Source organism: Sciurus vulgaris (assembly GCF_902686455.1).
Source record: "Sciurus vulgaris genome assembly, chromosome: 6".
In the NCBI taxonomy this organism is placed as follows: Eukaryota; Metazoa; Chordata; class Mammalia; order Rodentia; family Sciuridae; genus Sciurus; species Sciurus vulgaris.
The window spans coordinates 40224453-40296541 of NC_136466.1; the positions used below are offsets into that span (position 1 = coordinate 40224453).

At 43.8% G+C, this 72089-nt stretch overlaps 1 protein-coding gene and 1 long non-coding RNA gene across 2 annotated transcripts; both read left to right on the forward strand.

The window, feature by feature from the left end:
• The first annotated feature begins 5683 nt into the window (after window positions 1–5683).
• On the forward strand, window positions 5684–43032 carry LOC306664011. Its single transcript, XR_013764612.1, has 4 exons — window positions 5684–5760; window positions 39331–39386; window positions 39607–39969; window positions 42889–43032. It is a non-coding gene; the product is annotated as an uncharacterized lncRNA (long non-coding RNA).
• On the forward strand, window positions 33810–36135 carry LOC306664070 (WD repeat-containing protein 20-like). The gene is made up of 2 exons (XM_079144745.1): window positions 33810–33936; window positions 34467–36135. The coding sequence occupies exon 2, from the start codon at window positions 34488–34490 to the stop codon at window positions 35925–35927; it is 1440 nt and encodes a 479-aa protein (XP_079000871.1). The 5' UTR covers window positions 33810–33936; window positions 34467–34487; the 3' UTR covers window positions 35928–36135.
• Window positions 43033–72089: the final 29057 nt, after the last annotated feature.

The following is a 72089-nucleotide window of genomic DNA, read 5'->3' on the forward strand; positions in this document are numbered from 1 at the left end:
CCATCTCTTTCCTTGCATCCTCCAGCTCAGCGGGGTAAGTTCTGGCTGGTACTGAGCCCTAGGTTCCCTGTTTGGCCTTTCTGTTCTTTGAGTTCCTCATTACACAGTTCCTTGTATTAAACACTTCTTCCAGTGTTCTTCAGACTTTTTTGGCAGGATCTTGGCTGATACAGGGACTCCCCCTTCCTCCTGCTCCTCCTCCTCATTCTTCCTTTGTCCTTCCAACTTCACTTGAATGAAAAGTTGCCATTTGTAAAAGAGAGTTGGCCGTGGTATGGGCGGAGCCGTGGCTCACCCAGTCCTATAGGCAGTGAATCATGCACACGTGGTATATTTTGCTGTTCACATTGGGGAAGATGAGATTGAAACAGACTGAATTTGGGAGCCATCACCTCTCTGAATTGAGGACAAATGTCTACTGCTGAGAGAAGAAAGCTAAAGGGCTGTGAGCCCAGCCCTACCCCGCCTGCCCGTAGGCTCCAAAGAAGACGGTAGTGGAGACTGGAGATTGCGCACTCAGGTCTAATGCAAAATAACCAAATCTACATATGTGTATTTCCTGCCTTTTGCCACTTCCCTGAGTCTTCTTCTGCAAAAGTTCTGCTAATTTTCAGGGATTTTGGAAATCTTCTATCTTCTTTCAAAAGCTGGTTTGGAATAAAATCTGTTTTCCTACCAATTTGATTCTGAATATTTCTGGAGCAAAGAGCATTATAGCCTAGCCTCTTTCCTCTGGAGAGGTATTAGAGATGCCTGGTAACAAGATTATTGTTATGATTGTCACTGTGGGAACTGAAGAATTCCTGGTTTACCCACCTCCCTCCTTTAACATTGAGCATATCTTCTCAGAAAAAAGGCTCTATGCTGAGGTGGAGAGTGGAAACCAGACCAGAGATGAGGGAGACAGACCCTGCCTGTCAGGAACTGCTGCACACTGGAGGCTGCACCCAGGGGTGGTGATATGAGGCACCTTGCAAACAGGCTCAGATGACTTTGGGGATGGGAAAGAAGCCTTTGGCACAGGCGATCAGGGAGGGCTCTCTAGGAAAGGAGCATTTGGCTGGGTTTTGAAGAATGTGTAGGATTTGAGGAGGTGGTTATAGAGTTGTTACTCCTGAAAGGCATGGTATTGTAATAAATGTCAAACCTCCCCCCCAATTGCCCAAGGCTTAGTAAAGTATTCCCAAAGCCTTTCTCTAGAGGTACTATGGCTTCAGAAGGGGATCAGTCTATACCCCAAGGAGCCTGGGGCTAATCCCTAAGGGGTATGAGGCAAATGCAGGATATCCAGAAGGTTCCTCTTTGGGGCTAGGCTGTCCTTTGATGAACCCCACTTGGAATTTTGGTGGCTTTCCACACATATGCTTGGGGAGAGGGACAAAGGTAAGATGGGAAAGAGAGCAGAAGAGGAATCAGAGCAGATGTGGGCCCCTGGGGCCTCCTGGGAAGATCATCCCAGTGGGTCTGGACTAGCTCAAACAACCTGAGGAGAGGAACCATGGGAGGTAAAGTCGGGTAGATTTCCATCTGCCAGTGGGTGACAGTCCCTTTGGCAGTCTTTCATGGGGCTGGAAGGACTGAAAGAGGTGACCCATCCCCAAGGATGGACTTCCCTTCACCATTCCAGAAGTATGACAGAAAAGAGGCTGGTGAGTATGGGACAAACAACAGGGGACCTGCTCTCCATCTTTTTGTTCCCACGTCCCCTCTCCCTCCTGCTTTGGAGGATGTCTGAGGTGTCATTACCAAGGTGGAGGGCGGGATTTGAAATATATCATGGATTTAATAATGGAGATTTGTGGGATTTCATCTTGCGTGCCTCAGCCCCCGGAGGCCACCCCATGTCCAGATGAGCACATGTGTGAAGACAAGGATATATGTTCACAAAACTGGGGCCAGGAAGCTGCAGCTGGTGCTAGGTTAATTTCCAAAATTAGGCTGCAGTCTCTTTTCATAAAGCCCCCAACAATTAGAACAAATATTAAACTGTGACTTTTTAAGAGGGATAGATTTCATTATATTTCCTACTCTGCCTTGGGCTATGTGAATCATTTCACAGAAATTTAAGATTGGAATGGACCTGAAGGGGCATCCTGTGCCAGAACCTCTATCATTATAGCCTTTTAAAAGCAGCCCGGCTTAAAGAAAGAAAAGAAAAACTCCTGCATTTGGACATACAGCCAAACACCTGGGTTGGAATCTGAATACAGAGAGCAGGCATGGAATGCCAAGAATGTAGCACCTGTGGACTAGCAATTGCCTCAGAGGCCAGCTTGGGCTCTGAAGACAGGAGTCTACAGTGCCCCCCTTCACTGTCTGCCTCTGAGGGGTGGTCAGGTTCAGAAGGGTCAGGGGTATTGTCAGCCTGGTGTTATGGGAAGATTTTGAGCTATGGAGTCACATAGACCTGACTTCTAGTCCCAAGAGATACTGGGGTTGTGTGGTGGGGAGAGGGGAAAAAGTAAGAGAGGGAAGAGAAGAAACCCAGTAACTCTGGGCAATTGAGACCTGAGAACTCTGAGAAACAGGAAAGAATGTGCTCAGAATTTTCAAGAGCAAGGGAGCTGGGGTATTGATCCTTCAACTCCCCAACCATCATAGTGGGCATGACTCCCAATGGTGGTGGTTTGAGTTCCCCAACCCATCTGGCTTGCTCTGTGCATGGACAGGGCAGGTTCCACTGGTCAGAGAACACTCTAGGGCAAAAATTTTCAGGCGATTGCAATTGGAAGCCATAGGGTTGACATGAGAATTGTGAGTCAAGGGGGAACAGAAATTGCTACAGGTACCAAGACCCCAGAGATTCATGGTCTGATCAATTTACCCACATGAACCTTCTGGGAACCCAGTGGATGATCATCTCCACCTCCATCACCCTGGACTTGGGAAAGGATTATGTTTATGCTGAGGAATGAATGACTCCAGTGGATGTGGCAGATTGTTGAGATAAGCCACAGTCACCCTTCTGCAGAATCATGTCTGGACTGCAGGATGCTCTTGTGCCCAGCTAATTCCCTCAGACTTGGCTGGCTTCCTGCCATCTCTACTATAGTCCCAGAAGGCCTCCTTGAATGGTTTCTTCCAGTGCTCTTTCTTAGAAACCTCTTCCTCACCTTTGATAGTTGAGCACCTTGTCCCCTGAGGAAAGCTCCGAGAAAACTGCCATGGCTCTGTTCCTGTTCTAATGGGGATGACAAAACCAAGACACCCCTGGGCCAAGCCTTGACTTGAGCATCCATGGTCAAGGGCCTCAGCTGATGGAGCGTTACAAGTTAGACATTTCTCTCCTTTCCAGGGTGGAAGGTGGAAGGTGAAAGGTAAGAGGTAAAGAAGGGACGGCTATCAGTCTGAGTACGTCTCTAATTGTGCATCCCACATCTGGCCACCATGTGCCACAATGTTCCCCACTGGGCCTGGCCTGAAGGTGGCAGCACCACCTCTGTGCTGTTGCACAGTCTACCCACAAAGGACAGGCCAGGATGGAAGACGAGGAATGTGTGAGGCGGTGTGCCCTTCTCTTCTGGTCTTGACCCTGACCTTCCAGCATGAAGCCTCCAGTCAGAGGTATCTACCTTTTCCTTTTGGAAAAAATGGACAGTTTTGTGATTGCGATACACAGTGCGGGGTTCTTTAGGTAGCTTTCAGGGCATGGTGTGTTTAGGAGGGCATAAAAACTGAGTGGGGAAGTGGGTGACAAATGGAGCTTCCTCAATTTAAACACCAGTTGGGTCTGCGTTCCTCATGGTGGGGTCTCCTTCAATGGAAGGATGGCTTTCCTAGGAAGGGATCTGGGAGTGCTCAAGCTACACTCTGACTTTTGTGTCCAAGATGTGGTGGTGCAGCTATGACTTGTGCTTTTGCGTTGTTTGCAACCTTCGATCTCCGCACAGCTCCCATCTGTTTGGCAGCCCAAGAATTGCTTTGTGCAACTGGCACTAGGATGATTCTCATTTTAGAACCATTTTAGCAATTCAGGCCTACTTAATGCTCTGGGAGGCCAAATTCAAAGCTGAAAGCTCCAGGGTGACCCAGCAAATGCCTAATTTTCCAGAACTAATCTGTCCTGCTCGACTTGTCCCCTTTCTCTCCCTGGATCAGCATAACTGTCAAAGTCATTCTCATGTTGTGCAAAATGACAACTGTAATCGCATATGAATGGAATGGGGTTATTCTGGAGAGAAGAGTCTGTTTTGGGGATGATTTATTTAAGACATTGTTCTGTGAAGGTGCTTTCAGTTTATCTCTATAGGAAGGGCAGCCCTGTGATTTTAGAAGTTTCTCAATCCGATCATTAGTGGGGATTTAAATGGGCATAACTTCCTGTGGGGTATTTTTGCTCTTTAAGACATTGTTTGGCAAAGGAACTCCTTTGAAGTCAAACCCAGGGGAGGAGGAAGAGGTCTTCAAGACAAGTCATCCCTGTTGTGATTTAGATACCTTCTGCCTAGGGACAGGGCCTACTTGTTGTGTGTCTGCAGCTCCCCCTCCACCCGTGTAACTCCTGGACCCTTGAGGGTTGGGATTAAAGAGGTGTGTAAGACTAAACTCAGGGTAACATATCACATGGCTAGTTCATTCTCTTTAGCATCCTCTGGAGGCCTGGTGCATGGTGACATCATTAGTTGGCTGGGTGGCCAGGTCACATGGGCTTTGTCTACCATACTGCAATGGGTAGACTTTATCCTGAGGGCCACCAGGAACCACTAAAAGGCTTCACAAAGAAAAGTGGCAAGAAGGATGTCTCAGGCTTCTGTTTGGAGGATGAATTACAGAAGAGAACCTGCAGGCACTGAGACTATTAAGAGGCAGGAATGTCCCCCCAAGGTGAGAAGTCTAGAGAAGCTTACACTAGAGAAAAGGTAGGTAGGATATAGAAGAGATGCACATTCATAAGACATTTAGGAGGAACTTCAGAGAGCTGGGGGATCAGCAGTAAGGTTGATCCTTAGAAGGAAGAAGAAGGAACAGTTGAATTTCTGACTTGGAAACAGAAAAGATATACAAGGTCAAAGTTGACTTTGGCCTCTCTCATTCTTGGGAATATGCCACAGAACACAGGGGTCTCCAAACCACCAGGAAAGGAACATTGTGAAAGACAGAGAAAAGATCCTGAGCAGAAAAGTGAGACAAAAATTCAAGCCCATATTTTGAACTCCTTTTTATCATTTCCCAGATAATGTCATTATACTAATTTGAAAGAGAGCGATCCAATTCATTTTCTATTTGTGGTTGCCAGCCCCATGAATACTTAATGGTTTCAGATTACAAAGCTTCTAGCCATGGTTCTCACACAGTCAATAGGATTGGAAGGTGAGGCGAGGCCAGCATGGAGGTATTGATAGGCTGTGTACCTCCTTGTGTGTCTCCTGCTTCAATAGCATCTATTTTGAGCTCAGTTCTTTCTGAAGCTCTGGCAGGGTGAGGAAAATGAGCATTCTTCCTGCTCCCAGGGCTGGCTGTCGGAGTTCAAGAAATGATCTGTTGTGACAAATGGCAATGGCTTCAGGTTATGTGGGAGAACTGCGGGCCTCAGATGAGTAATTATCTCTGCGGTTTAATAGTGATTGCAGAGAGGTGGGGCTGACCTGAGCAATGGGAAGATGATAGGTTCTGGATGGAGTTTTTTTTTTTTTTTTTTTTTTTTTACAGGTTTCTTGTAAGAAAGTGGGTTGCACAGTCTAAGCACAGACATCCACCTAGGAGAAAGATGCCCAGGCTGGAAGACCTTTGAACTTGAGGCATTAGTGAAGCTCATCACAGGTATTGCCATGGGCTGAATTGTGACCCCCTCCAAATGCATATGTTGAAGCCCCAACCTCTCCCCTGCCTCCCAGTGTGATCGCATTTGGAGATGGGTCTCTTAGGAGGTAACTAAGGTTACCATGAGGTCTTATGGGTGGGGGACCAATTCGATAGGATTGGTGGCCTTTCAAAAATAGGAAAATTAGTTCTCTCTTCCTCTTTCTCCTCCTCCCTCCATGAGCACACGCTGAGGAAAGGCCATGTGAGCACACAGCAAGAAGCAGCTGTCTCAAAGTCAGGTAGAGCCCTCTCCAGAACCACGCTGGCTTTCTGATCTTGAACTTCCAGTATCCATAACTGTGTAAAAATAAGTGTCTTGTTTAGCCACCTAGTCTGAGGCCTTTGTTATGGCAGCCCAAGCTAAGTAAGACAGACATGGAGATGTGAGGATGATCTAATATCGGTATTTTATTTGAACAAACAAGTTAGCTCTCATGGATTGCCAAGTTTGGAATCCACACTGAACACTAATTCTTTTGGATTTAGATTTTTAATCTAATGAAGTGAGAGAGTGATAGCTTCCTCTTTTTTCTACAATGAAGTAACAAATATCTTGTTTGTTCAGATTTAGAATCTGTATAAACATGAAGAGCTCCAAAAGGAATTTGATCTTTATTCTTTCTGCGGTGCTGGGGATTGAACCCAGAGCCTCAAGCATGCTAGGCAAGCACTCTATTACTGAGCTCCATCCCAGAATTTAAAATGTAACTTAAATCCTAAATTGGCAAATGCCTGGCATATTTCCCATGTGATTTCTGAATTCTCTCAGTGACAGAGAGAAAGCACACCTTCCCCTGAGTTTGAGCTATTGTCGGAGACCAAGTTAGAACTGGGGAAGGTCAAGCGCTTTCTGCTTGTTCCATTCTATTCCATCTTTCCCCAGACCAGTTTGCTCTCCAAGAGCAAGACAAGAGGCAGAGCCAATTCCATCCTCACCTGGATGATGGGGGCACTGTTGGTGCTTGGCTTCATTATTAGGATTGTGACTGCCACCTCTGTTAACCTTTGGGGAAGTCGCACTGGCATGAAATCCATTCTGCAATCCAGTGCACCCTACCAAAGATGAAAAACAGGAAGCTCTTCTAAAATCTTGCAGGAGATGCAGGACACCATCTCTTCTAGAGCGTAGCTGTGATACAGCAGATGGAGGTCCTGGCCAGTTACCAACCATAATGGGATCATGGAACCCCCGACAACACATCTAGCTCAGGGACCTTCAACCAGACACCAGGGAAGAACTTTAGAGAAAGTGTGGGCCATGGTCTCCAGAAGCTCATGATTTCCTGAAGAAACATGGTAAACCCAAGTAGAGAGTTGTCTTTGGCTGATTAGCATGGGGAGGCTTCTGAGAAAGGAAAGGAGTAAAGCAGGGGGTCAGTGGTGCCCTGGGTTGATGACATATTTGACACCTGGATTTGGGAAGGCCTTCTGGAAGAGACAGGTTTGTTTGGACACTCAAAGGGAGATGAAACAGAGAGGCAAAGGCAGAACTCCAATGGTTATCTCATTTGTTTGCTTACTCAGCAAATTCTTTTTGAGCATCTCATGCATGCCAGGCCTGGACTATGCAACATGGAAAGGAGAAAGCAAGTAGCTAGAGCTCCACGGGGAGAGCCCTTCCTCTAGTCCTGTTCTCTGAAGACCAAGAAAACTGAAGCCAGATGAAGTCCTTGTTCATGGGAGGAAACTGAGTATCCCCCAGGCAGTGTCCCTATTGTTGCAGCTTTATTTTGTGACAACTGCTAATTGCCTCCATCTGGATCCCTTCTGACTCCATTACCCATCCTTCCCTCCTGGTAGCCTCATGCATCTGCTCCACATGGAAACAGGATTCCTGGGGCTGACCTTGGAAGACACCTTCTACCTGCAGAAAAACTCTGGTGACTGGACCTCACCCTCCAGCTTCTGCTGGTGCACAAGCATGTAGAATCCAAGGCTGCTCCACATCCACAGGGGAGCTGTGGGAAGTTTCATGCCACAGATTAGAAAATAATTCCAAGATGACTGCCAAGTTGGGACTCTGAGTGGGATTGCCTACTGGACTTATTGAGCTGGGGGATGGTGGTAATGATAGTGTTGGTGCTGGGGAGCCAGACCTCTAGCTAAGTCCATAAAACAGTTCCAGTGGGTGAGGTGACCAAGTTCAAGAACTTGGTGGTGATGCCAATAATAGCAATCCCAGGCTTGGAGCCTCTCTCTCCAGGTGGAATAAGAGCTGTCTTAAAACCTTGGTGCTGGAGTGGCCTTAAAGGTTATCTTGTCAAGCAGTAGATCTCATACAGATTTCCTTAATACTGTCTATTAAACCTTTAATCAGTGGTGTGCTGGCAAATGTTTAACAATTGGCTCTCTTGAGAAGATGTACAAATCCTGTTTGTACTTTGGCTGTTTCTGTGACTGATTTCAAGCTACCAATATGACACCCCCGAATGCAGTTGGGAAGAGACATTCACAACCAGCTCTCCTGAGAAAGTATGAGCCAGATCCTGAATACTCTAGAAAAGTATTCCTCTAGAGATAGGAGATTCATTACCTCTTTTTGTGGCCCATTCTACCTATCCCTACTTCTGTTTTGGGCCTGTCAGATTTCATTGTCCTTTGAGGATCCAAACAAATCCATCCCTAAGGAAATATTAGAAAATTATATCAAACCAGAATCTGTCATTTTTTTCATATTAACCAGTACTCTCTTCTACCTTGCTCTCTCTTACTTCTAGTTCCTATTTCTGTAGATAATTAAGGAATAGGAGGGACTTTAGGATTAGAAGTCAATGGTTCTGGTAAAAAAAGAGTAATTTCGTTGAGTGGTTTTAGAAAGTGATCCTCTACTGACCCCCAGATTGTCCATTTCTAGGTCATTTAATACCAGTTCATTAAGTTTCTAATTACCTTCAACAAACATAGTGGTTTTAGTCAGTTTTTTTGCTGTTGCAACTCAAAGACCTAACCAGAACAACTGTAGAGGCGGAAAAATTTGAGGGTGGTTTCAGAGGTCTTAGTTCATAGAAGGTCAGCTCCATTCCTTGGGGTTTGAAGTGACGCAAAACATCATGGTGGAAAAGTGTGGCAGAGGGAAGCAGCTCATATGGTGATCAGAAAGCAGAAAGAGAGTCTCGACTCTCCAGATACAAATATATATCCCAAAGCCACACCCCCAATGAACCACTTCCTCCAGACACAGTTCACCTGTCTCACTCAGTTAATCCCATCAGGAATTAATTCACTGATTAGGTTAATTAGGTCATTTCTCCTCCAAACCTTGCATTGTCTCACATGTGAGGTTTTGGGGGACATCACATCTAAACCATAACAATAGTAAAGCATCTACTTTGTGCAGGTCCATGCCGGGCATGGGGGTAGATAATGAACCAGATGCAGTCTTAGTTCTTAAGAGGCCTACTGCTTAGTGAGGACAGAGACTAATCAGTCCATGGACTGTTCTGTGATAGTGGGACAGGGAATTTGCTCCGGGGTTTCCAGTTGTGAAGGGTCACTTCTGCCTGGGAGGTCAAAGATGACATGAAATTTTAAGCCTCAATAGTAGTCATCTCTAAATTGCTGCAATGTTTGTTGTTGGTGGTCCTGGGGTCTGTGGAAATGGACCAGTTGGCATGGTTGATTTCTTAGAGCAGAGAACTTGTTCCCTATGAAGCTCTGGGCACCTTCTGTCACACATATGCTAGCAGGAATCTGCCCATGACAGACAGGCTGTTGCTAATCTGATCAATAGCTTAGCATGTGGAATGGACCAAACCCATAGTTCTTGCACTAGAAACATCCTCTGTATCAATTGCCCACACAGTGGTCAGAGTTTCAGATGTTAGACTCTTGTGTCAATTTTCAATGTCCATTACCCCTGAGGCTGAGAGATACCATATCCCCACACCAAGAAACATGTGAGTTGTTACTAGCCAAGCCAGCCACATTGTACAGCTTTGTGAAGTGTGATACACTTTCCATGGGCATCTGGAAGAATATTCCAAGTTCTACACTGTCTTGGGACAGAGGGATAGAGAGGAATAGAGAGAGAGGAGAGAGAGAGAGAGAGAGAGAGAGAGAGAGAGAGAGAGAGAGAGAGAGAGAGAGAGAGAGAGAGAGAGAGAGAGAGGGAGGGTGTCTATTAGGAGCAGAGTGAAAAAAATGAAAGTCTTCCTTAAAAAGTCAGTTTCTATGAACAGTTATTCATGGCGTCCGTGTTGATTGGCATTTGTTTAATGATCATTTGGAGTTGAGCTGTGAGATGGAATCACAATTGATTCCATCTGTGACCTTCGGAGGTTATACCTTCTCATCAGTGTGGTCAACACACACACACACACACAAACAAAAAAACAAAAAAACAAAAAGTAAACTTTCTATTACATGCCAGTCCTGAAAATGATAAAACCACCACCAAAACAACACAGTGAAAACACAGTCTCCTGCGGGAGTTAAACTAGGGGAGGAAAACTGTGGAATGAGACAGATGCTCCAGAATCCCAGGTGTTCCAGATTAACTAATCATTTCCCCCCTTGCCCATACTTTCTGGAATGATCAGCCAAGGCTTACCAAGCACACAGGGACACGCAGAAGAACACAGTGTTCCTGACTTAAGGACCTTGAGTCTCTGAAACCAGTCAGGGAAAACTGGATGAAAAATTATTGAGGGGGTCATTTATTCGTGGTCCCTAGCTTGTAAGCTTTTTCATACTTAAAATCAAGGTGAGGAGTACATCAATTCTATTTAATCCAGTCAAAATCTTTTTTGGCAAATGCTTCTTTCCATTGGGAAAGAAATGTGAGTGTGTTGACAACTCTGGTGTGCAGCAAAGCAAAGACGATGGCTTTCAAAAGCAACAGAAACCTTGCCTGGTTACAGGTGGATTGGGAGTCAAGAAATCCCCGGACATAGTTAAGGTGGCATCTGCAGACTTCTGTTGAGGAATGTTCAACCAGCGCTTGGCTCAACCTGGTTAGGCTCATGAAGCCTCAGAAAAGAGCATGGAGTTACCATCTTAAAGGAACTCCTTCTTAAGGAAACAAGTCAGGGAAAATTGGAGTTGAAGACACTCTACACAACAGGTAGACCACACAGACAAGGGCTGTATTGGTTGTCTGGATTGTATTTGTTGTTGTAACTAAGCACCTTGATTCCTGATGCCAGAAGTGCTTAAATCTAGACCATGATTTAGCTCACTCCATTTCCTCAATTTTAGGATGCATATTTTCCTTATTTTCTCTATTTTAAAATCTATGATATTTAATGATGTTGCACTGTTGCCATTGGCCATGGAGCAGTCCTGACATGGTTATCATCACCTACACATGTGAAAACCTGGTCTTAGCCGTTCCTATTGTCACATAAGTTATAAAGTTAGAGGCAGTTTGATGCTATACACTATAAGTTTAGTTAACATTATAATGTTTTAAAAAGATTGCCCTATGCTTTGGCATTGAAAAAACAAAAATGAGCAGAGGCATATAAAACTAATATTAGTGAAACAGATATATGCCATGGGCTAAATGATCAAAATCCCATAGTTTCTTGCAAAACAACCACATACTTTATAAAAACACTGCTCAAACATTAATGTGCAAACAAATCACATGGGAATATTGTTAAAATTAATTAGTGGTGCTAAGGGGCAGCCAAAGAGTCATTCTTAACCAATGCTGCAGGTCCCAGCAGCACTTGGAATAACCAGGTTTTATAAGACCTAATAAAATAAGTCAGTTGAAAGAAGATGAAGCTGTGCTCATTTAGTTGCTGAGTTGTGTGCAACTGATTGTGTATCATTTGCTACTAATGGCAACAGAAATATCATATTTTCAGAAATAAGGTAAAAGGGATTTCAGAGCAGTAATTGTGTGACAGATTTTGTGTGTTCCCATGTGGCTATTGATATCATGTCATAGTTCAACTGAGGTACCCAAATGATGATGTCTTACAATCAAATGACCTGAAACTTAATGAAATTCCAATCTGTACACATCATTATCATTGTATAAAGCATGGAGCACCTTGTGTCCTATCTGTGTAGGAACTATATAGACTTTTCCTCTGCATTTATTGAGAAAGCCAAGGATAAGGTATCATGCTTTGGAAAAAAAGAAAAGAAGAAGAAAAGAAAAAAAGAAAACGCACAGTCTTAATTACTTCAGTTGCTTTCAAGTTTCTGCTCTTACCCTCTTTCAATCTATATTTTTCTTTTGACAAAAAAGATGAGATGCCCCAAATTTTAAACTGTATTGGCAGAGAATCAAAGATATTAAGTCACATCAGTCTCAGCCAAGATGTCTGATCAAACAACCAGCTAGAAGAGAGAAAATGTGGGGCTCAAAAAATGAGGTTCATATACCAACAGGTGTGAAAAACCCATTCAATATGCTCCTCCAGGCAGAGCTAGAACTTTTAGCTATAAACTATCCATATAATCATCCTAACATCATCAGAAGTTACTTTTCTGTATCAAGGGCTACAACACAGCCAGGGAGATGCCAGGCAATGAAAGCTTCCAGTCTCTCAGTTATTCTGTGTTGTTCAGAGACATTGATAATCCATGAACATGTATCACTAGCTGCTTGTTACTGCTTTTTAAATAAAATATATCAAGTCAAAATATCCAGATGAGGCAGAAATCAGTTTGAGGACACTGTGGGACAGAGTATCAGAGAGAAGTAAATTGTTCAGAAATTTAAATGGGAGTCCGTATGGATCCTTGGCTGGGGGATAGGGTGTTTCATACAGGGGCAGACTCCACACAGCCTGCCAGAGTGGCTGCTGTGCATCTGAGAGCTGAATGGAAATATCAGAGATCTCAAAGAGCTTGGAGATGGTCAAGCCAGGATGGAAACAACTCAGTAAGCATCTCAAACATGCAGTTAATATTCTGGAAGATCTTGTCTTAGAAATAAGGACTAAATCCAGAGGAAGGTTATACCTTGAAACCAAGGAAAATACAAAACTAGCTCAACCCTAACAAAGAATAAAACTAAACTGGACAGGACTAAGAAGACCCACCCATGAGTTAAATATCTCCTGAAACACAACCATACCCTTTTAAGGATAATAGCATCTTTTTTAGATTCCCATAAGACAGCGATAGTATCGGAAATATAATAAAAAATTTCTGGATATACCAAAAAGCAGTAAAATGTGATAACTAGTCAGGAAAAAATAAAGATCATGAGATGACCCAGGATTTGTAATTAGTGAACAAAGATATAAAAACTGCTGCTATAAATATGTTCAAGAACTTAAAGGAAAGGTAGACATAGAGAGGAAACAGATGAAAACTATAAAAATGAACCAAATGGAAATTTTAAAATCAAAAGCATGAATATCTAAAAATTAAAAACTTCCTTGGATTATTAACATCAAATTGGAGACTCTAGCAAGAATCAGTGAACTAGAAGAGAAAGCAATGGATTTTTTTTTTTTTTTTCTTTTTTGGTACTAGGGATTAGAACTAGAGTTCCTTTACCATTGAACTACATGCCCAGATCCTTAAACAATTATTTAAAAAGTTTGAAACAGGGATTCACTTACTTGTCCAGGCTGGCCTTGAACTTGTGATCCACTTGCCTCAGCCACCAGAGTAGCTGGAATTATAGGCATGTGCCACTATGAACAGTGGAAGTGTTTTAATACAAATAAGGGAGAAGAAAGGTATAAAAATATAAGGACTCATCTATATGTGGGATAATAGCAAGTAGTCTAACATATGGATAATTGGAGGCCTAGAAGGGGAAGAGAGTAAATGAAACAGAAAGTTAAGAAGTAATAAACCAAATGTTCCCAAATTACATCAACTTTAGATCCAAGAAAATCAGGAACACCAAGAAAAATTCATTTTAAAAATCCCATGCCAATGTACATCATAGTTAAGTTTCTGAAAACAAAAGAAAAAGAGCTTAAAAACAAAAACAAAAACCTAGAAAGTCGGGCATGGTGATACATGCCTGTAATTCCAGTGGCTTAGGAGACTGAGGTAGGAGGATTGCAAGTTCAAGGCCAGCCTCAGTAACTAATCAAGGCCCTAACCAACTTAATGAGACCCTGTCTCAAAACAAAATATAAAAAAGGGATGAGGATGTGACTCAGTGGTTAAGCATGCCTAGGTTCAATTTGCAGTACCAAAATCAAACCAAAACAAAACCTAACAAACTTGACTCTGATACTAAAATCTGGCCCAAAAAGGTGACAAAAAGGGAAACTTGAAGAGTAATATCCCTCTGAAGACAGAAGAAATCCATAACAAAACTTAAGAAATTTGAATTGAGAAATATATGAAAATATTATACATTATGACCAATTGGAATTTATCTCAGGAATATAAGCTTGGTTTATCACTAAAACAATAATCATCATAACACACTACATTGCAAAAACAAAGAAGGAAACAATAAACACAGGGAAAGCATTTGATAAAAATTCAAAAACTATTCATAGTGAAAATTCCCCAAAACTAGGATTAGAAGAGAACAATTTCAACTTGATAAAGGGCATTTATTAAAAAAGCTAATCTAATTATACTTAATAATAAAGACTGAATAATTTTTCTCTAAGATCAGGAACAAAGCAAGGACATTCATTCTCATGACTTCTAGTCACTACTGTATTAAGGTATCCTAGCCATTGAAATAAAGCAAGAAAAAGAAATGAAAGGCATATAAATTGGAGTGAAATAGAACTATCTTTATTCAGAGCAACATGATCTTGTCTATATAAAATCATAAAGAACACACAGTAACAAATCCTAGAATTAACATATGAATCTAGAAACATGGCAGGTCACTATCTAAAAGTGATTGACTAGAAGCTGGGTTTGGGGTATGTCAAGTTTGAGATGTCAAATTGGCAGCTATATTTAAAATTTAAGGTTCACGGTAGAGAAATGTCATGGAGATACAAATGTAAAAAAAAATAGACTTTAGGAGATATTTAAAACCTTCAGATGGATGAAATCGCCCAAGGAATAAGGAAGGGGGAATGAGGAGAAGAGATCCAAACTCTTAGGGTAATTTCATACGGAAACTCTTCTTAGTTTTATGTAGTTGATTCTTCCTGAGTCCTGATAGTCTTATGTATGGTGTACATTCAGTACATTCTCCAAGGGACTTTCGTTTGACAACAATGATAGGCTCTTTTGTCTCCACAATAAGTTCTCATTCATTCTGATTCTCTACTTGCTGTTAGTGATGACCTCTTCGGGTAGCAATAGGGCACTAAGAGACTTGTGCCCAGAGAGAACTGGTTCTTTCTGGCCTATAAAGGGGGTCAACTGAGTCATTAAGTACAAATCTTCTTTCTATTGATTTCCCAACAGGAGGCATTTCTGTGATAACTCCAAGCCTCTTTCTCTCTCTCTCTTTCCTTCCTTCCTTCCTTCCTTCCTTCCTTCCTTCCTTCCTTCCTTCCTTCCTTCCTTCCTTCCTTCCTTCCTTCCTTCCTTCCTTCCTTCCTTCCTTCCTTCCCTCCCTCCCTCCCTCCCTCCCTCCCTCCCTCCCTCCCTCCCTCCTTTCTTTCTTTCTTTCTTTCTTTCTTTCTTTCTTTCTTTCTTTCTTTCTTTCTTTCTTTCTTTCTTTCTTTCTTTCTTTCTTTCTTTCTTTCTTTCCTTCTTTCTTGTAATGCTTTGTTATCTCATCTAGTCCTCGTGCGATGCCGGTTGGCTCTGGGGCTATGTGGAGACAGGAATGCTCTAAATTCATCATCATCCTCGCTGTGCTGCCAGTCTCAGGGTTCTCATGTTGATGTCTCCCTAGGAAGATGAAAACAGCATTTCACATGACCTTAGGCTATTAACGACTACTGTAAAATATGGAGCCAGATGGATTTACATTTTTTTCCTGAAGACAAAACATAACTTGTCTCTGCTAAGATCTTATCTATTTAATGAGCAAAGGCAGTATAATTAAAGCCTTCCTCCAATGCTGTGGACGTGCCAAACCTACTGGAAAGTTTGCTTGGTTTTCATAAATCAAATTGGTCTGGACCTTCACGCACTCAGGGGCCGATTCCGACATCTATTAATAGAGGCTGTCACAGTGTGGTGGGTTTTTTTTTCCCCCTCATGGGGAAATTGCCTTTGTTTACAGGGAAGGATCTTGGTGCTGTTGATTATGGCCAGATGGCCGCTCTCAAGGCAAAGGCAGAGCATGGGATGAAGGGTGTTGCTCTCCAGTGGGAGGTGTGAGAGGTAGCAGGACTCTGGGAGTGAATCCTTTGGCATGAGAAATCCTGATTTGGTAGAAGCCAGCATTGCCCTGTGTGAGGCAGCCCCTGGCCAGTGAGTAGGCCCCAACCACTTGGTGACTTTCTTGGCTCTTCTTGCTATAAGAAATCTTCACCACATTTCCCCCAAAGAGCCTGTTGGAATTAGATATATTTGCAATTTGCATTCTAAACAAGCTGTTTGGAATAAATATGCTGGCTGCATTGTTTTCTTGGCTCTTATTCATTGGTTAATAATGTGTTATTTTTTTTTTTTTTTTTTTGGAAATTGTTTTTTTCTCTGTTGGCTTGGAAGAGGAATCCAAGGGAAATGTTGTGTTGGATTCTGTGCTAATCTTTCAAAATAACATGTGCGCAAGAGTGATTTGGTCAAACAAGGCTACAAACTCATAGAAATCCATAGTGTGTAGATGGAAAGAAAAAGAATTGGAATCAGTTAGCAGATCCTGATTCAAATATGGCTTCTGATGGACACTTGCTCAGGAGTATAAAGAAAAGGGCGAGGGACTCAGTGGGTATCCACAGCTCTGAGTTCATCACTTAAGGCCCCTGCAAAGGAATCAGCAGACTATCTCATACACAGGCTCTGAGGAGGGGGCTGGGCCACTGGGAGCCAGAGTGGACAGCACAGCAAGTCCTGAGCCCATGGCACACAGGTGGAGAGGCAGACAGAGAACCGTCAGAACAGTTTGGAGTGCACCGAGCAGACTCAGCCCATCCAGTGTGTTGGCTCCCCGTCACTGTCACTGGGACTGCGGCACATACTTGCTGGACACCATGTATCATGAAGTGGGTTCTTTTTACAGCCACAGCTGCTCAATTATGTTTCTGAGTTGTTTCCTGATGGGAGGTGGGGAAAAGCTGAGAACAGCTGCAGTCTCAGTGAGAATGAGCCCAGGTCTTTGTGCATTTGTGGCCCTGTTCACTGTGGGGCTAAATATGGAGGCCCTGTGAAGAGGACAGAACTGAGTTTCTAGATTTTTCCATGGTGCACCCAGCATGTCACTCAGGTGCTCTTCAAGGAAGAGCCTTTGGGCTGAGGGTGGGACAAGAGCTGATATTTTCTGGCTGTGAGACTGGGAGAACCCTTTAAGGTTGGGGTAGGGCTGAGGCAGCCCCATCACCACACAGAAGGCCACTGCCCAGTATAACCTGCCTCCTGAACCTTGCTCTCCTGCAGTGCTGGTGAGGGGTGACTTAACCTCTGCTTCAGCTCAGCTCTGTCCAGAGATGTCAGAACAGACAGTCTCATCTCCAAAGGGTTATCCTCCTGAGGGAAGGTCCAGTCCTATTCAGCCAACACTTATGGAACATTTGGGCATGCCAGGAACTGTGTTCTCTCTCTGGGGATGGTGTAATTCTTGGCCTTGGGAGCTTCTAGGCTTGAGGGCCAACAACCCCATTAACTCATGCAACTTCATACAGCAGTGACCAATGTTTACTGAACAATCTGTGGCAGACACTTTCACCTGCATGGTCACATTTAATCCCATGTATCTGACACTATGATTATCATCCCATTTTATAGATAAGGAGACTAAGATCACTTGCTAGGAAATCAAAGAGTCAGATGGGATTGAACAGCAGAGCCCTCGCTGTTTGCTAAAGCCAGCAGACTGATTTAGAGAAAAGGATATTCAATGACTTTTATGAGAAGCAATTGGTGTTATACCCAACTGTGCTCTGGTGGGCTGAGGTGTTATTCTGAAAGGGAGATTAAGGAAGACCCCTCTGAGATGATTCATGAGAGATATTTTGGAAGACAGATGGAATTTCAACAAGCTGCAGATGGGATGAGAAAAGCCCCAGTGGGAGGGCCAGCCTGAGCATGGTATTGTGGCACCAGAACTGAATGGGGCATGTGCAGGCTGAGAAGTCTGCTGTGGGAACCTGCGCCCTGTGACAGAAGGTGGTGCAAGATGACATGGGACAAATAAGGGTCTGGAGTCTGATTTTGCAAAGCAGATCATGGGAGCAGTGAGGATTTGGGATACTGATGTACCTGATCCAGGTGCGATGTGATTGATGGAGACATCTGACAGACCACAGGTGCTCAGGTCACTAGCCTTTCTCAGTGACTCCTGCTGATATTTGTTCTCACCTGCTTTTGTTCTCACTGTCTGCATCATTGCTATCATCCTGGAGGCTTTACACTCATTATCTCTAGTGCTTTCCACAGCCCTGCACAGCAGATTGGGAAACTAAAGCTCAGAGATGTTAGGTCACCTCTCCAAGGCTACCCAGCCAATGAATGATGGAACTAGGAGTCTGATCTTAGGTCTCTGTGATTCCCAAGTCATGCTCTTTGTGCAACACTTGAGGAATTTCACAGGGAATTAGAGATGAAGTGAAGACCAATTTTTTTTCTGCTTATTCTCATTCCTGTGAGGCCACTTTCCCAGATGAGGGTAGATGATGGGGCTTCCAGTAGGGCCTTCGTGCCATCCCATGACATTGGGGCTGCGATCCCAGGCAGGGGAAGCACAGCCCAGACTGTGGTCTCTGAAGGGAGAACCCTGGGTTGGGAGAACTGCTTTCCTGTCCCCTCTTCTATCTGGCCCCACTTTAAAGCAGACCAAGGCTCTGTGAGGCAGCCTCAGCACTCTTCAGGTGCCTGCTGATTTGGAATGGATCCAACTCTCAGCCAATTAAAGGGTGTGTTGGAGCATGGCTACAATTTTGTGCTCTAGGACTTGAGGACAGTTTCTTTTTGGTTGTTTGCATCTTTTGCGCTGTGTTTGGAGTTTACAGATGTGAAGCCACAGCTGGTTTCCTCCTTTCCGTGACAGCCCTTTGATAGCCAGTCAATGGAGTTTTCCATTGTTATTTTTCACAAGTCTAATAGCTGTTGGCAACCACTTTGTGTTATTTTGTTCACATAATTATTCACTGAGCATGAAATACCCCCCAGTGGCCATCAGCATCTCAGCTGCAGCCTTGCTCGCTGGAGTCACCACTAGCAAGTGGTTAAAACCTCAAGGACAAGTCAGGGTTTTTGTTTGTCCTAATGAGGTTGATTCAGGTACCAAAAGCAAGGCTGTACACATGTGCTGAGTTCCAATTCAGCCTGAGCTGTGTGACGTGAGCCCTGAGTTCTGCCTGATCTGATCATAACTCCCCTTAGTGAAAAGTTTTGGGGAAAGACAGGCTGGCCTGGCCTCTCTTGGTCATGACTAAGACAGGCCAGAGCCCATTGAACCACACAGTGGAAAACTCCTTCCTGATATGGGCAAGTATGTTCTTCACCAGCTCATGTTTGGCCAAGTAGCTGCCAGTCATTTCTAGTTCTAGCATCTAGTAGAGCAGAGAAACTGAAAAGAAAAACCTCAAAAACTCTAACCTGCTCTTCTGCCTGTGTGAACAAGCAGGCTGTGGGGAGAGAGAACAGAAGTGTGAAGCACGGTGGCGCACGCCTGTAATCCTAGCGTCTTGGGAAGCTGAGGCAGGAGGATCGGGAGTTCAAAGTCAGTCTCAGCAAAAGTGAAGAGCTAAGCAACTCACTGAGACCCTGTCTCTAGGTAAAACACAAGAAAGGGCTGGGGATGCGGCTCAGTGGTTAAATGCCCCTCAGTTCAATCCCTGGCACAAAAAAAAAAAAAAAAAAAAAAAAAAAAAGAATTGCTTCTTCCTTCCTCCCAGAACTGGAACTGGATTCCTGGCAGGGAAGCTCAGGGCCCAGGAAGGGCTGAGGGCTTGCACAATGGGTGCCACCAGGCACCATGAAGGACACAGGGCCTGAGCTCAACAAGTGACCTGGGAATAACTGCAGGTTTTCTTTGTGTGTGAAAAAGAGCTGTAGGAAATATTTTGAGTCTTGAAAAACAAACTTACAAATGAAAAGAAAAAAGAATTCTCCCTTGGTAGCTTCTGAAGACTACATTTCAACATTTCAAGGCCTCTGAGGAGGGAATAGGGAGAAATTTAATTTCCCCTGGAAGGACTTGCATGCTACAGGAATGGGTGGTGGCAGCATTCTCACTGAGGCTCCTGCACGTGGAAGACGAGCCGTCTCAGGTGGCCTTGGCCCTGGAGGGAGTTCAGAAGGCCTGATGTGTTTTGAAGGCCTTATGGAAAATCACTTGTTTCTGCTTTGGCCTGGGATTTCCATTTGGCAAGTTGATCCAGTTGTCCCTGGAGCTTGTTTGGGTGACTAACTGGTCTCTGCTTCTCCAAGTACTGGTGGCCTCTGGGCTGCCACCTGTTATCTGAGTAGACTTAGGATGCTTGTAACTGTGGCCTCAGTTCCTTTGACTATAAAATAGAGGTTATAATCGCAGTCCCCACACAGTTTGGGGGAGGATTAATGATATATCCCCTGGAAGTCCTTAATCCAGCAACTGACACACAGTGACTACACAATCAGTGGTTAGTTTTTGAAATAAATGTTCTACTGTGGACTACTTTTAGATCCACAGAGCAGTTGCAAAGAGAGGATGCAGGGTCCCCATAGACCTCTTACCCAGTTTCCCCTGATGTTAATTTTTTATGTAACCACCATGCCTTTGTCAAGACTAAGAAACCTCAGTATCTTGGAGGGACACACACACTGTGTTCATCGCAGCACTCTTCACAATAGCCAAGATTGAGAAACAACTCAAGTGTCCACAGGTGGTGAATGGATGAGGAAAATGTGGTCTATCTACAATAGGAAATTACTCAGCCTTAACAGAGAAAGGAATCCTGACATATGCTATAACATGGATGAACCTGGAGGATATTATGCTAAGTGAAATAAGCCAGGCCCAGGAAGACAAATACTGCATGACCTCACTTATATTGGGAATCTATAAAAAGTTAAATTCATAGAAGCAGAGAATAGAGTGGTTGTTGCCAGGAGCTAAGGGATGGGAGGAATGGGGAGTTGCTGGTCAAAGGATATAGAGTTTCAGTTACTCAGGGTGAATAAGTTTTAGAGAGCATGGTGATAGTGTATGTTAGCAGGTGTTTGTCATCCTCTTTTAGGACCTGCTCTCAGGGCTGCCTCTTGGACTGGGCACTTTTATACGGAGCCAATGATAGTGTATACGTGGGATTTGCTAGGAGATTAAATCTTAAATATTCTCATCACACACAAGCAGAAGGTGAGGTGATGGATATGTTAATTCCCTCCATCATGATAATCATTTCACAAAGTAGCCATATCAAATCACATTGTACACCTTAAACGCACACAATTTTATTTGTCAATTGTACCTTAATCAAGTTGGAAATAAATAATACATTTGGAAAGGGTGTTTCACAACTTAAAAAAAGACTAAGAAATCAATTATTAGTACATCATATTAAGTAAATTCAAGATTTTAGTTGTATTTTACTAGTTTTCTACTAGTGGCTTTTTTCTGTTCCGTGTTCTAATATGGGGCCCCACATTACATGTAGGTTTATTTTTATTATGCTTAGGTTGGCCTGTAACCCTGAGGTCTTGACAGAAGGCAGAATCTTCTCTTCTCTTAAGCACAGCACAGGTAGGCATGGGGCCAGGGCACAACCAGAGCTTAGGGATGCTATCTGTGATTTTGCTCTAAAACAACTTGCCCCAAATTTTTGTGGTTTGGGGGGACCATTAGAACCCAGGATGGTAGGACTCAAGCTTTGTCAACCATCAGCCTCCCAGTCTTATAGAGGACAGAATCTAGGACTTCTGCAAAGGGGTCTCCTGGTTTGGGGAATGGGGAGAGGCTGTGAAGTCTTTGCATTATGCCCAGGGCTAGGAAGGGGTCACCTGGTCTCTGAAACTTCTGAGCCAGCCTTTGATCCACTCTGCCATCCAGGGGAACATTTCATTCCCTATTCCATTCCCTATTCCACTGAGACTCTTATGTAGGGGAGGTAGTCTCCAGGCCCCTCCATTAAGCAAACCCTGGTGGAGAGTTTGACATGAAAACCCTAAGGCCTTGCCCTGACTGGAGAGGGCAGGTGTTTGTCATCCTCTTTTAGGACCTGCTCTCAGGGCTGCCTCTTGGACTGGGCACTTTTATACGGAGCCAAGCTGCAGTCCAGTGGTTTGGGGGTCTGTGCCTTGGAGTTTCTGCAGCAAATGGTCCCCACACACCAGGTTCCAAGACATTCCCATCAGGCAGCCAGCCTGCCTGGCGCTGTGGCATGGCCGACGCCCAAGAATGTGCACTTAACGCACATTCCTTCGCCAAATCCTAAGCACATTAATATTTTGAAACCTCAAATTAGTTTTGTTCTTTTAAAAAACTAGAACCACATGCCCACAGAGGCAGTGTGCCGATGGACTCTGACGCTTTGCCTCTGAAATGGGAATCAGACTGTGGAAGCAGGAGACCAATGCTCCAGCCAGTGGTGCCACTAAACCCTACCCAAGCCTGGGCAGAGTCCTGCCTTCTTGGGCCTCTCTTTCTGTGGTCATAAAACAAGGATGCTGGACCAGAGCATCTTCAAGGCCTACCAGCTCTGAGGGTTTATGATCCTTGTGGGACGGAGACTCTGAAGTTGACTGGTTTATAGAAAAGTTTATTTGAAATCCACAAGGGCCTATGATTGCTTGTAAATGTTTAAGATGTGTTTTTTAGTAACTCTAAACACAGGCAAAAATGGTAAGAATGTAAACAGTGCTCAGAAAAGCCCTGTCTACTGGTGTCTGGATGAGCAACATGGTAAAAACACTGAGGAGACTGAAAAGGCAAAGTCATAGCTGGTCTCCCAGGCTAAAGGACGCGTCTGTGGTTGCTGGGGGCAGAGGGGTGCAACTGAATGGGCTTGTGGGGCAGTTCTTCCGTTGTCTGCCCCAGAGAATAAGGGCTTCCAGCTTCCCTCAGGAGACCTCTGCAGACTCCCTGTTACCAGTTTTCCATCCTTGTGGGAGCCAAACCACCAAGGGGTGAATTCTCTAGCTAACCAGTCTCTGGGAAAATGGAGCAGAGGCCACAGGGGCAAAATCTGGCCTGTGACTGGTCCTTACCCCAGGGTGTCTGGCAGCCTACCACTCATAGGAGCCACCAGGTGTGGGGCCTTCAGATTTCTGGAATAAGATTGTTTTAGGGTGGCAAGGAGTTCTGTTACTCATAACGCAAACTGGAAAAGATTGGTATAAATGATCAACCTGGTGTCAGATGGTTGAGGACTCTCATGAGGGGAACATGAGCCTATAGGGCTTCATTCTTTCCTTCATCAGATGTTGACTGGGGTCTGCTACACACCAGGTACTGTGCGGCTACCTGACCAAATGGTGGCTGGAGCCTGGTGAGATGGACATGAACAGGTGGACCTCAGATGAGGAAGTGGTGGTTAGACAGGGTGCCTCAGTGAAAATGGATGATGACCCAGGGAAGGCCTCTCTGAGGAGGTGGTTTTACTCTGAGGTTGGGGGAGACGTTAAGAGGGGCCAGTGTGCTGAGTGTGGGGGAAGGAATCCTAAGCCGACCCAGCAGCTGTGTGGGCTGAGGCTCTCAAGCTGAACAGACAGGGCCTGAGATGGCGATTTGAACAAGCAGGGGAGTGCAGGCACTGGAGATGCAGGTGCAGGGTCGCTCCACTCTGTGTTCTGGGAAGAGAGGCAGCTTTGGGGTTAGGATGCTTGCGTGGATGTAGGATGCAGAGGACCATGCATGGAACCATAACTGAGCTGGGGATGGACAAACCTTGCCCACTGGACTAAGCATGACATCCATGCAACTAAATGCCAGAGCCGTGGGTAAGAAGCTGAAAACCCTGACTCATTCAAGTCCACAGTGAATTCATGGAGCCCTTCCCACCTCCACCCACTTCCCTGCCAGTCATCGTCAGAGGCCATTCTCAACCTTTGTTCTTTTCTTGTGATTACTCATGTCTTCCCCCAATGTGCGTACTTATACTTCCTCTAGACCCATTGTTTCTGTTGTCTCATAATTGCATGATGAGAGAGTGGGCAGAAGTTTCTCAAGTGTCCTTTTCCAGTGACAAAATTAATCTCTGCTTTCAGGGGTCAGAGAAGGAACCCGAAGGAAGAAGAGCTTGACCTGGTCACACAGCCTGTACTTGATCCAGCTTTTAAAAGTGAGGTAGAGGAGGAGGATGAAGAGGAGTCAGAGGCAGGGGCTGTGGTCATGGAAGGAAGAAGGCCGGGTGCTGCCCCTGTCGTGTGCACTGTTGGGGGCACTACACAAACACCTCTCACCCTCCAAACCTCCTGGTCTTTGAGCCCCAGATCCAGGGTCGGCAACTCTGTGAAGCTTCGTCCAGCATCACAGATCTAGCTGAGGCCTGCGTCCCCAGGGCTTGGGAGTTTCTGTGTCAACTTCCATCGTCTAAGCCACACACTGCAGATCCTGGTCACGCAAAGTGTGGTTCACGGTTGGCAGCTTTCGCATTGCTTGGAGTTGTTAGAAATTCAGATTCTCTGGGTCCTGCCTACACACTCTGAATTAGAATCTGCATTTAAAGACAGTCCCAAAGCAATCCTTGTGCTCATTAAGTTGGAGAGGCTGCGCCCTCAACCTTGATTCCCTGCCACGCTGGTTACTCTGACTCTTCCATGGGAGCAGACTCTGCCCTGCTAGATGGGTTGGTGAGCTCCTTGGGCTAGAGTCCCAGTAGTCCCCTGCAAGCCAGGCTGGGAAGGATCAGGGCTGTCAATCAGAACATGTTTGATTGCACATATTTTGGAGGAGGTGAGGGGCAAAGAGGCCAGAAGAGAAGAGCACTTATGAGCAGTTTATCCAGGATCTCAATAATCTTGGAGAAGGCTGTGGATCTCCTGGAATATTATTTGCCCAAGACAGTTTTCTCTTCATGAATCCTGAACTGAAATGTTTATGAAATCAAGTCCACAACTTGGAGATATTACAAAATTGAGAGTGCAGTGACTGGATGTGACCAATCCTTTCCTTAACCCCAAATGCCATCCATCCCAGAGTGGCTGTTGGTGTCTCCATTTCTCTTTCTAAAAGCCTGGTTCACCAAGGGCAAAGGTCAGAGAGACCCTAACGATGAACCAGCATCAAGATGTACCAAGGAATGCCCCCTCCTCTAGTTTCCATCACCAGTACGCTCCAAGTCTGCTTAAAATCATGAGGCTGGAAGGACATCGCCAGCATCCAAAACACCAGAGCTGCGGTGAGAGTGGTGGAGGCGAGGCTTCCTCCACGTGGGTTGGAGGGAAGCTTCCAGACACAGTGAGTTCTCAGAAGCCACCCGGGGTCATCAGATGGAGCAGCCTTGGGGAAGGATGTTGTCAGGATAAGGGATGAACTTGGGGGTAAAGCCCAGCCACATGCTAATGAAGTGGGGCTGAAAGTGGATTTCTTCCAAAGCCACTTAGTTAGTGAGCACTTAGTGTGAGCCTAGCCCTGGAGGAATACTGGGGAAATGGGAGAAGGTACTCAGGTCAGTATCAGAGCCACATGGCTTGCTTGGAAGGGGCGACTTGTTGGTTGGATGGAACTGGAAACACCCAGTCCCTACTCTTGGGTTGAGCTTGTCATCTTATTGGGGAAAGGGGAAAGTCCATTTTCTGTCTCCCACAGGCTGCTTTCCAGCTCCTGCTGGGTCCATCTCCTGATCAAGAACTTTATTTGCTCAGTTTATTTGTAGAATAGTGTACTGTCATGTGTTGATACGTTTCTTGTCTTCCTCTGATCCCATCTCCTGGCACCCCTGCCTCCTATAACAGTTATCTATTTATTGTCATCCAGCACCAGATCCATCCTTATGTGCCTGCTCCCTGATAAAGGAGGTGGACTTTGTAAATGCTTCTCTTTTGCCATCTGGCACATGTAAGCCTCCTCCATAGATTGTTTTGAGGGATCCTGGGGATAGAAGGGGTTTTCTTCCTGTGGTTCCTGTGAGCCGGGTGGACTCCTGGGGAGCATGCCTTCTCCAGGGTTCAGGTCCTGAGACATGTGGTTTCTGCTATGCTGGGGTCCTGCAGGGCTGCCTTACTCCAGCAGAAGGGACTTCTTGGACTCCTGTGATGCCCTGTGGCTAGAAGCTCCACCCCACCCCCCATCTTCTCTGACAGTTTTCCGGAGGAGCATTGCCAGCAAAACACCTCCTTGTGAATGCCCTGCCCCAGCGCTCCCTTTGGTGACTCTAAGCAAGTCCTAAGATACAGAACCTTTCTGTGAACATCTTCCCCTGGCACCCCAGAGGGCACCTTTCCAGCAAACCCCACCAGCAAGGCATCTCTGAGACCTTTCTGTGAGGCCAGGACTGTGCCCTCTCTGAGGTCTTAATCCCAGGCCTGAGGGGAAGAAAGGGCTTGTCCTCCGGTAGGGATCTCAGCCCCAGGGAGAGTGGCTGCCACTATATCTGAGTCTTAGATTCTTCAGAGTTTCTCTTTAACTCTCACTAGCCCTTACACCAATCCCATATTATAATTCTTTATATTAGACATTTTTATTTAAATTACTATGTAGTATGTATACCTCGAGTAGTAGACCCCACAAGCAGAACTTTGAGCAGAATGTTTGATTTTCCACTAGTGTGAAATGAGAGGTAGTCAGACGTGTGGATATACACAGCTTTGTGGGCGTTGCTAATGGTTTGGCTGGACGCTCAGAGACTTGGAAGGCCCAGAATTGGAAGATCAGTGACAAGAAATTCCAGGCAAGAGGTATATGGATGAATCTCTCTCAGAATGAGTATTAACTGTGAAGATGTGCTGTGCGAACACCCACAGGGCATCATCCACTGTAGAGGAGGTCAATAATCAGGTGGACAAAATCCCAGCTCAGTAGCTATGTGTCAGCAGCCACCCAGGGCTTGCTCCACGGACCCATGAACAAAGGAGCCAAGATGGCAGGGATGAAGAGGCTTAACAGGACAGACTTTCTCCTTACAAGGGTTACCTTAGCTAATAGTATCTAACCTGTCTGTAGGAGAAACCAACACTGAACACCCGATAGGATTCTATTCCCTGCAGTGACTAGTCAGCCACCTGGTCACAGGGTGATTACATTGGGCCTTGTCCATCACAAAGGTGGTGGATATCTGTCACCATTGGAATAGAAGCATATTCTAGATACAGGCTTGCCTTCTCTGCAGCCGGTGCTCTGCCAGCACCACCATCCATGGATTCACAGGATGCCTTATCCAGCATCATGGTGCCCTCCAGAGCATTGCCTCCGATCCAGGAGCCCACATCTCAGCAGAGCAAGTGCCATGTGGAGTGAACAGGCCTCACCATGTGCCCTGTTAACTGGAAATCCACTGTGTTAAACGAGAGGGACAGTGATGTACTGAAGACTTGGTTGTAGCTGAATTTGGGACACAAAAGAAAGGGTGGTGTTGTCTTATAGGACATAGTATGTTTTGAATCAGAGACCATAATACCAAGTTGTTTTGCCATAGTCAGAATACATGAGTCTGGGAATGAAGGAATACAAACGGGGGCTGCCACCTTTCCCTGGTATGTCTAACCACCCACTCACAGAATTATTGTTTTAAACAGGGGCTACAACTGTGTTTCCACTAACTTGAAAGAGAAGACCTGGCCATTTGGGGCTTCTTATGCCACTGAATCAATAGGCAGAACAAGGAGCTGCTCGGCTGGAGGGAGCAACTGATCCTGACCACCCAGGGGTATGGCAGCAGCTACGCAGTGGGGGCAAGGAAGACTATTTCTGGAACTCAGGGAATTCTCTGGGGTACTTCTTAGTGTGTCCGTGCCCAGTACTAAAAGTCATCATTGATTGAGGACTCAGGCCCTTCGGAAATGAAGGTTTTGGCCATTCCACTGGGTGGGCAGGGGGACCCAACCTGAGTGTGGCGAAGCACTGAATGGTAGTAAAAGAAGGAAACCATAGATATGGGTAATGACCTCAAGACCAGAAAAGAGGACTGTACTGTTTTGCCTTTCTCTAGAGGAGAAAGGTTGAGTGATGTTTGAAGACTCAGAGGGAGTGAAGAAAGCTGTCGGTAAAACTGACCAATCTGAACTCTCCTTGAGCTTCCCTTGGAGATGAAGGAGATGAAAGCAAGTGAGAAAGTCAATAGGTGAGGTGATGGGTGGCTGCAGAAGGAGTGTCTCATGATCATGGGCTATTTCCTCAGAAGGTCCTGGGCTCTAGGACTGAGGTTGTCCCAGAAATTCTGCGACTATAGATGGCCTTGGGGCAAGTATAGTATGTTCTCAGCGTACTCAAAGGGAACTTTGTTCTCTCTGAGGCTAGGAGGCTTGGTGATACCTGGGCATTTTGGTTGATGCTGACATGAGTCTTAGGGGCAATGGCAGCCAGGGAGCCATAGCCTCCTTAGGGTGAAGTCATTCATGGGACCCAATGGTGGCATTTTCACAAGGAAGGACAAGCATGGACAACCTTCCAGGGACATGGAGGGTTCAGAGTTTTGGGGGATGGCTATTAGATATAATTAATAGCATAGGGAGCCACTTGAGCCCTTGGTTTCTGGCCCTGCATTCTGACTGTGGGAGAAACAGCACCACATATTGTTTGCTGGCTTAAAACTTAAACTGCATCCCATAGGAGAGTTCTGAACCTTGCAAGGTGTGGGCTCGTAGCCGAATATAGCCAATGGTCCTTCAGGCTAGTCCAGTGTTCCACAAAGCCAGATAATTCTGGGACATAAACTATACATCAGCTGAGGTTCAGTTAGAGAAGTGGGACCCTAATGAATGCAATAGGATGAAAGATATATTATGGAGATTGGATCTAAAGCAATTGTGGGAACTGGCGAAGAAGTCAACGGAAAGCTGTCTTCTCTGCATCTTATGGTGGGTCTGAAGTTGCTGTGGGTCAACAGAACCGGCAGGAATAAAAACTAGACACAAGATGGGTGGAGCAAAGACCAATGAAGCTGTATGTCATGGTTGATTTTATATATCAACATGGCTATGCTACTGGACCCAGCTATGTAATCAAACAGGAATCTGGATGTGGCTAGCTTAAAGCTGGTCAACTTTAAGTTAGGGAGATTACCCTTGATTATGTGGGTGGGCCCCATCTAATCAGTTGAAGGCCTGAAGGAATTCCAAGGGAAGAAGAAGAAATCCTGCCTGTGGTCTGCAGCATCGGCTCCTGCCTGAGTTTCCAGTTCTCCCACACAGACTGTAGGAACTCAGCCTGCTCCACTCCTGTGTGTATTCCTAACAGCACTGAGCACAGGGCTTGGCCCAGCCTGGATGCTCAATAAATATTTCCTGTATCGAAACGACATCCATCTGTCGGAGTCGGTGTGAACAGAGCTCTGCCTTGGGGCAGAGGCGGAAGCCAAGGGACCGAGGAGGGCCTTTCCTGTCCTTAGATCCTATGACAGTGAGTGGGAAGTGTTCCAGATTCTGAATAGGTTGTTGGGAGACAAATGGGAAAGGAATCTGAGATCTATAAAGGAAAATTGGACATTTAGGGGGAATGTGGGAATCAATGTGACTTAGGAGAAGACCCTGAGACCGTGGCTCTGCTGAGGAGCGCTTGCAGGGAGAACGTAGGTTGGCCACTGAGAGCCAGTCACTTTCTTCTGCTTCCCGTAGGTTAACTCATTCCACCACCAGGACACCCCATGAGATGCGCTAAGATGATCCCCACCTTACAGACAGGAAAAGGGAGGAACAAAGAGGCAAAGTAGCTAGGAAAGGATCGATTTCTTCCCTTGGGGGCTTCGTCTCCAGGCAGGTCCCCCTCAGGCCAAGGCAAGTGGCCCTTTTGTCCATGACATCTAATCCCAGCCTGGAGCTCCTCTGGATTCTATTTTCCTGAGTTTGCCAAGAAAGTCCCTGGGGGCTGAGTTAGTTTTCAGGACCCATGGTATACTCTGCATCCGCCCTGGTGGTCTTCTGTGTGGGGACAGATTTCTGTGCAAATCTTTTCACTCAGAGACTCAGAGCTACAGAGCTGGCTTTGTGGCCACATGTGCAATTCATAAAGTTTGCGTTTTCCACAGGAATCGGTTTTCAGAGCACTTGGCCTGAGTACTACAAGCTTTCAAGAATTTCAGCCGAGAAATGCTGTCCACAGATTGCTCAGCTACACACATCCTCCGCGCGGCTGTGAAGTTTGGCACGGGTGTTCTGTTATTGCTCTGGGATCAGATCATGGAGTTTTATTTTATTAATATTCTTTTCTGCAGGGATTTGGGAGGGAGGGTGTCTGAACCAACACTGGCTTCTCCAGGTTCATCATTATTCCCCACTGACTTCCTTATTTGGCCTCTTTCTGCCCTTTTTGACCCTATTTGCTACATTGACTCATGTCTTCCATATCCTGAGCCGTGCATAGAAATAAGAGTGTGACCCGAGGAGATGGTCACTATGAATTTGTAATCACTTTAGTTTAAGAACTCTGTTTACATTATTATTATTTTTTTTTCTAAACCAAAATAAGCTTGATTTCAAGGCCAGGGCCTAGAGTGAGATTTGATCTATGCTCCTGTTGGGAACTTCTTCTCTGACGTCCTCCCCATGCCAGTTTTGAAAGCTCCTGGGACAGCACTGGTCAGAATACTAGGAAAGGTGTTCTGACCCCCTGCCTATATTGGCCACCGGGTCCTCCTGGTCCAAACCTTCAAGGATTTGCTACTTTTGTTCTCCGCATGGTCATCAGACTTGGTGGGCTCTGCTCTCACCCAGCTGTTTAACTTGGAGGTCTCTGTACTCCTGCCTGGCTCCCAGGACATTGGACATGGCCATTCATGAAATCTCTGGGTTACTATCAACTCTTAGGTCTAGAAACTGTCCCCCTTCATGACAGTCTGTATTGTGTCCCCTCCCAAATAGATATGTTAAAATCCTAACCCCTTAGTATTTCAGAATGTCACCTTATTTAGAAATAGGGTTGTTATGGTTTAGATGTAAGGCGTCCCCCCAAAACTCGTGTGTGTAATAATGCAAGAAAGCTCAGGGGTGAAATGATTGGGTTATGAGACCCTTATCCTAATCAGCCCATTAATCCACTTGAATGGATTAGCTGGGTGTTGGCTGTAGGTCAGTAGGGTGGGGCTGGAGGAGGTGGGTCATAGGGGTTGTAACTTTGGGGTACATATTTTGTCCCTGTTGAGTGGAACTCTCTCTGTGCTTCCCGATTGCCACATCTTGACTGCTTTCTCTGCCACACCCCTTCCTCCCTGATGTCCTGCCTCACCTTGAGCCCTGAGGAACAGAGCCAGCTGTCTATGGACTGAGACCTCTGAAACCACGAGCCCCCAAAAGATTTTCCTCCTCTAAAATTGTTCTTTTCAGGTCTTTTGGTCACAGAGGCCAGAAAGTTGATTAAAACAAGGCTCATTGTAGATGCAATTTGTTAAATAAAAAGATCATCCTGGGGTAGGGTGGACTCCTAATCCTGGTGTCACCGTAAGAAGAGAAGAAGAGACACAGGCACACAGGAGGGCCATGCGATGGTGAAGGCAGAGCTGGGCGCAATCCATCAGCAAGCCAGGGAAGCCTGAAGGTGGCCACGTCCAGCAAACCCCCCGAAGCCAGGAAGAGGCCGGGAAGGAGTCTCCTACAGGCTTTGGAGGGACAAAGGCCCCTCAGACAAATTGATTTTGGACGTTCAGCGCTAAAATAGTGAGGAATAAATTTCTCTTGTCTAAAACCACCCAATTTTCGGTACTTGATCCCAGGAGCCCTTGGAGCTGAACACACACTCCATGTTGGGTGAGCAGCCTCCCTGTCCCTTGGTCACAGTGGCACCGCCCCCTCCAGGAGGGCCTGGCATCACCCTTCCTCAGGGGCACTCGTGACACTGGGTACCCTGCTCAGAGGATGAGTGTTGCAGAGGCCATCCTGACACTTGCTGCTTCTCCTCCGTTGACCACTCTGCCATTTCTTTCTTTTGCTCTGAAGTTCTAAGCAAGCTGCCTCATATAGCAGGAGACCAGAGCCAGGGTTTGGAGCTGATGTCCAGTACGATTTTTCCTTTCCATATATTCTTTTACTGCAGAGACCAAGCTGAGACCTTGGTTTGATGAAAGATGTTTCTAGAATGCTGATAGAGCGGGGCTCTCTGCAGGGAATGCAAGGCCTGTGAAAGCCAAATATTTGTAAAATGCAAACTGCTGCATATTTTCATATTTCAGCAGTCGTAATCAGAATGAAACCAACAGCCAGCTCTTGTTCTTCGTGTACACAGAGTCATGTTAGGGACTTTTTTTCACCTGGCCTTGGGCCTTATGGGTCCTGGGAGTGTAGTTCCACATTTTGGTCTTTCTTGGTTTGATATTCTTTCCAAAATGTCCAGTTTTGACTCTTCCCCACTGTGATCTCTCAACTGCCCTTGGCATTAGGGTTCCATGTCTGGATGCCCCTTCTGTCTTTAGGAACTTCATTAGAGGCTTTGGTTCTCACACAAGCTCTGGAGAGGGACGACTTTCAGATCAGCTTTCATACGTGTGAACTTAGCCCTGGATGTATGTCTGACCTTGCTCTGTGAATGTGGGTGTACACTGGGGCATAGACAGGGAAGACTTGACTGAGAAGAGATGAGGTCCTAGGGCTCTGACAGGAGCAAGACAAATTTCTGCAGACTGGCCAATGGACCAAAAGAAGTCATGGTCAATAAGCAAGGTTTCAAGTGAGAGAAGTAGATCTGTGCCTCGGTATGGAAATAGGAAGGAAATTATACTCTGTGTATGATCTATCAAATGTATAAATGCATTCTACTGTCATGTATGAGGAATTAGAACAAATAAAAAATTTATTAAAAAAAGCATGGAGAGTAGCTTCTTCATCTGTTTAAATGGCTTAGGATACTAGTGAGAAATAAAGTCAATTTTACCACAGCTGGCCTGGTAGAACCTATTTCCTTCAGTATGGAGATATTCAATCTTAAACCACTGGTCTTCCCACAAATATTTATTGAGCATATACTATGTCCCAGCAACCATGTGCTGAGGAAATATTGATGCACAAACCAGATTGAAATTCCTGCTTTCCCAGTTGTGTTCAAAAGGATTGCAAAAGCATAAGCAGGAAGACCAGGCAGGAAGTCTTAAGCTGGAAGGACCACAAATAAATTGGGAAGGGGAATGTGCTGGGTCAGGGCAGGTGACTCAGGTCAGAAGCTGTGCAGAGGGTCTGGTGCTGGTGGCATGCATTGTTCAGGGTTGGTGTTAGGTTTCTGGGGAGAAGTTGAAGACCCTTGTTAAGATTAGATGATAGACCTCATTGGAAACATATTGACCAGTCTTCTGGGTGTTTCCAGGGAAGGACAAGGAATTAAAGAAATGTTCAGCTCAGTGCTATCTTCCTGTGTGATCCAAAGGATAAAGGAGACATGGAAGTGCAAAGGAAAGCGGTAGGAAGAAGAAAGGCTAACGCTGGCCTCCCAACTTCCATCCCACAAAGACCATGGTCCCCTGGGAGGTCGGACCAGGGCCTCTTGCTGAGTGCCCACACTAAGGCCTGACTTTTCAACTGCCACCCAGAGTGAGAATCACACCATGGTTTCCTGGGGCCTCAAGTGCCGGGATGTCTGCCACAGTCCAGGTGCTGGCTTTGGCAGTGGTCAGGGCAGAAAGCCCAGTTATGCAAAGTGACTGGGTGGTGGCTTCCCACGAGGGCTTTCCTCATGGTGCAGGGTTCCCTCTGGCTCAGCCAGCCCTACTATGCTCTGAATAAAGAGCTGCTCACTGTGTGTTTTTAGTGTAGATTCTTAGGAGCATCTGCCTCACCTGCCAGTCAGACTCTGTCACATGCAGGTTTCTGTGGTTGACAATCAACAGGAAAATGCATTAACTGGTGAAGCAATCCCAGGGACCTCCACTCTTCACTGTAGAATGTTCTGGTCTTTTACAAAATTGCCTAATTCCAGTGACCTGAGCCAACCACTGGCTTGTCAGAAATGTGCGATGCAGACACTCGGAGTACAGCCGGCCCAACCGTGTGCCCTTCAACTCGGAGGGATCCAACCCTGTCCGTGTCTCCTTCGTCAACCTCAATGACCAGTCTGGCAACGGCGACCGCCTCTGCTTCAATGTGGGCCGGGAGCTCTACTTCTACATCTACAAGGGGGTCCGCAAGGCTGTGCCAGTCCTCCTGGACTGCATTTTGAAACTGGCTGCTGATGGGCTACTAGGGATATACCAGGACCTGATAAAATTTGGTTTTTCTTCAGTGAAGAAACCTGTATTTCACAGGACGGCCTTGTAGTGACTCACCTTGTTATAAGAGACTTAACCTGAACAGGAGTGCCACATAAGAAAAGAGGAGATGATCTTGCCTGACAGTGCTGGGCCAGGGGAGAAGATGCTTTCGTCTTGGCCCTCAGCTTCTTCCCACTGCAACCCACCCACCCAAAGCGCATCTCCAGAAGAGAAGCCTCTGATGACCCCTGGGAGAAGCCTGCCTTCAGTGAAGGGCAGGCAGTTCTGGAGGTATTACTGAAAGATGAAATTTTCAAGGCCTATAAGAAGATAAACAGTTAAGCCCTTATGTATTCAGAAGAGGAACTAAACTTTCCTCAAGTGCCTGTAAGTGCCAGGCTTTATGCTAGAAACTTTACATCTGTCACTCAGTTTCAATCAGCCCTGTGAGGTACATGTATGGAGAAGGCTGCTGACTTGAGTAAACCAATGGATAAAAGGATATACAAAGGAACACAGCCTACTTGTCATGACTTCAACTACCTAACAGCCACAGTGGAAAGTGTCTCTCTCCTAGTGGGCTTTTCCGCAGGCCAAGTCCAGCTTATAGACCCAATCAAAAAAGAAACTAGCAAACTATTTAATGAGGAAAGACTAATAGACAAGGCACGCGTAACCTGTGTCAAATGGGTGCCCGGCTCGGAAAGCCTTTTCCTAGTAGCCCATTCGAGTGGGAACATGTACTTGTATAATGTGGAGCACACTTGTGGCACCACAGCCCCCAACTACCAGCTTCTGAAGCAGGGAGAGAGCTTTGCTGTGCACACTTGCAAGAGCAAATCCACGAGGAACCCTCTCCTTAAGTGGACGGTGGGCGAGGGGGCCCTCAGCGAGTTTGCTTTCTCCCCAGATGGCAAGTTCTTAGCATGTGTGAGCCAGGACGGGTTTCTGCGGGTGTTCAATTTCGACTCAGTGGAGCTGCATGGTATGATGAAAAGCTACTTTGGGGGCTTGCTGTGTATGTGCTGGAGCCCAGACGGCAGGTACATTGTGATAGGTGGAGAGGACGACTTGGTGACAGTCTGGTCCTTTGTAGACTACCGAGTAATAGCTAGAGGCCATGGGCACAAATCCTGGGTCAGTGTTGTGGCATTCGATCCCTATACTACTAGCGTAGAAGAAAGCGACCCTATGGAGTTCAGTGGCAGTGATGAGGACTTCCAGGACCTTCTTCATTTTGGCAGAGATCGAGCAAACAGTACACAGTCCCGGCTGTCCAAGAGGAACTCTACTGACAGCCGCCCGGTAAGTGTTACGTACCGCTTTGGTTCAGTGGGCCAGGACACGCAGCTATGTTTGTGGGACCTTACGGAAGACATCCTTTTACCTCACCAACCCCTCTCAAGAGCAAGGACACACACAAATGTCATGAATGCCACACGTCCTCCCACTGGAAGTAATGGGAACAGTGTCACAACACCTGGGAACTCTGTGCCCCCTCCGCTGCCTCGGTCCAACAGCCTTTCTCACTCGGCGGTCTCCAATGCAGGCAGCAAAAGCAGCGTCATGGACGGGGCCATTGCCTCTGGGGTCAGCAAATTTGCAACTCTCTCACTGCACGACGGGAAGGAGAGACACCATGAGAAAGACCACAAGCGAAACCATAGCATGGGACACATTTCTAGCAAGAGCAGTGACAAACTGAATCTAGTTACTAAAACCAAAACGGACCCAGCTAAAACTTTGGGAACGCCCCTGTGTCCTCGGATGGAAGACGTTCCCTTGTTAGAGCCGCTGATCTGTAAAAAGATAGCACATGAAAGACTGACTGTATTAATTTTTCTTGAAGACTGTATAGTCATTGCTTGTCAGGAGGGATTTATTTGCACATGGGGAAGGCCTGGTAAAGTGGTAAGTTTTAATCCTTAATGCTGCACCAGATCTAGAACTTGAATAGGTAGTGATTTTTTTTTTCTTGTGGGAGGGGCGGGGTGTACAATGAATGTGAATGACACTTCTTATTCTTAATGTAAATCTAAATGCATCAGAGCCATAATTTTGGATACTGCATGCCATGTAATTCTGAATCATTTGATAATTCACCTTAGCACATTTAAAAAATATATAATCAAACTAATTGCCAAAAAAAAAAAAAAAAAAAAGAAATGTGCGATGCACAACACACACACACACACACAGTGGTGTAAGAGTTTTGGGGTTCACTTCAGTCAGTTGGCCATGTGTTTTTGCAAACCGTTAACAGACATTGCCCTACCTGCATTTATCTTCCAGCCAGATAATTGCCTTCCTAGAATATTCCATGAAAAGAGGGAGTCTGGTTTGGCTCTTTGCTCTTAAAATTCAACTCCAGCCAAAAGGATGCTCTTCTCTTCCTCTGCAAGCTGGGAATGTTTCCCCACTTTGGAATCTTCATATTTTGTTCTTTTCCCTCAATAATATGAGATTATTTCCATCGAAATGACTCACAGACAGGCTGTGTTCGTGGGAGGTGTGTTTGTGTGTGTTGAAGCTAGGATGCTGGAGTGAAGGAGAATTATGTATGAAAGCACAAATGGTTTTGGTTTTGGTATAGCTGCACTTGGCATTGGAAATCCCCAACCCCTCATTCCCTGGGCCTTAATTCTACATATTTTAATCATAATACACTTCTGGCCCATATGCATGAAATTTAACTTCAGCTCATTTAGCAGGATTCTAAAGTAGGAGATTTTAGTTGCAGAGTATACCTATTTAAAAAAAAAACTAAATCTTTTTGAGAATCATGTGCAGTTGTAAGAAGTAACGCAGATATATCATCTGCAAACATTACCCACTTCCCTGATAATATCTTGCAAAACCATAGTCAAATATCCCAACCAGGATATTGATGATACACTCAAGATACAGAGTCGTCCTTTATCACCACAGCGTTTTTCCATCAGCTCCATCTCCAGCCCCAGCATCCACTACTCTGTTCTTTATTTCTATAATTTTGAAGGAAATAGGTTCTACCAGGCCAACAGTGGTAAAATTGACTTTATTTCTCACTAGTGTCCTAAGCCATTTAGACAAATGAAGAAGCTACTCCTCATGCTCTTTTTTAATTAATTTTTTTATTTGTTCTAATTCATCATACATGACAGTAGAATGAATTTATACATTTTGATAGATCATACATAGAGTATAATTACTCATTTTTCTGATTGTAAGGTTGTAGGAGCATATCAGTCATGCAGTCATACACGTACATGAGGTAGTAATGTCTGTTTCACTCTACCATCCTTCCTACCCCCATACCCCTTCACCTCCCTTCACTCCCTTCTACCTAGTGTAAAGCAACTCTAGCGCCCCCGCCACCCCTTATTGTGAATTAACCTTCTGTATATCAGAGAAAACATTTGGCCTTTGATTTTTTGTGTTTGGCTTATTTCACTTAGCATGATATTCTCTAATTCCATCCATTTACTAGCAAAAGCCAGAATTTCATTCTTCTTTAAAACTGAGTAATATTCATATATATATGAATGTAATATATATATATATATATATATATATACACACACACATACATACACATACTACATTTTCTTTATCCACTCATCTGTTGAAGGGCATCTACGTTGGTTCCATATGTTGATTTTAAGTCCTTTGGGTATAAACTGAGGAGTGGGATAACTGGGTCAAATGGTGGTTCCATTGCAAGTTTTCTGAGGAATCTTCATACTACTTTCCATAGTGATCGCACCAATTTGCAGTCCCACCAGCAATCTATTTGTGTACCTTTTCCCCCACATCCTTGCCAGCATTTATTGTTGTTTGTATTCTTAATAATTGCCATTCTGATTAGAGTGAGAGGAAATCTTAGAGTAGTTTTGATTTGCATTTCTCTAATTACTAGAGATGTTGGACATTTTTTCGTGTATTTGTTGATGGATTGTGTATCATCTTCTGTGAAGTGTCTGTTCAGATCCATGTTCTTTAATCAGTCAGTATTGTGCTTTGCGGACAACTATCCAGGTGCTAGAGGCAGATTGCCTGGATATGGATCCTACTTATCAAAATTACAGACCATGTGACCTAAAACTAGTTGCTCAGCCTCTTTGTGCTTCAGTTTTTCATATATGAAATTGTGATGATATTAAGAGGAGCTGAGGAGGTTAAGAACTCACCAAGTAAATAGAACTAGAGTATCAAGAACAGTGCTTTTCAAGCTTCAATGTCTTGACAGTCTTGTTAAAATGCAACTTCCATGGGGCAGATGGGGCCTGAGATGTTGCATTTCCAACAAGCTCCCAGGCTGTTTCTGCTGCTGGTCTACAGCTCATGTTTCAGGTAGCAAGGACTCAGCACAGTGCCTGACACAGAGCAAACACTGGGTAATCCTTGCCCACGTCTTTCCAGCATGAGCCTGCAGTTATGTCGGACAGAACCCAAGGCAGTGAGCCAGGGTTCAGACCCTGGAACATCCCTGACCTTGCCAGTCCCAGAGCCAGATTGGTCCCCCAAGAATCAGGCTGGTGGTACGCCTTTAAGGAAAAGGTGCAGATGGTGCCCTGGTCCCAAATCTCTGCCCTGGGCCTGCTTCCTGTGGGAAGAGGCAGGGCCCAGGAGGACAAACCTCTGCACTCACTGCTCCTCTTCCACCTCCAGAGCAGCACCTGCTGCCCTTCCTCCATGTAGGCAGGTGGGTGCAGGGGTGAGAGTGCAGCAGCCCCAGGGGTGAGGAAAGCAAGACCACCTGTGCCCAGGGGCTGAGAGAGGCTGTGAGATGTCAAAGGTTGGCTTGCCCTTAGCACATCAGTGACAATGCTGGCAAGGATAGCCATACCTGGGGGCGGCCCCACAGGGTGCCCTCTGGGAGTCTCTGCGCCCCAGGATGTCATGGGTACCAGATCTGAGCCAGCAGCTCAGGGAAGGTGAGCAAGCTGGGATTTTGCTGTCCAAGATGGTTGGAAGCCATCTTGCAGACATGAAACCCTACAGGTAACACAGCCTTGTTAAAGTGCAGACAGCATGTGGGTGCGTGAAGCTGACTGCTGCCCTCCTTCCCTCCCCTGGCCTCTTGAGGAGTGACCACTATCCATTCATCCGTGTGAGTCTTTTGAGTCAATGAGCACCCCAACATTCACATGTATCCATAGTGAGGTCATATCGAGCACATGGTTTCAGCTTCTTTTCCTTCATAATAAACCCTGGGCCTTTTCCTCACATTAACATGGGGACATGCCTACTTCTTCTTAAGACCTACACACAATTCTGTGGATATTCCACCATAGACTTAAATCATGCTCCACTGATAAATCAGTTTCTCTCTAAATTTTTACCTTTGCAGGCTGCAGTGAACATCCTCTAAGGCAGATGTCTAGAAGTGGAATTGCAAGAGCAAAGGTAAGTGCATGGTACATTGTGGACAGGTTGTGTCCTCTAAAAAGAGCACGCCCTCCGTTTAGCTTCCGCTAACCATGCCTATGAGTCCCGTCCACATATGTACCCCTGCGGTTGCTTTCCCTTCTTGTCAGTCTCCTGACGGAAACATACATCTGCATTTCTGTGATCACTAGAAGGACTGAGCATCTCTTCTGATGTTTCTTTGCTGTTTGCATATCAGGAAATCAGGTTTGGAGGAGGCCCCTGATCAGAGTGCACCATTGCCCAGCTCAGCTCACCTCTGAGGAGGCACCAGGAAGGAGAGCATCACCAGAGGAGCTAAGTGGTGTTTATTTGCTGAATGTAAAGCTGCTGCAGAAGCAGTCTCGGCAGCCCCCAGGGAGCCTGCAGCTCATGTTGGAAGAAAGAAGAAAGCTTCCGTGGGACACCAGACTCTCCACTGTTCTGTAACTGTTCCTCATCATCCTGTGTCTGTAGCGGAGTAACTCCAGCCAGCCCACTGTGTCCAAGCAAGGGGTCCCTGCACGGATCTGCATGACCGGGATGGTGCAATGCAGCCTGTGTGAAGAGTCCTGGGCCCAAGGTCAGCAGACCCATGTTTAAACCAGGTTCCCCTGGGCAGGGCCTGGGTGAGCTGTCCCAGCCCTTGTCCTTCTTAGGCTCCTCACTGTCTGGTACAGTTGGACCTGCCTCACCCTCTCCTTCACTCTCACTGCCAATTTGACTTTGGTGGCACTGTTTGGCCACTCCTCTCCCAGCTCTGACCCCTCCTCTTCTCCTGCCTTCACAGGGTCCTGATCTGGGTGTCTTCCAAGTCCCTTTACATTTCAGAGGCCTCTGGAGAGCACCCTCTGAAGCAGCTGTGTTGTCCCCATTCAGCTGGCTTCCAGGCAGGTGCTCTGCGGGTTCCAGCCGGCATTCTCCCCTGCATTTGGAGCAGGCCCACTTGGCATCCTGTGCCAGGGACAAGCACAGTCCCACATTTGTATGTTTGTCTCTTAAGGCTTCTGCTCCTTTATGCCAGGTGCTAGTATAAATGGTGTCACGAGTTACTCAGACTGAAGACCTTCAGTGTCCTACCTCTGTCACTAGGAACTTTTCCTCGACCATCCATTGGCCACTGAATAAAATCCGGGTTCTCTGGGTTTTGCCCTAACTTAACTTCCTTCCCAGTTTTCCATCTTGAATTCCTTCCATGTATTCTACCTACAATCACTAGAATGATCATTTTACTTTCTGTTCTTTGCATCAAAGGCAGAGTTTCTCAGCCTTGGTATTGTTTTTTTTTTTAATTAAAAATCATAAATTTACATAGGACAATGTTGTTTGATTCATTCTGCTATTTTTTTCCCTCCCCCCCACCCCTCTTTTCCCTCTATACAGTCCTTCCTTCCTCCATTCTTACCACCCTCCTTATCCCTAATCCTAAACCTAACCCTAACCCTAACACTAACCCCTCCTACCCCCCCTTATATGTCCTCATCCGCTTATCTTCGAGATCATTCGTCCTTTAGTTTTTTGACATTGGCTTATCTCACTTAGCATGATATCCTCCAATTTCATCCATTTGCCTGCAAATACCATAATTTTATCATTCTTCATGGCGGAATAATATTCCATTGTATATATATGCCACAGTTTCTTTATCCATTCATCAACTGAAGGGCATCTAGTTTGGTTCCACAATCTGGCTATAGTGAATTGAGCAGCTATGAACATTGATGTGGCGGTATCTCTGTAGTATGCTGATTTTAAGTCCTTTGGGTATAGGCCAAGGAGGGGGATAGCTGGGTCAAATGGTGGTTCCATTCCAAGCTTTCTGAGGAATCTCCATACTGCTTTCCAGAGTGGCTGCACTAATTTGCAACCCCACCAGCAATGTATGAGTGTACCTTGTTCCCCACATCCTCTCCAACACCTATTGTTGCTTGTGTTCTTGATAATCGCCATTCTAATTGGGGTGAGATGAAATCTTAGGGTAGTTTTGATTTGCATTTCTCTTATTACTAGAGATGTTGAACATTTTTTCATATATCTGTTGATTACTTGTACATCTTCTTCTGTGAAGTATCTGTTCATTTCCTTAGCCCATTTGTTGATTGGATTATTTGTATTCTTGGTGTAGAGTATTTTGAGTTCTTTATAGATTCTGGAAATTAGCGCTCTATCTGAAATATGAGTGGCAAAGATATTCTCCCCCTCTGTAGGCTCTCTCTTCACATTACTGATAGTTTTCTTTGCTGAGAGAAAGCTTTTTAGTTTGAATCTATCCCAGTGGTTGATTCTAGCTTTTATTTCTTGTGCTATGGGAGTCCTGTTAAGGAAGTCTGATCCTAAGCCAACAAGTTGAAGGTTTGGATCTAGTTTTTCTTCTATAAGATGCAGGGTCTCTGATCTGATTCCAAGGTCCTTGATCCATTTTGAGTTGAGTTTTGTGCAGGGTGAGAGATAGGGATTTAGTTTCATTGTTGCATATTGTTTTCCAGTTTTCCCAGCACCATTTGTTGAAGAGGCTATCTTTTCTCCATTGCATATTTTTGGCCTCTTTGTCTAGTATGAGAAAATTGTATTTATTTGGGTTTGTGTCCGTGTCCTCTATTCTGTACCATTGATCTACCTGTCTATTTTGGTACCAATACCATGCCGTTTTTGTTACTATTGCTTTGTAATAGAGTTGAAGATCTGGTATTGCGATACCCCTGCTTTGCTCTTTCTACTGAGGATTGCGTTAGCTATTCTGGGTTTCTTATTCTTCCAGATGAATTTCATAATTGCTTGCTCTATTTCTGTAAGGTACATCATTGGGATTTTAATTGGAATTGCATTGAATCTGTATAGCACTTTTGGTAGTATGGCCATTTTGACAATATTAATTCTGCCTATCCAAGAACATGGGAGATCTTTCCATCTTCTAAGGTTTTCTTTAATTTCTTTCTTTAGTGTTCTGTAGTTCTAATTGTAGAGGTCTTTCACCTCTTTTGTGAGATTGATTCCCAAGTATTTTATTTTTTTCGATGCTGTTGTGAATGGTGTAAGCCTTGGTATTGTTGACATGTTGAGTCAGATAATTCTGTTGTGGGGGCCATCCTGTGTATGGTAAGATGTTTAGTGGAACCCTTGGCCTATACACAGTAGCATCTCCCTCTTATCCATTCACAGCAATTAAAACTGTCTCCAGATGTTGCCAAATGTGCCCAAAGGGGCAAAATCACCTCCTGATGGAAACCACTGCTCTCCAGTCATATTGCTTCATCTGTGCAGAAAGCTCTTTTCGTAGTTCTCCTCCTCTATTCATAACACAGTGATAAATTTGAAAAAGCGAAATACAGTAAAGTACATACCATGATGCTTATGTGTGCAAGTGAACAAGGACAGGAACAATGTGAAGAAATAAACAGTAACAGGCTGAGTGTCCTTATCCACTGTTACTCGGGGTTAAATATGTGATCACTTTTTAAGAATCCCACTGCATACCTGTCTCTTATCTCCACTGTTATTGCAGGATTCTGGCCCCAGAAATTCTGGGGAGGTCTTCATCTCCTGTGGCTTCATCAAAGAATCCTATGGCAAACAAATTACCTGTCCTATGGGATTCGCTCCTGATCTTGGACACCTATCAGGCTGGGTAACGCCCATGCATGCGCACCGATGTGATTCTGGAGGCCTCCATGGGACCCTACATCTCTGAAAGCATCAACTCTTTGGGTTCTCTGCAGAACTGTGGATATCTGGGTTTGGAAACTGCCCTTTGCTAGTATCCATGGAAGGCTGGGCTGGGCCTCAAAGCCAAGAGATGGGTACCATGGAGGCTCATTATTCTCACCACCTCAGCCTTGTCACTGCTGCTCTCCTAGAAAGCTCCTGTGTCTCTGGGGCAGGTGGGGCCTGCCCCATGGGAATTCAGACATATTTGGCCATGTTTGGTGGGTTCCACTTCCAGACTGACCCCTGCTTACCAATGGTGAATGGATTATGAATGACTTTTTGAACTGAATTTTCTTAAATAAGTCTGTTATTCTTTTTCAAAAAGTATCTGATCTATACCCAAGTTCTATGTCCCAGACTGCTGAGAGTCCATCGTCCTGCCCACTCTCAGTATGATGGGATGTGGGTTCTTAACTCTCTTACAAGGTCCTATACTCTGCCCTCTCATGGAACTTTTAAGAGGCCTGCTCTGGAGTATGGTTATTTGTGTGTTTTTCTCTCTCCCTCAGAGAACAGAGTGTTCTAAGCCCCCTGTGGGTACAACTCCAGTTATGTGAGTTGACTCCTTGAGTGCATGACATTCATCATGTGCCATGAACTGGTGATGGAGATTAACAGATGCAACTTGAAGTCCTTCAGTGAACACCTAGGACAACAGGATCCTTGAGTCACTCTGCCAGAGTTTTACTGGGACCCTGGCCAACTCACCTAACTTATCTATCTCACAATGTCCCATCCACATGATGGGGAAATAGTCTCTACTCTGGGACTTTGTATTTCAGTGCACTGATCCATGGAGAAGAAAATTTCTCCATTTATTAGAGGGCTAGTTCAGTAATGTGTACATTTTAGACCTGGAAATAGTGATGTGGTTTTTCAGTAAAATACTCCAGAGGTCTCCTGTCTTCGGATATCTTTTACATAAAGAGTTCACATTCAGGAGGAAATCAGCAGGCAGGAGTGAGGATTGAAACCCAATTCCATTCACTCCTGGCCTACAATCCTCAGCTCTTCCAAAGTTTTTCTGTAGTTTTGAGAAACTTTTAGAAGCAGGGACCAACTTACAGCCACAGGTGAAAATGGGGTCCTTACTCTTGAGAAGGTTTGGGGAAAGATTTGGTTTCTAACAGAAGTCCATTGCTCAGAGAATCAAAGAGAGTTTAAGGGTGGGAGACTTTGCCCTTCAGGTGCCCAGCTGAGAGGTTGCGACAGTCCTGGGGTTTGTAGCTGCTAGCTACTCGTTTGGAAAAGGAAAGCCTTCCCTACCCCGAGCTCATTTTGATGGACTGAGGGTATGAGGTGGTGACTATGGGAAAGGGAGGAAGGAGATTGGAAAGTGTAGCTGAAGAAAGCATCACTTATCCAGAATCTCAGAAGTAAGCGTCACCATGAATGGATTCCCTGGAATACAGTATATCGAACTGTGAGCGGATTTTGGAAAAGTATAATTATTTGGGAAGAAAATCTTTCTAATGGGGGTTATACCTTCTCTGGCACCTTAAAAGTAGTACACGGAACAGCATTTTGCCTTTTCCACATTTCTGCTTTGTCTACTATCACTTGTACCCTGAGCTCTAGCCAATTACCTATTCCATGTGCCCCGTGCTCTTCCACCTCTGAACTTGGTGCCCCGGTCTTCACAGTCTGGCAGGCACATGTGTGTATGTACACACACACACACACACACACACACACACACACACACACAGTACCAAATAAATATCTCTGAACGAACAACAGGGCTAAAAATGCCCCTGGTATTTAAAGTTCTGTCCAGTTGCTAAAGTACTTTCTTTTGTTTTCCAAGGAGTAATGCTCTGAGGACATCCCTGAAGGAGAAATATGGTCCATTGTTTTACCCATTCTGCAAACATTTTCCAGGTATGACATGGTATCAGGCCATAAGGTACCAGAGCCATGAGGATGAATCAACCCTAGTTCCTTCCCTCAACGAGCTAATGAGCTAAACACAGTGGACATAGTTCAATGTGACAAATGCTTTGCTGGGGTGTATCTCACATGCCACAAAACTTAGAACAGGAGGTGCGGCTCCCTTATACTTAGTGGCCCAAGACAAAGAAATTTTTAAAGTTCTCTGTGATTTCCATTTTTTTCTATCTTTTTTCACTCTCACTTTTGATAGACCCAATATGTCTACATCTTGCTATTTCTCTTCTAACCTGCTGCTTCTCATCTACTGATTTCTAGGAAAGTGGATGGTTGAACTTGTGGAATCAATATCCTTACTTTATAGCAGTGGGTTTCAACCCTGTCTAGTTGCACATTACAGGCACCTGGGAAATTCATTTAATTTCCATCCTTGTGTTCCATGCTCAGAAATTCTGATTTAATTAGTCAAGGTGGGTCTTGAACTCCCTAGCTGAAGCTAACATGCAGTAAAGGATTTGTAGGCAATTCTAAATCCATAAATTCAGATGAGGCTTGGGGATGACCCTAGTCTCACCTGAGGAATTAAATGTATGGGTTTGGTGACAGCTCTTTCCTAAGCACAAAATCTATTTTTAAATCTCTGGAGTAGTAAGATGTAGCACTGGCCTCTCTACAAGTTGGAGCAGCCAGTGAAAGAGTCCAATGATGGAGCTTCCCAGGGCCAAGAAATGGCCCTGTCCACACTCCAAGAGGTCTTAATGCTTCACCAGCAGTCATGAAATGGTGGCTGAGTTCATTCCCAATCAGGTGTTTAAAATCTCAGTTAATAAATATTGATGTTAACAAGGAGCCAGAGATTTCATCATAATGGCCAAATGATCAGAACTCAGGATCCTATAAACTGAGAAGGTTTAACACATATGATTTGAAAATTGAATATTAGCTATGCACAAAGCAAAGTTAAATGTAATCTTTCATCCCTATAATAGAGCGAGCTAGGAGGAGTTATAAAAGTAGTAACAATCTGCCACCTTCTAATTTCTGAAATATCTCTCAAAAATCAGCTTACTCTGACTCTGGTGACCTCTAAATGTCCGTGACTTGAGTTCATATAACAGCTGTCTGGTGCTATTTGACATTCTCATCTCAGATGATTTCAGTCAATTGGCATATATTTGTTGAGCACCTACTATGGGCCTGGCATCGAGGAACATGGGCGTGGATAAATTCAGATGTTGTCTTTGAGGCACTCTCTGTCTACAGTGAGGCAGACATAAATGTATGGAGAGTGAATTCAACCCAGGAACCCCTCCAGCCCACAGACTTGCACAGGTAGCAAACAAGGACTGAAGTAGAAGAATCTGGAAGTATTTTAGGGGTTCTGTTCCCTGAATCTACAACACAGGATTCATAATTAACACCTCCCCCTTGCTTTCATCCAGGAAGAGGTAATGCAAAGATCAAACAAAGACATTTGATGCAACAGGTATACAATGAGCATCAACTCTGGGAAGAGCTTTCTGGAGAAGACTGAGATGAAATATCCATGGAATGTGATTTTGAAAATGTCACGGCTTAGCTAGGAAAGGAAGACAGGTGCTTGAATAAGTCTAATAGAAAAAAATGTCAGTGATAACAATTATGACAGCCACCCTTGAGTGAGCACTCAGTGTGTGCCTGGTACAAAGATAAGTCCCTGTCATACACATCCCATACCTGTCTGATGGCAGTGCAGTGTTTTACCTTTGCAAAAGCAGAGGTATATGAGGTCAGCTGATGTGCCCAGGATAACACAACCTATAAGGAACCTGAGGTCCAAATCCAGGCTGATCTTCTTCACAGCACTCAACCTCTGTCCTGCATCATTGGAAGAGATGTAAAGGAGATTTTCTGGGGTTTGGAGATGTGAGAGACACTTCTCTGCTGGATTAGGACTTTGGCCCAAGGTGGAGTGTGAATAGTCTATTAGGAGGTGATCCCAGGCAGAGCTGGTCAGAATTAGGGGTATGAAACAGAAGGGAAGGAAGGGAAACCAAGTGAGGGCACGCGACCAAGCAAACCGCCTCTGTGGGCAACCAGATGCAAATCCCACAGGGGACTTCCATGTGACAATGCAGACCATGGCTCGGAGTTGTTCTAACTAAGTGTGAAGGAGCTGGAAATAGGCATTACCCATCAAGAGCTGAGGCAATTTCCAGGGGCATTAACTCTCAGGGATGCTGCTGGCTAGACTGTGTGATGGCCAAGCAGGTCCCTCACAGCTAGCAAAATGCCACCCAGCTGGGAGCCACTGAACTCCCAATAAACAGCTTCACATGCCAAGGAGGAGGTGAACACTCTGCTCCAGGTGTGCCCCAGAGACTGTGGCCCCTCAAGGTCAAGGGATGAAGAGATGGCAGTGCATGTTTTGGTCCCCCAACAGTGCTGCGAGGTACATGCTGCTCTCGAGTTTGAAGGCCCGTGATGTTGACTCCTTTTCAGGATTAGAGGTCTCTGGGCAAGTCTGAGTCTAACAGAGGAGAACTTCTTTCCAATAAAAGACCATGGGCACCTTTTCTGGATCCCTAGAATGATTGCTGTCCTAGTAATTTGAGATCACTGAACTGCAAGTTTGTTAGTAAACTGGTGTCCGAGGTTTTGTCCATGAGTGTTTTAGACCAGACTGGGTGGTAGGGCGCAGACCTGGATTGGAGTCTCATCTTTGTCGTGTTGTGGCTCTGCAACTTTGGAGAATTGTTTAATTTCCCTGAATCTTAGGTTTCTTGTCTGTGAAAAGGGACTATCAACCAGGCCAGCCCCTATGGGTCCCTACTGACTGGCCAGCCTACTGTACCAGCTTACCGAGTTGCAGATCTGAGGTGCTTTCTGGGGAACACAGGGCAAAGGACACATATGTGAGCTCTCTCTGGTTCATAACAGGCTTCCTGGCTGGAGGCTGCCAAGATCTGGGCCCAGGCTCCCGTTGCCCTTTTCCAGGGCTAGACCCAGGGAGGTGGGTGTGTAGGAGCTCAGGCTTTGGGACCAGTGGACCGGGAAAGAGCCCTGGCTCTGCAACTCCCTGGCTGTACCATTCCAGGCAAACCACAGACCACTTTGAACCTCAGTTTTCCTTGTATAATGCAATGAAACACACACGATTCTTGGTGTTTTTGAGACTTAAATCAGACTGTGCATGCGCAGGGCTTTGCAGAGTGAGAGGTGCACGCCAAAGACCCTGTTCACCTCCGCCTCCTGTTACCATCACTTTGTCCTGCAGGGATCCCACTCAGTAGCGCCAGGAGGGAGCGCTAGTGACTGTGAGCTGCTCCAAAGTCTTGACGTCATGGAAGCAGATGCTCTTTGCCTGTCTCTGTCTGTAATTGTCAGGCTTTGTTCTCTTCCACAATTAGACATATCAGGTTCAAAAGAGACATTGTCTCATACTCATGAATAGATTAATAGCCTCCCTCCCCAGATGCTAGTCTTTATCCACCTCTTGAAACGCTGATGACATCTCAGAGGGGGAGCTGCAGGGAGCCACATTGAAGTCAATAATTCATCCCTGGTGCACCTGAGCCCCACCCCTGGCTGGAAGGTGGTAGCCTGTCTGTGGTCATGGACTGGCTTGAGGACAGTCAGGGGACAGATGCAGTGGGTGCCCATTGGCTGGCCCGGAGCTAGCTGTGCAGGGAAAGCTGAAACCCTGACTCAACATCAGAGGGTGGAGTGAGGAGGCCAAAAGGAGTTAGAGAAAGGAAAAGGAAAGCCGGCCTTTCAAGCTTGGACTTCAGATTGTAATTTTCAGGTGTGTCCAGGCAAGTCTGGGGCTGGCAGAGGAAGCCAGGCAGCCCAGGCCTGGAGTTGGGAGGCTATTGTCACAGGTGAGCTGACAGACACTGTACATTAGCCTCTTCTCTCTTTTTTTCCATATTTTTTTATTGGTGCATTATAATTATACATAATGGTGGGACTCATTGTCATGTATTTGTACATGCTAACATCAATAAATTCTTAATGTGTGAATTACATTCCTCCAAATGGAAAGGGGACTCGTTCTTTACCCATGTTGAGGTGCAGTTCAGGATGGACATAGCCCACCAACTTTTGTGTTGGCCCTGCTTCATATCACAGCAGAACAGAGCCTTTGATGGCCTACTCACTCCATTTGTTTTTTGTTGTTGTTCTTTTTAGATATACATGACAGTAGAGTGTATTTTGACATTATAAATACATGCAGCATAACTTATTCCCTGGGTACCGGAGAATTGAACTCAAAGGCACTTGACCACTGAGCTACACCCCAGTTCTATTTTGTATTTTGTTTAGAAACAGGAATTGTTTAGCACCTGGCTTTTACTGAGGCTGATTTTGAACTTTTGATCCTCCTGCTTCAGCCTCCAGAGCCACTGGGATTACAAGCATGTGCCACCATGCCAGGCAACTTATTCTAATTAGGATCCCATTCTTATGGTTGTACATGATGTAGCGATTCACTGTAATCGGACAGTAATGTCTGATTTAGATATTCTACTGCATTTCCAATTCCTAACCTCACTCCCTTCCCTTTGTTCCCCTTTGTCTAATCCACTAAAATTCTATTCACCCCTACCCCTGCCTTCTTGTGCATTAGCATCCCCATATCAGAGAGAACATTCAGCCTTTGGTTTTTGAAATTGGTTTATTTCACTTAGCATGTTAGTCTCCAGATTCAACCATTTACCGGCAAAAGTCATAAAGTCATTCTTTTTTATGCAGGAGGCTCTCCAGAAGGTCAAACCACTGTACCCTCAGCTGAATACTTCCCAGCATGGCTCAGTTCTCTTTCTTTCTCTGGTTTGGATCGCAGACCTCTGAAGTCAATGTTGTGAGGGCCTCCTTTTTTGTCTCCCCAAAGAACCTAATTCAAGACCCTGTTTCCTTTATCCTTATGCATACTCTGCTGACTGATGCTGGGGGCAGCCAGTTAGACCCATCAGTCAGCAGAGTGTCCCTGTTGCCACTGGTGGGAGCTGCTGGGAGCTGCACCCTGTTAGTGTTAGATGAGACCTGACACTTTCCACAGGAGGTCAATCAGCAGCCTATGGATGGAACAGAACTTACAATAAAGAGGTTTCCAAAAAATTGAGAAGATATTAGTCTTAACAAATACAACCAAATTTTAAATTTATTTTTCTGCTTTCCTAACAGAATTTGACTTATCCTAAAACAAACATTTTTTTAGGAAATCTATCATCTCACACCGCAGAAGTAAGTTTTCTTCCCCCAAGAATTAATGTTTTAATTTTAGAGGCAGAGTAAAAGAAAAACGCAGGGATCGAAATATCTAGCATTATAAGAGAAGCCCCTCATCCCTGATTTGGCCAATTTGTAGGAACTGGCCTTCCCAGAGGGCCTAGAAGTCTGAACAAAGCCAACCACTAGCTTCCAAATTGATTTTCAAACCAAAATTGGAACAGTTCTCCAATGCTCCCAGGATTTGGGACTATTAATACCAAAGAACAATGAGAAGGAAAAAGTGAGTGTGCAAGAGGTGATTTATGACCGCAAGGAGGTTGCAGGCTAGGAAACTTGTATGTAACCCAATCACAGACCCCTCTGGAGATGTGCCAGGGAAGAGATGGAGAATGTAAAGGGAAAGGCTTTCCAAGGGACGTGAAAGCCTATGTAAGGAGGTCAATGTGGACTTCGAGCCTGAAATGAGCAAGTGCAGAATTGACCACGTTGAACTTCTCATAACCACAGCAGGTTTCTGTGCAGCTGTCAGCAGCGGTCCGGGACGCCCGGCAAGCCTTTCCTTTTATTTATTTCTTGCCATTATTCCATTGCTGAGCAGGTTAAATGGCAGGAAAAGAGTCTCCCCGCCACAGTGTGAGACTGTGGCCACTGCTGTTCAAACTCACGGTCTCATCTCAGGTGTTGAGACTAAAGTGTGAAGGTCACAGCTCCAGCTGTTAACCAGTGAGACCAGCCACAGCCAAGCTGGAGTGGAGGCATACAGAAAAGTGAGGCCGGGCTGGCAGAGCCTGGCCAGATGTTCCAGGAATGAACACCTGACCTCACCCTTTTGTTTTCATAGACTTGCAAAAGTTATTTATTATTAATTGCAGTTTTATTGGAATAGAATTGGCATATAATAAATCACACATGTTTAAAGTATGCAATTTGATGAGCTTTGACATGAGTATATGCCAATGAAACTGCAAGGACAATCAAGGTTAGGAATGTAACTCTTACCCCCAAAGTCTCTTTAGGTCTTTGTAAATCCATTCCTCCTTTCCTTACTACCCCTGGCTAACAATGATCTGGTTTCTGTCACTATAGATTAATTTGCATTTTCTACAATTTTTAACAAGTGGAATCATTCTACGCGTATCTTTGTCAGTCTGGCTTCTTTCAGCATAATTATCTTGACAGTCATCCATGCATTGCATATACCCATAGCTATTCCTTTTTGAGTAGTATTCCATTGCATGAATATACCACAATGTGTTTATTCATTCACCTGTTGATGGGGATTTGGGTTACTTCCAATTTGGGGTTATTACAAATAAACTGCAATAAACATTCACATATAAGTCTTTCTGCGGAAATGTATTTTCATTTCTCTTTGGGTAAATACCTAAGAATCAAATGACTAAATTGTTTGGTAGATATGTGTTTAACTTTCTAGGAAACTACTAAACCATTGTTCAAAGTGACTGTTCCAAACAGTCTTCCCACCTGAGAAGTTTTAGTTCATGAGGGTTTTAGTTGCTTCACATACTCATTAACACACAATATGAACTCTTCAATTTTAGACATTCTGGGAAAAGTACAGTGACATCTCTTTCAGCATAATTATTTCGACATTCGTTCATGCTTTCCATTCATCTGTGATTTTCATTTATATAACTGTAATGACTAATATTACTGAATATTTTATCATGTACTTGGCCTTGGTGTATTTTCTTTGTTGAAATGTCTGCTCAAATCTTTTCATATTTTTGTTTATTTTTGTAAAAATTCCCCAGGGATTAAACCCAGGGACACTTAACCACTGACCCACATTCTCAGCCCTTTTTATTTTTCATTTTGAGACAGGGTCTCACTAAATTGCATTGGGCCTCACTAAATTGCTGAAGCTGACTTTGAACTTGTGATCCTCCTGCCTTAGCCTCCAGAGTCACTGGGGTTACAGGCATGTGCCAGTAAGCCAGGCTCAAATCTTTTCTTAATTTTAAAACAGCTTTGTTTTCCTACTACTGAATTGTTAAGAGTTCTTTATAGGTTTTATATTCAGGTCTTTTGTCAGATGTTGTTCAATTTTTTTCTGAACTTGTGGCCTGCCTTTTTTATTTCCATAAGAATGTCTGTTATTGGACAAGTATCTTAAATTTTGATCAAGTCCAATTTACTGGTTTTTAAAAATTGTTTTTCGGTTTCATGTCACATTTAAGAAATCCTTCCCAAGTGCTGAGTCTGGAGGCATTTAGATTTTTCTCTGAAGTTTCCTTCCTTCATAGTTTTAGCTCTTATATTTGGGTCTATTACATATTTCAAGTTAATTTTTATATGTGGTAGAAGTTAGTGGTAAAAGTTCTTATTCTTTTAATGTATGGATACCTGACTGTTCTTACACAATCTGTGAAAAGACTATCTTTCCCCACTTAATTGTCTTGGCATCTTTGTAAAAAACCTACCAACCATGTAAGTGTAGGTCTATATCTTGACTTTCTTTTACGTTTCATTTTTCTGTATGCCTATCTTTCTGTAGATAGTACAGTCTTAATTACTGTAGCCTTATACTATATCTTGAAATCAGGCATTGTAAGTCCTCAATGTTGTTCTTTTTCAAAGTTGTTTTGTCTGGTATAGGTCCTCAATATTTCCACACACATTTGACTTACCAATTTCTATCCTAAAATTCTGTTGAGATTTTGAATGGGATTAAAGTGAATTTATAGATATATTTGTCATAAAATTTGAATAATTACGAGCCATACTTTAAAAAAAATATTTACAATAATTTTTCCGTCCCTCCCCTGCCTCCTCTCCTTTTGGAACTTCAATTATAAGTATCCTAGGTCTTTTGAAGTTATCTCACAGCTTACTAATTCCTTCATTTTTCCCTTAGCATTTTCCCTCATTTCATTTTTAATGGTTTCTATTGGTATGTATTCAAGTTTGCTAATTTTTCTTCTGCAGTGTATTATTTGCTGTTAAGCTCATAGTTTTCATTTTAGACTTTTGTTTTCACATCTCAAAGTTCAGTTCAGCTCCTTTTTTCGTATCTGTACTTCTCCTTAATATCCTATGCATTACTCCATCTTCTGGAACATAGAAGAATAGAGATATAAGCTTTTAAATGTCTTTGTCTTCTAATTCTGTCATCTGTACCATTTCTGGGTCTGTTTGTTTTGACTGAGTTTTCTCTTGAAAATGTGTCAAAAATCTCTGGCTTCTTTGCAGACCTGATAATTTTTTATTAGATGCCAAACATTGAAAATCTTACCTTAATGTGTGCAAGAAATTTTTGTATATGAACTGTTCCTGGCTCTGTATGATCACTGCTGCTTGTTCTTTTGTAGTGAATTATTCCTGGCCTCAGATAGTTTCTTTGCATACATGTGGAGAATACTTGAAATTTTGCAGATCTCTGCAGCTGACTGTGCAACTCTGTCCTCTCCTTGCAGCTTTCTGCACTCTGGCACTCCGCCCTATGAATTCTAGCTACCTTGGCCTCCCCCAATTTTTTTAAAAAAAATTAACATATGTATTTTTTTTAAATTTTTATTTATTTATTTATGTATTTTTTTGTGTGTGTGTGGTGCTAGGGATCGAACCCAGGGCCTTGTGCTTGCAAGGCAAGCACTCTACCAACTGAGCTATCTCCCCAGCCCCGTATTTTTAGTTGTTGACGGACCTTTATTTTATTTATTTATATGTGGTGCTGAGAATCAAACTCAGTGCCTCACACTTGCTAGGCAAGTGTTCTATCACTGAGCCACAACCCCAGCCCTCTCCCTCAATTTTTAACTCAGGGAGACTTCTGGACTCAATTTAGATGTTCCTTCTCTGCTATGACCTATAAACTCTACTGGCAGTAATCTGGGGTGCCAAGTAGGGTTCACCTTTCGTTTCCTTTCTCTTATGGATCACTATACTGTGTTGCCTATAGTTCAATGTTTGAAAACTGCTGTTTCGTATATTTTGTATGGGATGGGAGAGGAAGTCCAATTCCATTTACTATATCATCCCCAGTCTCACTCACAGTGAGACTTCCCATCCTGGTCAGGGATGAGGCAAGGTAGGTTTGAGTATGCATGTGTGTGTTTGTATATGTATGTACATGTGTACATACAGGTGTGTATACCTATAAGTGAGTATATGCATAAGTGTATACTTGCAGATATATGTGCCTTTCCTTGAAGAATATAAAAAGACTCATTAATCTGTACATTGTTTGGGCTGTGTGTAGGGCATGCTTGTAGGGTATACACCAATCATATTCCTTTGATATTAAAAAAAAGGAGAAGGGAGAGAAGACTGTTGGAAGGAGCTTCCATATATTAATTCTGGAGACAAAAGGTGAGTCCAGTTGAATGATAATTCAGGTCCCAGAAATGATCAGGTAAATGTCTCTTTCTAAAGATGAATAGCAGATAATAAGTCAATTCAGGTATATGTGAAGGGGTAGGGTTAAAACAATTCCCTACACTGTCACTTTTATATTAAAAACGTAATCATGATAATGATCTCCTTGGAAGGCACAACAGATCTGTTTTGTTTGCATGATTATTACCAGTCAGCACTTACAATTCTGCTTCTGAGCAGTCATCTCAGGACGGAGGGCAAGAAGCAGAAGAGTTGCTAGTCACTGAATGGCCACAGTTGTTTCTGAGAGCTGAAGTCCAGTTGGGGAAGCCCCTGGAGGGTGACCAGGGAGTCTCTGGTGTTTTGCAGCACCAATCTCAACCCTCCATGGCCTGGCCATGACTCCAGATTACACACTTTGCTGCCTACAGAATGGAAATGGAGAAAGTACTGTGTGTTTAATCAGTACTGGCCAAGGAATGGAGTGGGAGGAGGGCAGAGGGCAAAGGGTCTGGGAATGAGGAGAGATCTAGTAAAAGGAGAAGAGTTGAGCCTCATAAAGGCATTTTATGGTGTGGCCAGGATGAGGATTGTTGGCATCACATGTTTACTGGCCCCTCAGGATCTGCAGGAGCTGGGAAGTGCGTCCACTCCCAGTACCGCCTTTTGCCAAGTGGCATTCTTGCTGACTGAGCAATTCTTAAAAAATTTACCTCTTGGAACATTTTATTTCTATATTCACAAATGGGGCAACAAAGAAATTTTAAAAGTGAGGACTTGGCAAATCTTTGAAGAGGCAGTTCTGGTTTGGAGGGATCATCTGGAAGAGCACCCCCAACAAAAAAATAAGTGTTGAAGAGCTGGGTGGTCAGCAATGCCAAAACAGGGTGAGGCCAGGCTTCCGATGACTTCCCAGAAGTTGGCTGAATGGGAGGGTCAGCCCGTCATCATCAGTCTGCTCATAGTCAGAGGACAAATACTACCTTGCATTTTCTGTTCCTCTGTAATGGGAACATGGGTTATCACTGAAGGCCCAAGTTTCTTCCATGATGACTAACCTTTGGAAACAGCCCCATGGAGCACCCAGGCAGGGAAACCCTGCAAAAACCATTTCTTATTCACAGCCCGACTTGGATCCAGAATGTCCCTGTGGATTTTGAAATGGTTAGGAAGTAATATCCTCTTTGCATTGTCAACAGCCAGATGGTGGCCATGAACTCTGGTTCAGTGCCATGACCTAGGACATGGGCCTGGCAGAGACTTGTGCTGCATGCTGGTGACATCTCACAGCTGGAAGAGATCTGTTAGGTTGTCCCGAACATCTTCCACCTTCACTTCTCAAAGGCATTGTTACTTTCCTTCTTTATTATTTTCCACAGGTAATATATGCTCATGATACAAATTTCAAAAGCACAAAAATGTAAGGCCATGACGTCTTCTTTCTTCTCCCAACTCCCAGCTACTCTGTTTTCCCCAGATTTCGCCAGTATTCCACCATTTTCATGTCCTTCTAGTGGTAATTTTTGCACAATTGGGCAAGTATGTAAATGTGTAATAATTTTATTTTTATTCCCCTTTCCCTTCACAGATGCAGGTAGCAATTAAGTTCTAGGGACACAGATTCTGAGATGGAGATTTACAGGGCAGGGCTTATACTGGAGAGTGTCCCTGAAGTCAGCATCTGTAAGAGAAGAGAAGGAAGCAGGACTGAGCAAAGGGAGGAATACTGCAAGCTCAAAAGAAGCCTCAGTTGTCTCAACAAAGAGCTCTGAGTCTGAGGTGGTTCTCCAGAGATGCCTCAGTTTGGGATAGGATGAGCAGGCCTTAGATCAGCCCTTGGTACAGGTATAATTTTTGAGAGGATGCTCTCTTCAGCAAAGGGCAACCCCTGGAGTGAATTCAGCTGTCAATCACCAACACTTACAGAAGCTGGGTGATCTGGGTGGGCCCCACACAGCATCCACTCAGCAGCATATGATGTACATGATTTTGTACATAGCTTTTTGCATTTTACAGTAGATCTTGAAAATTGTTCATCTTCATAAACTTGAAGATTTTTCTTTGAATATAAACTTTCTTATTCCATTTTTAATGACTGCAATGTTCCATTGTGTGGGAATAGCATACATTACATATTCCCCAATGATAGACAAGTAGTTTGGAATCAGTTTTTTGTAGTTACACCAATTTCTACAGTATAGAATTATCATTTCATGCATGAACAAATAGTCAAATACAAGTACAAAGGTCCAAGAATGTGTGCACTCCTGATTCTGGAAGATATTATCCAATTGTGTCTGCGGTGGTATCAGTTCACACTCCCACCAGCAAGGTATGAGATTGTTTTCCTAACCCTAGCCAGCCCTACATTATCAAATTTTTAATTTTTCCCAATTAGGTTACAAATGGAATCTTGTGGTAGTTTCAGTTTGCACTACTCCTTTTCATGAGTGAGATTAAGTATCCTGTTGTTATGTGTAAAGCAATCTGCATCTCCTTTTCTGAAAACTTATTGTCCAATTTTCTTTTAGAGGTTGGCCATTCTCTTATTGATTGATAGAAATTCTTTATATACTATTGTTAGTCAGCTTTTCATTGATGTTTCCAAAATACCTGACAAGAACACTTAAGGTTGGAAAAGTTTATTTGGGGATCACAGTGTCAGAGAGTCTGTCCATGGTAAGCCATTGCTCTGGGTCTGAGGTGGGGCAGAGCATCAAGGTGGAAAGGCAAGGTAGAGGATCGCTGCTCAGCCCATGGCAACTGGGAAGGAGGGAGAGAGAGAGAGAGAGAGAGAGAGAGAGAGAGAGAGAGAGAGAGAGAGAGAGAGAGAGAGAGAGGAGAGAGAGAGAGAGAGAGAGAGAGAGAGAGAGAGAGAGAGAGAGAGAGAGAGAGTGTGTGTGTGTCAGGGACAAGATATAATCCCCAAGGTTAGGCCCTGAGTGACTGATTTTCTCCAACCATACCCCATCTGCCTATAGTTACCACTCAGTAGACCACTCAGATTATTAATCCATCAACTGGATTAATCCATTGTTGAGGTTACAGCCCTCATCATTGTCTCTGAACCTTTCTGCACTGATACTTATGCTTTCAAAACATGAGCTTTTCAAGGAACATTTCTAAACCCAAACCACAACAACTATGACAATGAGACTTTTGTAAAATAAATCAACAAATTCAATCTTTAATTAACTTAAGCAAGAAGAAGACACTGTCCTGTATTTAAGGACCCTTTAAGGATTAGGTTCTGTGCCATTTGAAATTCCTGCACATGAGCTATGTTCTTCCATCCATTACTGAGTCCACATGCTGGGGCTGAAGCCAGTTACAGCTTTTTTTCCTTCAGTGTTATGTGCCCTACTTAGTCAGCACAGAAAGTCCTACAGTTTCTCTGGGAATCTTTGACCTGGATTTGACCTATTGTAACCTGAACTTCTTTGTGGGCTCCTGATTCTTGTTCATTGGGGTTGTTGTGCTAGTTGTCCATCAGTATCCAAGGGTGGGTTCTACCAAGCAGAGGATACCCCAATCAATGGATGTTTAAGTCCATAGAAAAACCTATGCGCATCCTTCCTTATAATTTCAGTCTGGATTCCTTAAAATAACTAAAACAATGGAAATGCTATGTAAATGATTGTTATACTATATTTATTGTTTAAGGAATGATGAGAAAAAAACCTCTGAACATGTTCAGTACAGAAACACTTTCTTTCTGAGTATTTTTAATCCATGTTTGGTTGAATTTGCAGATGTGGAACCTATGGATCCAGAGCACAGACCGTACAATAGTCCCTTGACCTCCCATGTTTCTGTACATTTTGTGACTTGGTCATATGAGGATGGAGTGAGTTGAACTTAGTTGGAGCTTCTTGTGGAGTGTCCTCTGTTATAGGAGTTACAGTTGAACCTGGGTTCAAATGTTCCCATTGCCATTTAACAACCATGTCACCTTGGGCATGCTATTGAATCTCCTGAGATGCAATTCCTCATTTGTTTAACAGGGAAAATAACAGGCATCTCTATGTGTTGCTGACAGAATTGGATGAGATAATGTCCAAACTACTCAGTACTACTCCAAACTACTCAATATGACTCACAGGGTCCCCAACGAGCTGGTCCCTCTCTGTCCCTCAGATCCCTGGTCTTTGCCTTGATGCTTGCACTCCAGCCACACCAAACCTCTTTCAGTTTTTTGGATGCCCATGCTTGGGCTAATGCATACCCTCTTGTTAGCCTCAGGGTGGTCTCCCTCTCAGGGAAGGCTCCTAGGATGCCCCTGCTCCCTGTAAGCTTTAGTTGCCTTCTCCATGTCCTACCCTCGCATGCTGCAGTGCAGCACTTCTTATACTTCTCATTCCTGTTGGCCTGTCTCCTGCAGGCTGAAAGCATCATAAAGGCTGGGCACTAGGCCTCTCCCCTGGGCTCTGCCCAGTGCCTCACCTATGCTCAGCAGGCGCTCCGTGGAGAATTACTCAAGGATGAATCTTTACTGAAGGTTGAATGGATTGTTGGATGGAAGAATGGAGAATGGAGAAATGGAAAGAAGGAAAGGAGGAAGGGAGGGAGGGGAAGGGATAGACGTGCCTAGGTTGTCATCAGACACTCTGGAGAGGGCCTCATGAATTTCTGAAGGTTATGACTTGCTAATTTCAAAGAAAGAGAAACATTTTTTCACAGAGCAGCAGAAGCCTGACATGAACAACCTCTTCTCAACAGAACCCAGGTCATGATTGCTTTCCTTAATCCACTAGGAAAGCATGGCTGATAGACTTGGTTCACCCAGGTTCTGTCTACCTACAGCATGTGAAGCTGTGTGCTAGTTTGAATCAGTGCCCTCACTCTGTACCCATTAACCACTCTCCCTGTCTCCCCTCCTTCACGGCCTTGCCAGGCTCTGGTGATCACTCTGCACTCTACTTCTATAAGCTTGTGGCTTTCTCAGCTTCTATATAGGTGAAAACATGCAGCGTTGTGTTTCTATGTCTGATACTTAGCACAATGTTCTCCAGTCTCATCCTTGATGCTGCAAAATGACAGAATTTCATTTTTTTGGCAGAATAGTATTCCATTGTTTTTCCATTTATCCATTCATTCATCGACTGACACTTGGATTGATTCATATCCTGGCTATTGTGAATAGTGCTGAAATAAACATGGGAGAGCAGATGTCTCTCTGACATACTGATTTCATTTCCTGTGGGTATGTACTCAGTAGCAGGTTTCTGGACAAGAAGGCAGTTCTATTTCTAGTTTTTTGCAGAATCTCCATACTATTTTTCATAATCATTTTGCTAATTTACCTTACCACAGCAGTGTATGAGAGTTCCCCATTCTTTGAATCCTCTTGAGTCATTTTTTAAATAAAGATATATCCCCTTCCCTACTTAGCAAAGAGCCCCATAGACACAGACACACTTCCATGAAGGCTTAGGGTTACCATTATAAACAAACATTTTTTCCCGAGTGCTTGTGTTCTGCAGTGCTCTCAGGCTATTGCTCATGCTATACTAGTTGGCGCTGCTTGAAATGGCATCTGTTTTGCTTTTACTAATGATTCTTCTCCTCTCCCTTTTTATTGAATATTCCCTCTTGTGTGTCTCCCCTTGCCCTGTGTGTGGCTTTTTCTGCATGAATTTTCTGATAACTACTTCTCTGAGGCCTTTAAAATTTTTTATTGTGGTAAAATACACATAATATAAAATATACCATTTTAACCACTTTACTTGCACAGTTCTGTGGTATTAAATACATTCATAATTTTGTACAACCATCATCTCCACCATCCATCTTCATAACTTTTCTCAGCTTATAAAACTGAAACTCTATCCCCATTAAACAATTACTCCTCATTCCCTTCTTCCCACAGCCTCTGGAAACCATCATTTTAATTTCTGTCTTTATGAATTTGACTATATGATTCCACATAAGAGGAATTATGCAATATTTTTCCTTTTTATGACTAACTTACTTCAGTTAGCACAATGTGCTAAGACTTATCCATACCATAGTATGCATCAGAGTCTCCTTCCTTTTTAAAAATGCTCCTTAATAATTCCTTTTGAATAATGCTCCCTTATAGCAGGTACCACGTTTTGATCTTTCTTTCATTTGTCACTGATCTTTATGTTGCTTCTATTTCTCTGGGGCTTCTTTGCAGCCTCTTTGGCCCAGTTGAAAGGCTGACCTTATTGGGTTCTGGTCTCTGGATAACCCAGATCTTCCTGTGGGAGATGACTTAGGAACCCAAGTGTTCCCTGGTGTTTACTCAGTGCTGTGCAGATGTGTGTGACAAGGTCCAGCCAAGCTGAAGACGCCCATCATGGAACAATCCATTGCAGCCTTAAACATACTCAGATGGATGGAAATTTCTCAAGAACTGATTCCAGGAGGGAACAGGAGATCATTATCCAGGGAATATTGATTTGAAGATTCAGGATTGTTGTAAACATGCTGAAAACAAAGGCTAGAACACCAACACTTGGTGTGAAAAGTCAACACTTATCCCATGCAAGGGGGTTCAGCAGAAGAATAATCTGCCTTGGCTGGGTCTGTGCTCTTGGAGGAGTAATTCTAGCTATGTGCAGTACAGTGAACAGATGCTCCCCCCACCAGCCATCCCACTCCAGCCTGGCAGAGACCCTCTTGTGTGTGTGTGTGTGTGTGTGTGTGTGTGTGTGTGTGTGTGTGTGTGAGAGAGAGAGAGAGAGAGAGATACCTGGAGCTGATGGGACCGGCTCACATCAGGAGGTCTGTGTAGCTCCAGAGTCTATGAACTTCATCCCACCATGCTTTGATCCTTCTGATCTCTGGCCTGCACGTAGCCAATGAGATAAGGCAAAAACTCTCCCACTACTGGCCTTAATCAGCAAACAAACAAACAAAAAAAGAGTGCATCAGAGCCTCCCAGATCTTTCATCAGTTCCTTTTGTCTCAAAGGCAGGACCCATCCAAATCTTAGGAGGGAATCTACAGGTACCTTCTTAACTGTAACTCTGAATCCCGGGCCAACTCTTGTGACTCCCCATACAATAGACCTTCCCTCTACTGCTTATGGTTATGGGGAGAGAACTCAGATAATTGGTCAACAGAGGTTTGTACTTAAGAGTACCAACTTCTAGTGAGAGCAAACATTCGTTGTTGAACAAGTGTCTAAACTAAAAGTAAGGCCCTTGAGCTAAACATAAAGCTTAAACTTGATACCACAGAGTCCTGTGATAATAGGGGTACCTTTCAAAGTTCTCTTCTGTGCATTAGCATGTTCGGATCTACAGAGACTGAGGATGGGAGGTAGATGTTGTTTAGAGACCTAAACATTCTAAAACTCCATGTGGACTCAAAACTTTGTTGATAAGAGAACAGAGGAAAGATGTGCTCAGAAGTGCCTGCTGTCTGTAATGCTGAATTGTGCAAGACATTTCCCTAAAATAGCTTATAAGAGCAATCCAGAATGCCATTAAAGGAAAACTGATATGCCCACTATGGAAGTGAAGATACAATTTTATTCAAACTGGGAAATATTAACCCACTCCCACTTTATTCTAGGTTCTCTTAAACAGCACAGTTTTAAGACCTAGCTGCTGTCCTTGGGGAATTTGTATCTGCCTGGGAATTTGGGGCTGAATTTGGGTAAGAAAAAGAGCAAGGAACACATGGGAAGGGACAATTTTTTTTTTTTTTTTTTTTTTTTGGAGCCAGCTAGACATGTACATTCAAACCACAGAGATCAACTGTCTCCATTTTTCTGGGACTACAGGGTTCCTCTGGATGTAGAACTTTCAGTGTTAAAACCAGGAAAGTATCAGACAAACCAGGGTGAACTGGTCAACCTGCAACTCCACATGGAATTTCTCAAGTGGTTGTACTAATTTCCCTGAACATTGTATAAGGTTACCCCTCCAACATGTCCCCTGCACCCCACATCCTTACCAGTAATTAGTGTGTGTGTGTGTGTGTGTGTGTGTGTGTGTGTGCAGCTGTGGTTTTTTTTTTTTTTTTTTTTTTGGCACCAGGGATTGAACCCAGGGGCGCTTAACATCTGAGCCAAATTGTCAGTCCTTTTTTGTATTTCATTTACAGACAGGGTCTTGCTGAGTTGCTTAGAGCTTCACTAAATTGCTGAGGTTGGCTTTGACCTCGAGATCTGCCTGCCTCAGCTTCTGAGCCTTTGGGATTATAGGCATGCACTGCCACACCTGTTCTTTTTTTTTTTCTTTTTTTATTTCTAGATTTTATTTTACTTATTTTTATTTTTATTTTTTTAATTGTAAACAAATGGGATACATGTTGTTTCTCTGTACATGGCGTAAAGGCATACCATTTGTGTAATCATAAATTTACATAGAGTAATGTTGTTTGATTCATTCTGTTATTTTTTCCCTTCCCTCCACCCCTCCCACCCCTCTTTTCCCTCTATACAGTACTTCCTTCCTCCATACTTGCCCCCCTCCCTAACCCTAACTCTAACCCTAACACTAACCCTTCCCTCCCCCCCATTATGTGTCATCCTCCACTTATTAGCAATATCATTCGTCCTTTGGCTTTTTGAGATTGGCTTATCTCACTTAGCATGATATTCTCCAATTTCATCCATTTGCCTGCAAATGCCATAATTTTATCATTCTTTATGGCTGAGTAATATTCCATTGTATATATATACCACGGCTTCTTTATCCACTCATCAATTGAAGGGCATCTAGGTTGGTTCCGCAGTCTGGCTATTGTGAATTGAGCAGCTATGAACATTGATGTGGCTGTATCTCTGTAGTATGCTGATTTTAAGTCCTTTGGGTATAGGCCAAGGAGTGGAATAGCTGGGTCAAATGGCGGGTCCGTTCCAAGTTTTCTAAGGAATCTCCACACTGCTTTCCAGAGTGGCTGCACTAATTTGCAGCCCCACCAGCAATGTATGAGTGTACCTTTCTCCCCACATCTTCGCCAACACCTGTTGTTGCTTGTATTCTTGATAATTGCCATTCTAATTGGGGTGAGATGGAATCTTAGGGTGGTTTTGATTTGCATTTCTCTCTTTTTTTTTTTTTTTTTTTTTTTTTTCAGTTAGTTCCTGGCGGGAACATTTTTTTTTTTTTTTTTTTTTATTGTAAACAAATGGGATACATGTTGTTTCTCTGTTTGTACATGGCGTAAAGGCATACCATTTGTGTAATCATAAATTTACATAGAGCAATGTTGTTTGATTCATTCTGTTATTTTTTTCCCTTCCCCCCACCCCTCCCACCCCTCTTTACCCTCTATACAGTAGTTCCTTCCTCTATACTTGCCCCCCTCCCTAACCCTAACTCTAACCCTTCCCTCCCCCCCATTATGTGTCAACCTCCACTTATTAGCGATATCATTCGTCCTTTGGCTTTTTGAGATTGGCTTATCTCACTTAGCATGATATTCTCCAATTTCATCCATTTGCCTGCAAATGTCATAATTTTATCATTCTTTATGGCTGAGTAATATTCCATAGTATATATATACCACAGTTTCTTTATCCACTCATCAATTGAAGGGCATCTAGGTTGGTTCCACAGTCTGGCTATTGTGTGCATTTCTCTTATTACTAGAGAGTTTGAACATTTTTCCATATGTTTGTTGATTGCTTGTAGATCTTCTGTGAAGTGTCTATTCATTTCCTTAGCCCATTTGTCGACTGGATTATTTGAATTCTTGGAGTAGAGTTTTTTGAGTTCTTTATAGATTCTGGAGATTAGTGCACTATCTGAAGTATGATTGGCAAAGATATTCTCCCACTCTGTAGGCTCTTTCTTCGCATTGCTGATAGTTTCCTTTGCTGAGAGAAAGATTTTTAGTTTGCATCTATCCCAGTGGTTGATTCTAGCTTTTATTTCTTGTGCTATGGGAGTCCTGTTAAGGAAGTCTGATCCTAGACCAACAAGGTGAAGATTTGGACCTACTTTTTCTTCTATAATCTGCAGGGTCTCTGGTCTGATTCCGAGGTCCTTAATCCATTTTGAGTTTAGTTTCATGCATGGTAAGAGATATGGGTTTAGTTTCATTCTGGTGCATATGGATTTCCAATTCTCCCAGCACCATTTGTTGAAGAGGCTATCTTTTCTCCATTGCATATATTGGGCACCTTTGTCGAGTATGAGAAAATTGTATTTATTTGGGTTTGTGTCCGTGTCCTCTATTCTGTACCATTGATCTACCTTTCTATTTTGGTGCCAATACCATGCCGTTTTGTTACTATTGCTTTGTAGTATAGTTGAAGATTTGGTATTGTGATACCCCCTGCTTTGCTCTTCCTGCTTAGGATTGCTTTAGCTATTCTGGGTTTCTTATTCTTCCAGATGAATTTCATGATTGCTTGCTCTATTTCTGTAAGGTACGTCATTGGGATTTTAATTGGGATTGCATTGAATCTGTATAGCACTTTAGGCAGTATGGCCATTTTGACAATATTAATTCTTCCTATCCAAGAACATGGAAGATCTTTCCATCTTCTAAGGTTTTCTTTAATTTCTTTCTTTAGTGTTCTATAGTTCTCATTGTAGAGGTCTTTCACCTCTTTTGTGAGATTGATTCCCAAGTATTTTATTTTTTTCGAGGCTATTGTGAATGGGGTAGTTTTCCTAATTTATCTTTCTGAAGATTCATCACTTATGTATAAAAATGCGTTAGATTTATGGGCATTGATCTTGTAACCTGCTACTTTACTGAATTCACTTATGAGTTCTAAGAGTTTTCTGGTGGAATTTCCAGGTTCCTCTAAATATATAATCATGTCATCAGCGAACAGGGATAGTTTGAGTTCTTCTTTTCCAATTCGTATCCCTTTAATTTCTTTTTTTTTTTTTTTTTTTATTTTTTTTTATTGTAAACAAATGGGATACATGTTGTTTCTCTGTTTGTACATGGCGTAAAGGCATACCATTTGTGTAATCATAAATTTACATAGAGCAATGTTGTTTGATTCATTCTGTTATTTTTTTCCCTTCCCCCCACCCCTCCCACCCCTCTTTACCCTCTATACAGTAGTTCCTTCCTCCATACTTGCCCCCCTCCCTAACCCTAACTCTAACCCTTCCCTCCCCCCCATTATGTGTCAACCTCCACTTATTAGCGATATCATTCGTCCTTTGGCTTTTTGAGATTGGCTTATCTCACTTAGCATGATATTCTCCAATTTCATCCATTTGCCTGCAAATGTCATAATTTTATCATTCTTTATGGCTGAGTAATATTCCATAGTATATATATACCACAGTTTCTTTATCCACTCATCTATTGAAGGGCATCTAGGTTGGTTCCACAGTCTGGCTATTGTGAATTGAGCAGCTATGAACATTGATGTGGCTGTATTTCTGTAGTATGCAGATTTTAAGTCCTTTGGGTATAGGCCAAGGAGTGGGATAGCTGGGTCAAATGGTGGTTCCATTCCAAGTTTTCTAAGGAATCTCCACACTGCTTTCCACAGTGGCTGCACTAATTTGCAGCCCCACCAGCAGTGTATGAGTGTACCCTTCTCCCCACATCCTCGCCAACACCTGTTGTTGCTCGTATTCTTGATAATCGCCATTCTAATTGGGGTGAGATGGAATCTTAGGGTGGTTTTGATTTGCATTTCTCTTATTACTAGAGATGTTGAACATTTTTCCATATGTTTGTTGATTGCTTGTAGATCTTCTTCTGTGAAGTGTCTATTCATTTCCTTAGCCCATTTGTTGACTGGACTGTTTGAATTCTTGGAGTAGAGTTTTTTGAGTTCTTTATAGATTCTGGAGATTAGTGCTCTATCTGAAGTATGATTGGCAAAGATATTCTCCCACTCTGTAGGCTCTTTCTTCGCATTGCTGATAGTTTCCTTTGCTGAGAGAAAGATTTTTAGTTTGCATCTATCCCAGTGGTTGATTCTAGCTTTTATTTCTTGTGCTATGGGAGTCCTGTTAAGGAAGTCTGGTCCTAGACCAACAAGGTGAAGATTTGGACCTACTTTTTCTTCTATAATCTGCAGGGTCTCTGGTCTGATTCCGAGGTCCTTAATCCATTTTGAGTTTAGTTTCGTGCATGGTGAGAGATATGGGTTTAGTTTCATTCTGTTGCATATGGATTTCCAATTCTCCCAGCACCATTTGTTGAAGAGGCTATCTTTTCTCCATTGCATATTTTTGGCCCCTTTGTCTAGTATGAGAAAATTGTATTTATTTGGGTTTGTGTCCGTGTCCTCTATTCTGTACCATTGATCTACCTTTCTATTTTGGTGCCAATACCATGCCGTTTTGTTACTATTGCTTTGTAGTATAGTTGAAGATTTGGTATTGTGATACCCCCTGCTTTGCTCTTCCTGCTTAGGATTGCTTTAGCTATTCTGGGTTTCTTATTCTTCCAGATGAATTTCATGATTGCTTGCTCTATTTCTGTAAGGTACGTCATTGGGATTTTAATTGGGATTGCATTGAATCTGTATAGCACTTTAGGCAGTATGGCCATTTTGACAATATTAATTCTTCCTATCCAAGAACATGGAAGATCTTTCCATCTTCTAAGGTTTTCTTTAATTTCTTTCTTTAGTGTTCTATAGTTCTCATTGTAGAGGTCTTTCACCTCTTTTGTGAGATTGATTCCCAAGTATTTTATTTTTTTCAAGGCTATTGAGAATGGGGTAGTTTTCCTAATTTATCTTTCTGAAGATTCATCACTTATGTATAAAAATGCGTTAGATTTATGGGCATTGATCTTGTAACCTGCTACTTTACTGAATTCACTTATGAGTTCTAAGAGTTTTCTGGTGGAATTTCCAGGTTCCTCTAAATATATAATCATGTCATCAGCGAACAGGGATAGTTTGAGTTCTTCTTTTCCAATTCGTATCCCTTTAATTTCTTTGGTTTGTCTAATTGCTCTGGCCAGAGTCTCAAGAACGATGTTGAATAGAAGTGGTGAAAGAGGGCATCCCTGCCTTGTTCCAGTTTTTAGGGGGAATGCTTTCAGTTCTTCACCATTTAGAATGATATTAGCCATGGGCTTAGCATAAATGGCCTTTACAATGCTAAGGAATGTTCCCACTATCCCTATTTTTTCTAGTGTTTTGAGCATGAAGGGGTGCTGTATTTTATCAAATGCTTTTTCTGCATCTATTGAAATAATCATGTGATTTTTGACTTTAAGTCTATTAATATGGTGAATTACGTTTATTGATTTCCTGATGTTGAACCAACCTTGCATCCCTGGGATGAAACCCAGTTGATCATGGTGCACTATCTTTTTAATATGTTTTTGTATGCGATTTGCTAAAATTTTGTTGAGAATTTTTGCGTCGATGTTCATTAAGGATATTGGTCTGAAATTTTCTTTCCTTGATGAGTCTCTGTCTGGTTTAGGTATCAGTGTGATATTGGCTTCATAGAATGAGTTTGGGAGGGTTCCCTCCTCTTCTATTTTATGGAATACTTTGAGAAGTATTGGAATGAGCTCTTCTTTAAAGGTTTTGTAGAACTCGGCTGAGAACCCATCTGGTCCCGGACTTTTCTTTGTTGGTAGGCTTTTGATGACTTCTTCTATTTCAGTACTTGAAATTGGTCTATTTAAATTGTTTATGTCCTCCTCGTTCAGTTTAGGCAATTCATATGTCTCTAGAAACCTGTTGATGTCTTCGAAATTTTCTATTTGTTGGAGTATAGATTTTCAAAATAGCTTCTAATTATGTTTTGTATTTCAATCCTGTCTGTTGTGATATTTCCTTGTTCATTCCGAATTTTAGTGATTTGGGTTTTCTCTCGTCTTCTCTTTGTTAGTGTGGCTAAAGGTTTATCAATTTTGTTTATTTTTTCGAAGAACCAACTATTTATTTTGTCAATTTTTTGTATTGTTTCTTTTGTTTCAATTTCATTGATTTCAGCTCTGAGTTTAATTATTTCCTGTCTTCTACTACTTTTGGTGCTGTTCTGTTCTTCTTTTTCTAGGGCTTTGAGCTGTAGTGTTAGGTCGTTTATTTGTTGAGTTTTACTTCTTTTATTAAATGCGCTCCATGAAATAAATTTCCCTCTAAGTACTGCTTTCATAGTGTCCCAGAGATTTTGATATGATGTTTCTTTGTTCTCATTTACCTCTAAGAATTTTTAAATTTCCTTCCTAATCTCTTCTGTTATCCATTCATCATATAATAGCATATTGTTTAATCTCCAGATGTTGGAATAGTTTCTGTGTTTTACTCTTTCATTTATTTCTAACTTCAATCCATTATGATCTGATAGAATACATGCTAGTGTCTCTATCTTCTTGTATTTGCTAACATTAGCTTTGTGGCATAATATATGGTCTATTTTAGAGAAAGATCCATGTGCTGCTGAGAAGAAAGTGTATTCGCTCTTGGTTGGATGGTATATTCTATAAATATCCGTTAAGTCTAAATTATTGATTGTGTTATTGAGATCTATGGTTTCTTTGTTCAATTTTTGTCTGGAAGATCTGTCCAGTGGTGAGAGAGGCATGTTAAAATCACCTAGTATTATTGTGTTATGGTCAATTTGGTTTCTGAAATTGAGAAGGATTTGTTTGACATACATGGATGAGCCACTGTTTGGGGCATAGATGTTTATGATTGTTATATCTTGCTGATATATGCTTCCCTTAAGCAGTATGAAATGACCTTCTTTATCCCTTCTGACTAACTTTGGCTTGAAGTCCACATTATTGGAAATGAGGATGGATACCCCAGCTTTTTTGCTGAGTCCATGTGCATGGTATGTTTTTCCCCATCCTTTCACCTTTAGTCTATGGGTATCTTTTTCTATGAGGTGAGTCTCTTGCAGGCAACATATTGTTGGATCTTTCTTTTTAATCCAATCTGCCAGTCTATGTCTTTTGATTGATGAATTCAGGCCATTAACATTCAGGGTTATTATAGAGATATGATTTGGTTTCCCGGTCATTTGGTTCATTTTTTAAATTTTATTTATTTATTTGTTTGACACAACTTGTGTCCTCCTTTATTTGACAATTCCTTTAGGAGGCCTTTGCTGATTTGCTTCTTTGTTTTTCATCTCTTCCTCATGGAATATTTTGCTGAGAATGTTCTGTAATGCTGGCTTTCTTTTTGTTAATTCTTTTAGCTTTTGTTTATCATGGAAGGATTTTATTTCATCGTCAAATTTGAAGGTAAGTTTTGCTGGGTATAAGATTCTTGGTTGGCATCCATTTTCTTTCAGGGCTTGAAAAATGTTGTTCCAGGCCCTTCTAGCTTTTAGGGTCTGGATTGAAAAATCTGCTGATATCCGTATTCGTTTTCCCCTGAATGTAATTTGGTTCTTTTCTCTCACAGCCTTTAAAATTCTGTCTTTATTTTGTATGTTAGGTATTTTCATTATAATGTGCCTTGGTGTGGGTCTGTTGTAATTTTGTGTATTTGGAGTCCTATAAGCCTCTTGAACTTGATTTTCCATTTCATTCTTCAGATTTGGGAAATTTTCTGATATTATTTCATTGAATAATTGTTCATTTCTTTGGCTTGTTTCTCTAAGCCTTCCTCAATCCCAATAATTCTTAAATTTGGCCTTTTCATCATATCCCATAGTTCTTGTAGATTCTGTTCATGATTTCTTACCATCTTCTCTGTTTGTTCAACTTTGTTTTCAAGGTTGAATATTTTGTCTTCAATGTCTGAGGTTCTGTCTTCCAGGTGTTCTATCCTACTGGATATGCTTTCTATGGAGTTCTTAATTTGGGTTATTGTTTCCTTCATGTCAAGGATTTCTGTTTGGTTTTTTTTTCAATATCTCTAACTCTTTATTGAAATGATCTTTTGCTTCCTGTATTTGCTCTTTTAATTGTCGATTGGTGCGATCATTCAATGCTTGCATTTGCTCTTTCATCTCATCATTCAGTGCATGCATTTGCTCTTTCATCTCATCGTTTGCTTCTCTGATCATTTTAATTATGTACATTCTGAACTCCTTTTCTGTCATTTCTTCTGCCATGCTGTCATTGGGTTTTATTGATGTAACATCTAGATTTGTTTGCAGCATTTTCTTTCCTTGTTTTCTCATATTGTTCAGGTATCAGTGGACTGCTGAGATATTGCAGATTTCCTCTATTGACTTACAATGTCCCTGAAGATTTCTATATATATCCCCCCTTAGCCTTCAGTAGGCTGAAGTCTTGGAGGAAGTTGATAATGCAGTGCTCCACAAGGAAGCTGCCTCTCTAGAGTGGTGGCCTTCAGGTGGGGTATAATCCCTGCTAGTGGGCAGAGGTGCCTCCACTTGTTGACCAATGGTCATCCAAAGGGGACCTAGGATGTGGGCTGAGGCAAGGCCTGTTTGGGCCTGAGTCTCTGGTTTTACCGTCCTTGTGGGGAAACCTTACCCAGCAGGGAAGACTCACCCGGTGGGGAGGTCTCGCTGGTCAGTTCCCTCCTAGAGGTTCCCCTCAATTTACAGCTACCGCCTGGGCTGAGCTGCCTTCCTCTGCAAAGTTCCCAGGGGCCCTGCCCTACCTCCTGGGCCTGGGAGCCTCACCCTTTGCAGATGAATCTCCTTAGGCTGCCCCTCCTCAGAGAATCTGCCCACAGGCCTGGAACCTTCGCTCCGCCCTAAGCCTGTCTCTATGCGGCTCTTCCACCAAGAAGCCTCCTAGATCCTGGGACCCTGCTCTGCACCTAATCGCCTGGCTATGCGGCCCCTCCTCTGAGCAGCCACCTGGGGCCCCGTACAATTGCTCTGAGTCCCAGAGACCCGCCACACGCCTCTTCCTCCAGACAGCCGCCCAGTATTCCGGTGCGGTCACTAGGAGTCCGAGCAACTCACTGCGTGCCTCCTCCTCCACCGACCACCCGTAGCCCGGGGCAATCAATCACTCTGAGTCGAAGTGACCCTCCCCGTTCCTCCTCCTTCTCCAGATAACTCCCCAGGTGTTCAAGAGCGGTAGCTCTGAGTGGCTCTGAATCCACATGACCCGCTGCACGGGTCCTCTGGGCAACCGCTCGGAGCTCTGGTGCGGCCACTGAAGACCAAGCGACCCACCACGCTTCTCCTCCAGGCAGCCCCCCTGTGTTCAGGAGCTGTCGCTTTAAGTCCAAACAACTCACCACTCGCCTTCTCCTCTGAGCAGCTGCCTGGAGCGCTAATGCAGTCACTGCGAGTCCAAACGACCCGCCGCGCTCCTCCTCCTCCTCCTACTCCTCCGGGCAGGCCCCGGTGTTCAGAAGTGGTCTGAGTCCAAACAGCTCGCTTTGCAGCCCCTCCTCTGGCAACCGCCTGTAACTCTGGTGTAGTCACTCTGAATCCAAGCGACCGCGCTCCTCCTCCTCCTCCTCGTCCTCAGGGCAGGCCCCGGTGTTCAGAAACGGTCGTTCTGAGTCCAAACAGCTCGCCGAGGAGCTTCTCCTCTGGCAACCGCCTGTAGCTCTGGTGCAGTCACTCCGAATCCAAGCGGCCATGCTCCTCCTCCTCCTCCTCAGGGCAGGCCCCGTTGTTCTGAGTCCACACAGCTCTCCTCGCCACTCCTCCCCTGGGCAGCCTCCGGATCCCCAGTGGTTGCTTCTGAGTCCCAGCGCTGTGCTGAGCGGCCTCCTTTACGGGGCTCCCAGTT

Coding starts and splice junctions, on each gene's coding strand:
- LOC306664070 (XM_079144745.1), top strand. CDS start 34,488: ATGGATAAAAGGATATACAAAGGAACACAGCCTACTTGTCATGACTTC.